Consider the following 72,089-nt stretch of genomic DNA (forward strand, 5'->3'; position numbering starts at 1 on the left):
TGTAGGACGATATCCTTACTTTGTATACTATTCTATAACTTGACTCGTGCACTTGCGATTATTTTTAGAAATAAAGTTTAAATTTCTTTTGAGGATTTTCAGTACAAGAAAAGCTTGATCAGCATTCTTGGTTCTTTGGCCTTTTCGTCATGTATTCCCTGCTGTACCTTACATCCCTCCATTTGTAAAGTGCATGTATCATATTGAATTGACGATTCTCCATCTTGAAACTTTCATTCCTTCTGTCTTTGGCTTCAATAATAATCTTACTTGGTATTCCACACTTTTTGATAATACTTTTTGCATGTATCATATTGAATTGACGATCCTCCATCTTGAAACTTTCATCCCTTCTATCTTTGGTTTCGATAATAATCTTACCTGGTATTCCACACTTTTTGATAATACTTTTTGGGCGACGTACTTATTCCCAACTATGTTCCTTCTCTCATAAAAATGTTTCTCTCTGGTTGAACTTCTTTTATACCTATCATTCACCTAAAAAAATCTTAGCTCTTGGCACCAACACTCATTTATAGATTTCTTTAGAGAATTCTTTCTTTCTAACTTTGAACATGAGTCTTTTGTCTATGTTTCAATTTTTTCCTTGATTAAACAATGTACCATTTTCTTCTATTTTGTCCCCCAAGCTATCCACATTAATCGGTAAAGTCTTGAAACATAAACTCTTCATCTTTATTCATTGGGCCATCTTTCTGGGAATATCTTCTTTCATATGACCATAAAAGTTAGATTTCGGATAACCGTGATAAGTGCAAGATTTGCACTTAACTTATATTAGAATCCATTTCGAATTATGCTTGTTTCGAACAGAATTATGCGGTCTTTGGTGTGTTTTTGTTATCATTCCAGGAATGAAGAAAATAGTGGAACGAAGCCAACTGGACCAGGAAAACAGAGTAGTGCGCAGCCGAGAGCACACGCAGGAACAGAGGTGCGCGCACAGCCGCGCCACTTCACGCGCAGACGCGCGCACATACACGCAAATCATCAACCCGAGAGACGCGAGTGGCTGTGCCACTTCTCGCGCGACCGCGCGCGCAGGAGCATAGGCGAGGACCAGTAGCCTGCGCGCCACAGTGCAACATCATGCGCGACCGCGCGCCCACAGACGAACATGGAATCCCGAGAGGCACACGCGGCGGCGCCACATTACGCGCGAGCACGCGCGCACAACAACAAGCCACACGGCAGAATTGCGCGCGCCACCGCGCCAACTCTCGCGCAGCCGCGCGCGCAGAAAAGAGCCAGCGACCAGAAGCGTGTGTGCGGCCGAACAACATCACGCGCCACCGCGCGCGCGGCGTTCACGAAATCTATAAATACACGCGAGCTAGGTCAGAAAAGAGGGAGGGCCGCCGTGGGGAGAAATCACATGAAAATACACCATCTTGGGAAGGAAAAGGAAGGAGAAACGGAGCGCATACACGAGACGAAGATTCAGAGTGTGAAGAACAGTCACAAATACGAAGAACGACGGATCTGGGGACAGAGACGACACTTCGGATTTGTTATCTTTTCCTTTGTTTCTTTATTTTATTGCGTAGCAATGTCTAAATATTCAAACATGTGTTGCGTTGATTTAGAATTCGTCATGAACTAATTTTCTAGTCTAGAGAATGACGTAACTTTGTGGATACGATGGTCTGACGCAGTTGTTTATTTAACTGAATTCCACTTTTGTTTAATCGTGTTCTCTGTATTCATTTCACTGCAATTTACTGGCCATAAATTGTTTGTTGCTGATTAATTCTATAACTCGGGAGAGGGACTAGGATTATAGATCATTAGAGACACATCGTTGAATGTTTATAGCGTTCGGAAGGCGTATAACTTTAGCGAGGCTTAGGTAAGAACATCGTTTGTATTTATCAATGAACTTAGATTTTTATTAGGAATAATTGAATCAAAATTTGATTGATATAATTTATTCGTCACTTGGGAAAGGAGGAATAAAATAATTAAGTGTTCTTGGCCATTAAATAATTGGAATTCGTAAATATAAAGTTAACTTGGAATAATTATCGTGGAAACTTGGTGAAATCATATCTCTAGACCTCTTCTCTCATTATCATTTCTCAATTCGGTGATTAGATTAATTCCTTGTTTTCAATTACTTTGATTAAACAAACAAAATCTCTGTTGATTTTTCTAAATAAAGTCTTGACTATTTTAATTACAAGAACTGTTATACATTTATATATACACTCCTCGTGGGATCGATATCTGTACTTTAACCAGTACTAAAGCTTGACACCGTACACTTACGGTAGTGAAAACACGCAACAAGTTTTTGGCGCCGTTGCCGGGGAGTGTCAAATTTGAATTTATATTTAAATTTAGAGCTTTTATTTTTATTGTATTTTAAATTGATTGAGTTTTTCATTTTTCCTGCTTGACAGTGTATGCTAAGATCGCAAAACTCAGACTTGCTGATTTTTGACCCGGAAATCGAAAGAAATGCGAGAAAATTAAGAAAAGCAAAGAGGGAAGAGATCCAAGCAATGGCTGAACACAGAGAAAATGACAGACACGCCCAGCTAGAGGCTATTCCTAGCAGAGATCACTTCCGACCAGTGATCAACAATCATTACTCTGGTATTGCTCGGGGGACCATAAATGCTAACAATTTTGAGCTGAAGCCTGCCCTGATCAATATGGTTCAACAAAATCAGTTCGCTGGAACTGCTACTTCAGATCCTCACGTTCACCTGAGAACTTTCTTGGAAATCACAGATACGGTAAAAATTAATAATGTTCCTGATGACATTATTAGATTGCGTTTGTTTCCTTTTTCTCTCAGGGATCAAGCAAGAGGATGGCTCCAATCACTGCCGTTAGGGAGCATCACGACATGGCAGGAGCTGGCGACGAAGTTCCTTTCTAAATATTTTCCACCTGCGAAGTCTGCACAATTAAAGATTGAGATCAGCACTTTTAGACAGACAGACTTCGAGCAGTTGTATGAAGCTTGGGAAAGGTATAAAGAGCTGTTGCGGAGGTGCCCGAATCATGGTTTCGAAGACTGGGTGCAGATTGAGTTGTTTTATAATGGATTGAATGGTCAAAAACGTACAACTGTGGATACAGCGGCAGGTGGCACGATCTTTGCCAAATCTCCTGCTCAAGCTTACGACTTGCTTGAGCAAATGACTATTAACAGCTACCAATGGCCGTCTGAGAGGTCAGGAGTACAGAAGACTGTTGGAATTTATGCGGTGGATCCGATCACATCACTTACTGCACAAGTATCAGCATTGACTACACAGATAGCAACCATGAATAAAGTGAGCATATCAAATACTGAGGGACCATCGCCCGTCGTTGAAGAAGCACAATATCTTGAAGAAGCTCAGTATATCAACAACAGAAATGTTGGAGGGTTTGGCGGATATCGAGGTAACCCTCCCCCTAATACTTATCATCCTGGGTTGAGAAACCATGAAAATTTTTCTTATGCAAACAATAAGAATGTGTTGAATCCTCCACCGGGGTTCAATACATCAAATGGGGAAGGGAAGCCATCATTTGAGGATTTAGTTGGAACGTTTGTTGCTGAATCTGGCAAGAGAATGGCTAGGACTGAGTCTAGGCTTGACAACCTAGAAACCCACATGGCAAGTATTGGTGCTACTTTGAAAATCCTGGAGTCACAAGTTGGGCAAATAACGAAGCAACTCACATCTCAACCATCAGGTGCAGTGCAAAAGAATGCAGACCCAAATCTGAGAGAGGTGAATGCTATTTTTATGCAGCATGAGGAGATTGGAGTGGTAAGCAAAGAAGAGAAAGTTGATCAGCCGCCTCCAAGCAAAAGGAACCGAGGTAAGAAAGTAAGAGTTATGATTTTGATCAATGCGTTGATATTTCTTTACTTCCCTACCCCCAAAGATTTTTACAATTGAAAGCTGAGTTTCAAAAGAAAAAAGGTCTTGAAGATCTCAAGAACCTACACTCTAACATTCAGTTTGCAGAGCAGGAAGAGGTGGCATTTACTGGAGGAGATGATAAGGGCAGGAAAGGAAATCTTCCTCAGAAGCTACAAGACCCCGGGGAATTTGTTGTACCATGTGAAACTGGAAGTCAATCAGTGAAAAAAGCTATCTGTGATTCAGGAGCGAGTGTGAACATAATGCCAAGTTTCCTTTACGAGAAACTTGGATTGAGTAGGATAAAGCCCACAGGACTAAGCTTGCAGATGGCGGATAAATCGGTTAGGACACCGCTGGATATTGTGGAAGATGTTGAACTCAAAATAGATAAATTAAGGCTTCTAGCAGATTTTGTGGTGCTTGACATGGGGAACAGTCAGAATGTTCGTGCTATTTTAGGACGACCATTTTTGGCTACTGCTGGAGCCGTCATTGATTTGAGACAAGGAAAACTGACCATGACGGTTGATGGTCAAAACATAGAACTCAAGGCTTCCAAGATATCATACAAACCACCATGAACAAGAGTGGTATAGTCGGGCTGATGACGTTAAACCAAGCGCTGTGTGGGAGGCAACCCACAATTTATTTTCTTTAGCATTCATTTTGTTTTTATTATTTTATTTTATTTTACGTCCTGAGTTGTTAATTTTACCCACCACCAGATCTATCACCGCCGCAGCTCATGGAAATGGATGACTCAGATGCTGCGGACAACAACTCGAGCGCCCCAGTTTTGACACTCGTGCGCAAGGTATGTGTTGTCGTGTTCTTTATTTCTATACATTGAGGACAATGCATACTTTAAGTTTGGGGGAGGGTAAAATTGCGTTGCTTGTTAGAATTTTTAGAATTTTTCTGCAAATTTTTTTATTTTATCGCTCAGTAGTTAGTTTGATTTTTTATCTATTGCATGCTAGATTTGTTAGGTAGAGTCATGGATAAGAAAAATGTGTGGCCGATGATGAAAATTGAATTGTGGTCCTGAAGTTTATATGTGTTCATGATAAATTAAGAGTCACAAATATTTTGCACTGTCGTGTTTGTTGACACTATCGTTGCTTAGAGACAAGTTTCATGCCTATGACGCTAAATAGATGAGGAGATCTGATTCTTGGTAATTCTTGCATAACATTGATTGATACTTTTGCAATCATAGGAATGAGCTAGGCAATTTTTCACAATATCCTTGGGCCTATATTCTTTGCTTACTGTCAATTGTAGCCCTTTTGAGCTTCAAGTTAAGTGAGATGCTTAAATTTTCTTTGTGCACCTATTTCATATATCATTTTTATTGAAAATTGCATGTGACTGGTTTGTATGAGTTGACTGATGGATTGACGGAAGTCTAGAGCTTGTTTGAACACTTTTCGAGGCGAAATACGGATAATATGTGACATAGGAATGATTTAGGTGATCTTTGGAACCGTTTTGAGCCTTCGAGCCTACCAAACGAAAATAAAATATCCCTAGTGTCCCATTTTGAGCCTACTAAAAAAATCAAGTGGCGTATGTCAATGACATCCAACTAGCCCCCACTTGTATTTATTCTACTTCCCACAACGACTACCTAATGAAGCTTATACACTTACTGTCTTACCTAATTTTGAGAGAAATAAGTTCATGGGTGTTGTAATGATTCAAATACTCCTTGAAAATAAAAAGAAAAATGAATGTACATAAAGGAGTTCAAAAAAAGAAGAAAAACAATGAAAAGAATGAATCAAAAGTGGTGAGAAAGAAAGCATTTGGGAAATGAAGGATATGAATGAAAAGAAAACAATAAGTGGGTGGTGGTTGAAAAGAAAATGAAAATGAGTGAAGTTGATGAAGTTCAAATATTTCTCTCAAATTTTGATTTTCATACCTTTATTGTAGCCATGCGCCGAAGCCTAACGTTACAAGCCTGCAAGACCTATTAACCTTGTCACATTTATCCAATATACTAGTGGAGAAAAGTTGTTCAAATCAAGCCTATGGATGCCTGAAAAACATTGTCAACGAATATAGACTTTAATCACTTGCTTGCAAGCATCTCATTTTGTGATTTCACCTTTGGCGTACTTTTGATTGACCATATTTCGAGCCAAGTAATCACCGATAAAGTCCTATGTGATCTGTGAATGCAAATTTATAATTTGATGAAGTGTAAGTCGAACTGAACTGAGGATTTCTTGATTCTGTAAAACGGATGGGCATTACAACTCTATTTGAGCATTCGATGGGGTAAACGAACATTGACATATCACAAACACACGTGACTCTTGGGAAATCGTGAATTACATGAAATTAGATGAGTCGGAGGCCAATATCACTTTTCGCATATCCATGACTTTAGTAGTGGCGTTAATCTTTTCCTTAGTTATTAAATTTTATTCTATTTTGCTCGGGACTAGCAAAAGTTCAAGTTTGGGGGGGTTTGATAAGTGCAAGATTTGCACTTAACTTATATTAGAATTGATCGAGCAAAACTTGCACAGTAAAATCTCCAATAAAAATAAATAAAAATTCAGGCTCGAAATAATCGCAAGTGCACGATGTCAAGTTATAGTAAAACGTATAAGAGTACGAGTATCGATCCCACAGAGATTGATTAGACAAATTTACTTTAAATTAAATTCTTTAATTAATTAAAACGACAATTGAATTACTTATTAACTAAATTAATACTAAAACACTAAATTGAAACAAACACATTAAAAATAATATAAACTAAAATAATAAATAAGCGAGTGTTAGGATCTCGGTTCACCTACCCGTCGTTAATTTAATTAATTAATATCGACACTGATTTACGCTTTTGACAGGATTTCCTAAGCAATTAACATACTCTCTCGAGCCATGCTAAACTAATTCTACACGAAAGAATAATAAAATCTCTTTTATTATTTACTAACGGTGAATTGCATGTCGATCTATGAAATCCCTTAGTTTTCGCTCTACTGGACTATGACTACCAACGTGTATCCAATTTCATATCTCTATGTAAATTGTAGATCCACGGATTATGCTACTTGTTCCTATCGCAAGTTATTCTCTCGAACTCACCCACAATATTAGATATTATTAAAGTTAGCTAGGCTTTAACAATTCAATGTAAAATAATAGCACAATCAAGAATGAATCAAAAGTCGAGAATTAAATAATCAAACAACGGTTCGGGGTCGGATCCCCTAAATCCTAACTACAATAAAAGAGTAAAGAGAAAACGCTGTTGAGTTCTTGTTCCGGTTCCGTTGAGCTATCGCCTGCTACAGTGCTCTCCCTTCCAAATCGCGGCGCCTCCTCTCGTGTATTAGGTTAGGTGGTTTTATAGAGTCCATAAAATTTGGAAACAAATCTTCTCGGATTTCGTCGCTCGCTAGGGCGGCCACTTTTGACCGCTGGGGCGAGTGGTTCTCGAATAAAAATCCTTGGCCGCGTCTTTGGTCTCGCTGGGGCGGTCACTTTTGACCGCCCTAGCGAGAGGTTCGCGCAAATACTCCTCGGCTGGATTAAAATGCTCGCTGGGGCGGTCACTTTTGACCGCCCTAGCGAGGCATTCTCGCTGCTCTGCATATAAAATTCCCCTTTTTGGTCCAATTCCTACAAAACAACCACAAAATACACGAGATCAGCCAAATGCTAAATAATGCTAAATGAATGCTAAATTAAACTAAAACAAACTAATATGATGCATGAATGCGACTCAAAACTAATACTAAAAACACGTAAAAACGAGTCCTATCAACTCCCTCATACTAACCTTTTGCTCGCCCTCGAGCAAAATAGGTGACAAGACACAACAAAAACTAAAAACAAAAACAAAAATCAAATAAATAAAATAAAATGAAAACTAATTCAATGATATGTAATGGCTCAACTCATGCATCAACAAATCTTAAGTATATTTTCCATTGATCAATGTACAACACAAGTCATCGCACACCCCTTGAAATTTCCACACTAATTTTTATGCGTTGAACGTGAACGTGTGTGAGTGCAATGTTGTTTCCAGTATCGTGTCTTTCAAGTAGATTCATTCCTGAAATTTGCAAGATAACTCAATTTACATGTTAAATGCAAGTTCACTTTCATGCTCCAGTCTCCACTCATTGCTAACCAGTAAGTACAACTAATTAGGACTTCATATTTGCACATTAGGATTCACTTATTATCAGAGTATAGTCAATTGATTAAAAGACGGGAATACACAGCTCATTTTCATTATGCACTTGTCAGATTTTTTTTTTTCCGACATTCCTCGTCTCCTTACATCTCCAACTTTTTAGCCTAGGAATAGGATTTCATTCCTTTATTTGGCTCCCCCTCACCTTACATCTCCCTTTTTTTTTTTTTTTTTTAAGTGCACAATTTTCACTATGTACTTCATATTCAAATCCATAAAAGAAAATTGTCTAATTCATTATTGTGCCACTGGTTAGTAACTCATTTCATAGACATGCACTCAAGTTCAACTCACACCTCATGCTTCTCAAATTCCCCACAAAAATTCAAAATTGCACTACTATTCACAAAATTCACTAGTTACGACATGTGTTTAAAAATATTCAACATTCAAGCAAAAATTTCATGCTTCAACAACAGGGGTGTCTAAAACTTAATGAAGAAACAAGATCAATGAGCATGTTTATCATCAATTCGCATTCATCATTGGCCAAATTTCATCATCCAATTTTTTTTTATTTTTTATTTTTTTTAAATGATACCAGATAACTAAAAGAAAATACCTACCCTACCCCCTCATACTAAAGTCGTGCAATGTCCCCATTGCACTAGACGACATAGAAAAATTAAATAGATAGATAAAACCAAACAACTAAATGCATGCATAAAAAAAAAAAATTATTAATAATTAATAATTTAATAAAAATAAAATAAAAACTCCCCTGGTTGATTATATTGTAGTAGTTGTAGACATCAATCATCTCCTATTGTACGAGCTCCTAAGGCCATCAATCTCCCACGTCCTCCAGTATGCTCACCTGGCACAAAAGAAATTGAGCAAAATCAAATAACCACGAAACCGGGACTCAATGCAACAACTAAAATGAAAATAAATAACTAAAATATAAAACGTTTGGGTTGCCTCCCAAGTAGCGCCTGATTTCTAGTCGTCGGCTTGACCCTCCGAAGTCCTTATCAAAGAGCGGCTGATGCCCAAAGTAAGTGTCATATGACACCACATCTGGGTCTGGATTCCAAATGCCCTCAAGTCTGGCTAGATATAGGCACATTAAGCTCGTCACCTCAACAACACACAACTCTGAATAATCGGCATGAGATGAGAAAAATAGTGTCGGCACTCCTTTATCAGAAAATTCTTCAAACATCTCTTCCGACTGAGGCTCATTTACCAGCGAAGGATCAAACAACTCTAGATTTTCAGTCTTATCCAACTCATTCTCACTATCTTGGTTGTTTGAGTCATCATCATCAAACCAAACCGGTTCGATCACCGGTTGAGTATCTCGCTTCACTTCATGTTCTCGGCGACTCTGAAAGATGGATTTCTTGATATTCTCTATTTGCTCCTCAAGGTTGCGCAGAGAATTAATTTGATTTTCTATAGCTGCCTCAGTCAGTGCCACATACCTATCCACGGTATCTTCTAGTTGAGTCGTGATCAGTTCATGGCTATCTCTCTCATCATTTTGAAACTCAAATGGTTGGTCTATAAACTCTGGGTAATGATCTTGTGTGTATTGATGACTCCAACACTGTGGTGAAAGATCCCAATATCTATGGTAGTCAAAGTCCGCCATATCACCCAACAAAAGTATCATTTTCTCATCATCTCGGCAAAATAGTGGACTGCCTGTTGTTAGTGCTCCGTCGATCACCCATCTTCGTGTTAGTGCATCCAAACCATTAAGGAAAAATTTAAGAAGAGAATAGTTAGAAAAATCATGATACAGGAAATTGTTTGCTAAATAATCGAATCTCTCCCATGCTGCGTAAAAAGGCTCTCCGCGTTGTTGGGCAAATCTTGTGAATACTTTTCGATGAAACATCTCAAAGTATTGCACAAGAAAATTTCCTGCAAAAAGAAAATAGAAAACGGTAGATCACGCAGGAATAAAATAAAATAAATAACTAAAAAAATTAAATTAACTAAAGAAAATAACAAAAAGAAAAATTTGTCAATTTCAGTTCCCCAGCAACGGCGCCAAAAACTTGATCGAGCAAAACTTGCACAGTAAAATCTCCAATAAAAATAAATAAAAATTCAGGCTCGAAATAATCGCAAGTGCACGATGTCAAGTTATAGTAAAACGTATAAGAGTACGAGTATCGATCCCACAGAGATTGATTAGACAAATTTACTTTAAATTAAATTCTTTAATTAATTAAAACGACAATTGAATTACTTATTAACTAAATTAATACTAAAACACTAAATTGAAACAAACACATTAAAAATAATATAAACTAAAATAATAAATAAGCGAGTGTTAGGATCTCGGTTCACCGTTAATTTAATTAATTAATATCGACACTGATTTACGCTTTTGACAGGATTTCCTAAGCAATTAACATACTCTCTCGAGCCATGCTAAACTAATTCTACACGAAAGAATAATAAAATCTCTTTTATTATTTACTAACGGTGAATTGCATGTCGATCTATGAAATCCCTTAGTTTTCGCTCTACTGGACTATGACTACCAACGTGTATCCAATTTCATATCTCTATGTAAATTGTAGATCCACGGATTATGCTACTTGTTCCTATCGCAAGTTATTCTCTCGAACTCACCCACAATATTAGATATTATTAAAGTTAGCTAGGCTTTAACAATTCAATGTAAAATAATAGCACAATCAAGAATGAATCAAAAGTCGAGAATTAAATAATCAAACAACGGTTCGGGGTCGGATCCCCTAAATCCTAACTACAATAAAAGAGTATAGAGAAAACGCTGTTGAGTTCTTGTTCCGGTTCCGTTGAGCTATCGCCTGCTACAGTGCTCTCCCTTCCAAATCGCGGCGCCTCCTCTCGTGTATTAGGTTAGGTGGTTTTATAGAGTCCATAAAATTTGGAAACAAATCTTCTCGGATTTCGTCGCTCGCTAGGGCGGCCACTTTTGACCGCTGGGGCGAGTGGTTCTCGAATAAAAATCCTTGGCCGCGTCTTTGGTCTCGCTGGGGCGGTCACTTTTGACCGCCCTAGCGAGAGGTTCGCGCAAATACTCCTCGGCTGGATTAAAATGCTCGCTGGGGCGGTCACTTTTGACCGCCCAGCGAGGCATTCTCGCTGCTCTGCATATAAAATTCCCCTTTTTGGTCCAATTCCTACAAAACAACCACAAAATACACGAGATCAGCCAAATGCTAAATAATGCTAAATGAATGCTAAATTAAACTAAAACAAACTAATATGATGCATGAATGCGACTCAAAACTAACACTAAAAACACGTAAAAACGAGTCCTATCAAGAATCCATTTCGATTTATGCTTGTTTCGAACAGAATTATGCGGTCTTTGGTGTGTTTTTGTTACCATTCCAGGAATGAAGAAAATAGTGGAACGAAGCCAATTGGACCAGAAAAACAGAGTAGTGTGCAGCCGAGAGCACACGCAGGAACAGAGGTGTGCGCGCGGCCGCGCCACTTCACGCGCAGACGCGCGCACATACACGCAAATCCTCAACCCGAGAGGCGCGCGCGGCTGCGCCACTTCTCGCGCGACCGCTCGCGCAGGAGCATAGGCGAGGACCAGTAGCCTGCGCGCCACAGCGCAACATCATGCGCGACCGCGCGCCCACAGATGAACATGGAATCCCGAGAGGCACGCACGGCAGCGCCACATGACGCGCAAGTGCGCGCGCACAACAACAAGCCACACGGCAGAATTGCGCGCGCCACCGCGCCAACTCTCGCGCAGCCGAGCGCGCAGAAAAGAGCCAGCGACCAGAAGCGGGCGCGCGGCCGCGCGACATCACGCGCCACCGCGCGCGCGGCGTTCACAAAATCTATAAATACACGCGAGCTAGGTCAGAAAGGAGGGAGGGCCGCCGTGGGGAGAAATCACACGAAAATACACCATCTTGGGAAGGAAAAGGAAGGAGAAACGGAGCGCATACACGAGACGAAGATTCAGAGTGTGAAGAACAGTCACAAATACGAAGAACGACGGATCTGGGGACAGAGACGACACTTCGGATTTGTTATCTTTTCCTTTGTTTCTTTATTTTATTGCGTAGCAATGTCTAAATATTCAAACATGTGTTGCGTTTATTTAGAATTCGTCATGAACTAATTTTCTAGTCTAGAGAATGACGTAACTTTGTGGATACGATGATCTGACGCAGTTGTTTATTTAACTGAATTCCACTTTTGTTTAATTGTGTTCTCTGTATTCATTTCACTGCAATTTACTGGCCATAAATTATTTGTTGCTGATTAATTATATAACTCGGGAGAGGGACTAGGATTATAGATCATTAGAGACACATCGTTGAATGTTTATAGCGTTCGGAAGGCGTATAACTTTAGCGAGGCTTAGGTAAGAACATCGTTTGTATTTATCAATTAACTTAGATTTTATTAGGAATAATTGAATCAAAGTTTGATTGATATAATTTATTCGTCACTTGGGAAAGGAGGAATAAAATAATTAAGTGTTCTTGGCCATTAAATAATTGGAATTCGTAAATATAAAGTTAACTGGGAATAATTATCGTGAAAACTTGGTGAAATCATATCTCTAGACCTCTTCTCTCATTATCATTTCTCAATTCGGTGATTAGATTAATTCCTTGTTTTCAATTACTTTGATTAAACAAACAAAATCTCTGTTGATTTTTCTAAATAAAGTATTGACTATTTTAATTACAAGAACTGTTATACATTTATATATACACTCCTCGTGGGATCGATATCTGTACTCTAACCAGTACTAAAGATTGACACCGTACACTTGCGGTAGTGAAAACACGCAACAATCCGACATCATACTTTTGACATATATAAATAAATTTGTAAAAAGATAATGATCATATATCTGAAAATCTATTGATGATTCTCCTTTATTGATGTTTTGTTTGTGGGCACTATTCTTGCCTTCCTCCTCTTTGTCAGAATTCTGATGATATTTTATAGCTTCTTCCAATTCTTTCATCGTGGTCGACATTATCTTTCTCACTTTTTCTATCATACAACTCACGACTTCTTGTAAATGTCTTATGATATTTGTCATCATAAAATATAATTTTTCTTTCTCATAATCCAGGTTTGAAGTAACACGAAGAACCGAGGGTTCCTCATAAATTTCTCTTGGGTGCTCTTTTTGATATTCTACCATGTTATGAAGAATCCTACACCTGATTTTTCTTGTTTTTCAAATCCTTGCTCTAGCCTTTCACGTTCCGTGTTACTTCTTTTGAAACATAATCGTATGAATCTGAAAAATCAGATATCACATATACTCAATATCAAACAATGTATTTCATTCATGTGACTGCATCACTCTGTTGTATCTTTAATTTAAAATTTGTCTCGTTTCCTATGTAAAAAAGACTCAAGGAATCCGCATTTCATCTCCAGAAACACAACCATAAAAACATGAAGAATTATGATTAGCATATTCTCTACGTTCCCAAGAATTTATTCATGCATTTAATTGATGAAGTGAACTCCCCAAGATTATTCGTCTAATTCCTTCAATCTTTTCTCGGAAAAATTTGTCTGAGAAATCTACATCTTATTTTGTGAATAATCATTATATGAATCTGAAAATTCATATATTATACATCATTCTTTCAAAGTGTTAACTGAGTCCATTCCCTTCCAATGATTCATAAACTTACTAGACTTTGCATCATCATTTCGTCATTCTTAGTGTTTTTTCCCTTTCTTGGAGGACATACCAAAATCTATTTGCAAGGAAAATTTGCGGGTGTAAGACATGTTACTGTGACAAATTTGCGATCAATCCTACTTATTCAAGCAAATGATGTTGATCCCGATTCGATTGTTAATTCTAACACCCTTGGTAAGCCACGAATTGGGAGTTATAATAAGGAATAAGATGGAATTTACACAAGAAATCCATGAACAATGTCTAATTTAATTTATATTGTTATGAATTTGAATAAAAAAAATTACAAGAATATTGGAGGAATATGTTGTAAACTACAGAAATTAAACTATTGAAAATGTGAGTAAACGAATAAAAAATTCAGAGCATTTGCATGAGTTTTGCTGTAACTTTTGTTGATGAGTTTGTCAAACTCTTTTAGCTTTTGTTTGCATTCCTCCAACCGCTTGATCCATCTTCCACGATCTCGTGGATCAACTTCTTCAGCCTGAACAATCAACATGTGCAAAAACGTAAAGTCTAAACGACCAAATATTCCAATTTAATGGGCATTAACCTTATTGGATTTTAGTTTTTATTTGGGCTGACATAATTTGACTTGTTATATAACTTTTGGGTCCAAGAGTAACAAAATAAATTGTTAATTAATGGATTAGTCGATATTTGATTTAAATTATAGAATTTAATAATAAAAATAAGAATAATAATAATAAACACCCGGGGCTGGGGTTTTAGTTTCGCCCTATATAAGCATAGAGATGCACACCTCTGGTGTGTGCATTTGTGTGTGTTTTTGAGAGCGCCACCCATCCCCCAATCGAACAAACACAATTACCTCCCGCCACCTTCTCAAAATCAACAAAACCCTAATCCACTATCGCGGAAGGCACCGGATCTCTGCGATGAACGCCGAGTCTTCTCAGCTCAATCAAGCCGAATTGGCGGCGATTTTGGGTCCGGACCCGGCGCCCTTCGAAGCATTGATAACTCACTTGATGTCCACTTTCAACGAGCAACGATCCCAGGCGGAGTCAATTTTCAATTTGCTGAAGCAGAACGATCCCAATTCTCTCGTGCTCAAGCTTTCTCACGTCGTTTCGTATTCCGTTCAACCAGAGGCTCGCGCCATGTCCACAATCCTCCTCCGCAGGCAGCTCACTCGCGACGACTCCTTTATCTGGCCGAAACTTTCGGAGTCAACCCGTGCCACCGTAAAAAATATCCTACTGGCATCAATTCAGCGTGAGGATTCCAAATCCAATATTAGAAAGCTGTGCGACACCGTTTCTGAGCTTGCTTCATCGCTCCTTCCCGATAATCAGTGGCCGGAGATTCTACCCTTTATGTTTCAATGTGTGACTTCGGATTCCCCAAAATTGCAAGAATCGTCTTTTTTGATGTTGTCTCAATTGGCTCAGTTCATTGGAGAAACGTTACTTCCCTACATAACTGATTTGCACACAGTGTTCTTGAATGTACTGAATAGTTCCCCTAACCCGGATGTGAAGATTGCTGCTTTAAGTGCGGTTATTAATTTCATTCAGTGCTTGACCAGTTCAACCGACCGGGATAGGTTCCAGGATTTGTTGCCTTCGATGATGAGGACTTTGACCGAGGCTCTGAACTCCGGGCAGGAGGCAACCGCACAGGAGGCCTTGGAGTTGCTGATAGAGTTAGCTGGGGCTGAGCCTAGATTTTTGCGAAGGCAGATTGTTGATGTAGTGGGGTCCATGCTGCAGGTAGCTGAGGCCAATAGCTTAGAGGAAGGCACTAGGCACCTGGCAATTGAGTTTGTTATTACTCTAGCCGAGGCACGGGATAGAGCACCTGGGTTGATGCGCAAGATGCCACAGTTCATCAACAGATTATTTGCTATCCTCATGAAAATGCTTTTGGAAGTAGAGGACGACCCTGCGTGGCACAGTGCAGAGGTCAAGGATGAAGATGCGGGGGAGACCGGTGATTACAGTGTAGGGCAGGAGTGCCTGGATAGATTGTCACTCGCTCTTGGTGGGAATACTATTGTTCCAGTGGTGTCTGATCAGCTTCCGGAATACTTGTCTGCTCCTGAGTGGCAGAAGCAGCATGCTGCCCTTATTGCCCTTGCCCAAATTGCAGAGGGTTGCTCAAAGGTATAAACATATTAATACTCATCCAAATTTAGTCATAGTTATGACATGTCGTGTTTGAGTAATTGTTTATTTGGTTCATGAACTTATTCTTTTATGTTCAATGAGGTTGCACTTGATCAAAATTTTCAAGACCTTTGTGCAATTGCTATGTTGTAAAGTTGTAATATGATGTTGATTGCTATTTGCCATCATGCATTTTACTTTTCAGCTCCTGAAGAATTCATTTTTCGGCTCTGTCAGTTGATGTTCATTTGCAGTTGATTGTGTGTTTCAATATCTATACTTCCAAAAGGAACATATTATGCTAAACTGATGTACACATACGTTAGTTACTTAGTTTCCATGGTATGTATGTTTTATTTAAATGTCACTGATCACAGACTCACAGCTGCTCCATCTTGTTAGTAGCTTTTGTTTTGTTGTTACTTTTTATGGGTTATGGTATGGTTGACTGTTACTTTAACGGTGAATTTATTCAATCCCTTGATAATATTTTGCAATTCTTTATGTATTTAATAGGTAAAAAATTTGAAATTCTGTTAAAAATACTGGTTTACCTAAAACATCCAGTTTGGTGGCATGTCTTCCTTCCTTGCCATTATGTCATTTATTTAGACTATACTCTTACGGAAAATGATATATTTTGTTTGTCAGTTGGCTTAATACCCACTATCTTAATGTTTCAGGTGATGATAAAAAATTTGGAGCAAGTTGTAAACATGGTTCTGAACTCCTTTCAAAATCCACATCCTCGTGTGAGATGGGCTGCTATTAATGCAATTGGGCAGCTTTCAACTGACTTGGGCCCGGATCTACAGGTTCAGTATCATCAAAGGGTGCTACCTGCACTAGTTGTAGCCATGGATGATTTCCAAAATCCTCGCGTACAGGTTTGTAAATTTTGTTGAACTATTATACCTTGAATCTGGACATGATGACTTTGATATGGTCCATTTATTTGAGTACTGGAAGAAAATTTCATTAGTCTGTTAGTTTACTGCCAGAAGAGATTTAAATTCCTATTGTTTATTCACAACATATGTTATTATGTTTCCTGGAAAATTAGAAAATGACTTCCCTAAACATTGCGATTAATTACATAATCAATGTACTGGTATCACTTCCTATTCACGCCTAAACCCTGCCATCAGCTCCCTAAACCCTGTGATTATTAAAATTTATAAATGTGAAAGACCTAATAGAAATAGAATTCTGGTGCCTCGGCCTTTATCATGGACTGCATAGTGCATATTCATCATAAGTGGCAAATCTGCAATGTTGGTAGGTTTTTATGTGGGTATTGGATTAAAAAACTTACGCCAAACTCAATAGGAGAACCACCTTGTCAAGCTGTAAGAGATCAAGGTATTATTTACAATTCCGAGTAGTTTTGTTTGGAAAAAAACTTGGGTGGTTTGGTTTCAAATTGTAGAAGAGTATGGGTATTTTGCATTGATTTCATATTTTCTTTTAGTATTTAAAACAATTATTTTAAGCCTGCTTTATACCTTATCGACTATTGTCATAATTAGTCCGGCTTTTTATTTAAAATTCTTTCACTTGTATTTTCGTTGCCTTATTTGATCTTTGAATGTCCATTTGTCTTGCATACTGCTAATGCACATTACATATAATAAATTCATAATTTTATTTGCTTCTAGATTTATCATAGTTATTTTGCATCTTATCTTGCAGGCACATTCTGCTTCTGCGGTGCTGAACTTTAGTGAGAATTGCACCCCAGAGATTCTGACGCCATACTTAGATGTGATAGTGCACAAGCTGCTACTACTTCTACAGGTTCAGTTGCAGATAAATATAGTCGCTAATCCTACATTAAATTTGTTTCCAAGTTAGCATATGATAGTTCTTTTTTTAAAAAAAATTGTTATCAATTGCAGAACCCTAAGCAAATGGTGCAGGAGGGAGCCTTGACCGCTTTGGCTTCAGTTGCTGATTCTTCTCAGGTATGCTAATGTTGTAATGTCTCTTTAAGTTAAAACTAGTCGCCTTGCATATATGCTGATCCCAGAGAATATTTACGTCGCAGGAGCACTTCCAGAAATACTATGATGCTGTTATGCCTTACCTGAAAGCTATATTAGTGAATGCAACAGACAAGTCTAACCGTATGCTTCGTGCCAAAGCAATGGAGTGCATTAGCTTAGTTGGAATGGCAGTTGGAAAGGAGAAATTCAGAGATGATGCCAAGCAGGTAAAGGACAACATATCTATGTTCTGAGTGGTGCTTCTTTGTGAACATATTTCTGACGTTACTTACCGTGATTTGTAGCCTTTATCTTTTACTTTCCTCTATGTAAATGATGTTTACTGTAAGTTTGTTGGTCAAACTCGAATTGCGGCTTTTGATCCATGTTGAGATTTACATTTGGCTAGCGGCCATTTGACTTTTTGCAGTTGTCAGCATGATATTATTTTTTTCTTTGTTATGCTAGGTCATGGAAGTGCTTTTGTCGTTGCAAGGATCGCAAATGGAGACAGATGATCCAACTACCAGTTACATGCTACAGGTAGCTATTCCTGGAAGTCGAAGAGTTCAAATGTTCTGATATGTTTGGCATATCAAATTTGACTAGTATATTTTACTCTATTGCAGGCATGGGCCAGACTTTGTAAGTGCTTGGGACAGGATTTTCTTCCTTACATGAGCGTGGTCATGCCTCCTTTGCTTCAGTCCGCGCAGCTAAAGCCTGATGTGACCATAACATCTGCTGATTCAGATGATGAAGTCGATGTATCAGATGATGAGAGGTTTCTTTTATTTGCGATATTTTTGTATTTTATACTGAAGCTTCTCTATATTTGTTACTAGGCAGATGAACATATACTTCAAGAATCAAGTTGTCTTTCTTGTCGTATAAAGAAATAATGTTAGTGTATTGATCGCCTTTATAAAATGCTTATATTTCGTTATGAACTTATTTGGCTTCTGGATCTTACACCTTATTGATCTTTGCTCTGAGTAACAGTTGTATTTTTGTATGTAATTTTAAACCACAGGTTTATGATTGTGACATTCATTCAAAACCTACTTACTGTTTGAATGGGATTTGTGTTGAAATTTTGATTAATGATAATAAATTTTATTTCAATTTAGGTTTTTGTGCTCATTTTCACTAGTGCGCCAGTACTCACTTCGCTTCCTGAGCTTCCTGTTTGGATGTAGTATTTTGATTTGCAAATAAATCATGCTTTTAGCTGCCATACATTTCACTGAATGATATTCTAGATTGCTTTAACGTTTCTCCATATCGCAGCATGGAGACTATAACACTCGGGGATAAAAAAATTGGAATCAAGACCAGTGTCCTGGAAGAGAAGGCCACGGCTTGTAATATGCTGTGCTGCTATGCGGATGAGTTGAAGGAAGGTTTCTACCCATGGGTTGATCAGGTTGGTGAAGATGGATTTGTTTTTTGCTTTATTTGTCTGATGATGGCCCCAATTTTAAGTTTTCTTTGCTAACTATGATTATAGGTGGCTCCAACATTGGTCCCCCTTTTAAAGTTTTACTTCCACGAAGAAGTCCGGAAGGCTGCTGTTTCAGGTGATATAGAATTTGGTTTTCGTAATTTCCTACTTGTAGGAAATATCTCAATTGCTAATTCTGTTCGGGTCCTTCATTTTGTATTTATAGCAATGCCTGAGCTATTGAGGTCTGCAAAATTGGCTGTGGAGAAAGGGATTGCTCAGGGGCGTAATGAGACATACGTTAAGCAGTTGTCTGACTACATAATTCCTGCTATGGTGGAAGCTTTGCATAAGGTTCTAGTTACAGTTAATTAAATGCTAGCATTTGTTGAAACTTGACTCTGATTACTACTGTCGATATCTGGATGTTGAGAAGTGTTTATTGTCTGTTCCTGCAGGAACCTGATACGGAGATATGTGCAAGTATGTTGGACTCATTAAACGAATGTCTGCAGGTGAACTTTATTCTAAAATAGAATGTTCCTTCTTTTAATATACATTCTTGTATGGAGTGCATATGGAGTTAAATTTAATTTATATTTGTTCAAATATTACACTCTTCTTCCTTCGAGCCTAGGGGTGAAATAGAGGAGAGTCAAGCTGAGTATATCCTAGTTTTCAGGCTTGAGGTCAAGCTTCAATGTTGAATGAGCCAGTCCAAGCTCGATCGAATTGAAAACACAAAAAACTATATTCAAGCTCAGCTTGAACAAACGGAACAAATGTTTGTCTCATAATTTTATCTGGCTAAGTAATTACTTGAAGTTTCGACTGTATTTGAAAAGATTGTCTTTCATAATATTCTGGATTTGTATTTTGCATAATTTTGTCAATAAATTCATTATTTGCCATATTAACTTTACTTCCAGATTTCGGGTCCGCTGCTAGATGAGAGTCAGGTTAAAAGCATTGTGGATGAGTTAAAACAGGTTATCACAGCTAGTTCTAGCAGAAAAGGAGAGAGAGCTGAGAGAACCAAATCTGAAGATTTTGATGCCGAGGAAGGAGAATTCCTTAAAGAGGAAAACGAGCAAGAGGAAGAAGTATTTGACCAAGTTAGTGGACTATAGACTAGGCATTCAGAATATAATTGCTATCATTTTTTTTCCAAGTCAATATCAGTTAAAAATAAGAAACTGAGGATTCACTAGTTGTTTATGTGTCTTTCTGGTTCAGGTTGGTGAAATCGTAGGAACTTTGATCAAAACATTTAAGACTTCTTTCTTGCCTTTCTTTGATGAACTCTCATCATACCTCATGCCAATGTGGGTAAGTTTGCCTCCTAAATCTGCTTGTCAGTATCACTTGTTTTTTCCTCTCTAATTTTAGTTACTTCCTTTTATTTTTTCTTTTGCAAAATTTTCAGGGAAAAGATAAAACAGCTGAAGAGAGACGGATTGCTATATGTATCTTTGATGATTTGGCCGAGCAATGCCGTGAAGCAGCTCTAAAGTATGTTTTTAAGCTGTAACGTTGTCCAAATTTTATTGTTATCGTGAAACTCTACGGCTCTACCACATTTCTTCTTTTTTGTGCAACCAGGTATTATGACACTTATCTTCCTTTCCTATTGGAAGCATGCAATGATGAAAGCCCAGATGTCCGACAGGTTTATTGAAACTCATTCCACGATATTTTTATCTAAAGTTATGTTGCTGTGTGATCAGCATCTAAATGCTTACTGGTATTTTCAGGCTGCTGTGTATGGGATTGGGATTTGTGCAGAATTTGGTGGTTCTGTGGTTAAACCACTTGTTGGAGGTAAGCCGAGTAGCAAAAAGGCCTGTAAAATAGATATTTAAGCTTGATATTTTGCTGATTCAACCTTGTGCATTTGCCTGCTTCAGAGGCTCTTTCAAGGCTCAATATAGTTATTAAGCATCCTAATGCCTTACAACAAGACAATGTAATGGCATACGACAATGCTGTTTCGGCTCTGGGCAAAATATGCCAATTTCATCGCGACAGCATCAATTCAGCGCAGGTTGTTTATTATGACCTTCCTGCAGAACATTTCAATTCTGATTCAATACTTCCTCTCTTTCCACACTATATCAAATTCTTACGAGTAATTACTCTTTAACACAGGTGGTTCCTGCCTGGTTGAGTTGCTTGCCGATAAAGGGTGATCTTATTGAAGCAAAAGTTGTTCACGACCAGCTTTGCTCAATGGTTGAGAGGTTGGGATTTGATATGCTCACGATCGGTGTTTTTTTTCAATCTTTTCGCTGTTAATTAAATTACTGCTAACTTTTATGTTAACATGTATATTTTTGTTCAGGTCTGATACGGACCTTTTGGGTCCCAACAATCAGTTCCTCCCAAAAATTGTTACCGTGTTTGCTGAGGTTAGTCTGTGAGCTATTCTAGTACACAGAAAATTACCAAATATGCTAGTCCATCATTTGGTACTCCAAATATGTGATGGTCATATAACTCAATTTAGTTTTCGTGGTCATATGTTGACATTAATTGTGATAGGTTTCTCTCACAACATTTGTTTTAAAGTTTGCATTTTCTCATCATTCTCCAATATCTCATCATCTGGCAAATGCTGTTTTGACACAAATCTTTCTCATTCTTAATAGACGAGATCGCACCTTCTCAACGTTCTTAAAGTTGAATCTAAATACCACTAATGAATATAGATATTATTGCTTGTATTTTTATCCGACCATAATATTAGCTGTTGAGTGCTTGTGAAAGCTTTCACCAGTAAGGAAAATTTGAAATGTTTTTGTATTTCAGGTTCTGTGTGCAGGTAAGGATCTAGCCACAGAGCAAACTGCTGGTCGAATGATTAATTTATTAAGGCAACTACAACAGACTCTTCCTCCGTCTGTTCTGGCCTCGACGTGGTCCTCCTTGCAGCCACAGCAGCAACTTACATTGCAGTCAATTTTGTCATAGTGGTGCTCATGGCCGATGATGGGGAATTCTTCGTATGAAGTCACCTGTCTGACCGATGTGTGCCAATAATTATATTTGTTTGCTTGATTCTTTGGATGAGATGCTTGCAACATTTATTTTTCGTACATACACCAACCCGTCGTTGGGTGATTATTGGAGTCTAAATGCCTTTTCATGTTTGGATGTAGATTACTTTATAGTGTACATTATTACCTGCAGTTCGTCTCATTTATGAGTTCAACAAGCTACAAGGAAAATGAGACCAGGAAATGGCCTCATGGTTGGGGCTTTTTTCATTTGCACGGTTTTGTTTGCCAATTGTGATGTTTGAGGGTTGTAAAAGAGTCTTGTCTCAGTTTTGATCCCATCATTTTGTCCTTTAGAGCACAGATTGTTATATTGCACGCATTAAATACAATTGGTATATTATTATTTTTCGGCTTTGATTATTATATTGAATATGTAGTTGGAATCTAGCCCTGGGAGGATGTAATTTTCCCCATAACGGGATTTTATATGCGCGGCCGTGGATAGGAAAGATGGTAACAGCTAACCGGAACCGTCGAATGTGTGCCGCGGGTTTAAAGCTTCAATCTCTAATTCTTTGACCAATCACTTTCACTTCAAACTTGTTTTAATAAACCCTTCCAACTACTTATTTTGATGGTCGTTACATTTTGTTAGCTTATGGAAGTTGAGATTCCTACGGGACGGCATGCGTCTATAGATTCTGTATCACACTACCTACCAATAAAGTAGCGAGTTGTTTTTCCCCCCCATTTCTCAATCCAAACTACATGGCCCATTTGTTTTCCTTTGTTTAATGTGTATCCAAATTGCAGTCTAAAGGGATGCCTAATTTTTACACTTTTTTGGGTAAAAAACACACAAGAAAATAGGAACGCCTTTTACTTTTTGGTTGCCCATGTAGACAAAAAACAGCAAAAATACTAAGCTCGCCCACCAAGGATAAAAGGTATACATCGTCTTTAACTAAAGTTTGCCTTGGTCTTTCGTTTGTCTAAGACTTGGTATTTGTTTATTAGCAATCCGTCATCATGCCTCTATCAAAAATTAAATATCTTGTATGTTGTGCATTTTCTTTACGGATACACATCATCTGACATTGACATGTTGATTCATTGTACTTACCTAATGTCTATTATGACGAATTGAGTCTTTGTAAATACACATATGTAGCTTATCATGTGACGAAACTTGTGCCATTACAATTTTTTAACATTGAAGCTTATCCACCCATATAAAGATAGGCCAAAACCAACCCTCTTTTCCCCTCTAAAATTGAAGGCAACACAAAGAACGTGTTGAGCAGCATTAAGTCATGGGATTAAGCATGCCTTGCAGAAATGCAGCACAAAGCGTAAAACAAGTACATAAATTTAAAACTACCAATGTAGTTAAATAATCAACATACTGCTCATGATTCATGACATATTCCTCCACTCAAAAGAGAAAAATCAGCCAACCATCAGCAAAAAAACAAAATTCAATTCCCCCCCACCCCCCCATCCCCCACTTATATAAACACCCCTCGTCTCCATTTGTATTTTATTCAAGACCCTTTGCTCTAAAACAGAGTAATATCATGGAATTTCAGTTTCAGAACACTGTTAACAACAGACATAGCTCATCTAGATCAAGAAATGTTCAAGGCACCAGTGGAAACAAGTTCGTTGGTGTGAGACAAAGGCCTTCTGGAAAATGGGTAGCCGAAATCAAGAACACGACTCAGAAGATTAGAATGTGGCTTGGCACGTTCGATACGGCTGAAGAGGCTGCTCGGGCCTATGATGAAGCAGCGTATCTCCTTCGTGGATCAAACACGCGTACCAATTTTTTGACCAACATCCCTTGTAACCCGGCTCTCTCAATGAAAATCCGAAACCTTGTCAACCAAAAAAGAAGCCAGAACAAGGCCAAACCTGCTGGTCTTCCCTCTTCAAGTAACATAGCCATAGGGAAATGCAAAAAACAAGAAACTATTGTATCCAATGTTTCAGCTAGTACTTGTGCCAAAAATGGTGTTACTACCTCGAATCCCACCGCATTTGAGGACGCGTATAAGCCAGACTTGAGCTGCTTTTTACCTCAAGATTTCAGTACGTGTAATAGAGATCATTCAACTTTTGTCATGGATTTCGACAAGTTCATTCTTGAACAAGAATGTTCTGATCTTCCGGGAAGAGTTGGCGAGGTGATGAATGATGCACAGTTCCAAGATTTCGAATGGATGAAAGTCGAACAACATATATCGGCATCTCTGTGTGCAGTGAACGGGATCAGTGAATACTGGGAAAATTCCAATAATAATCTTGAGATGCTATCTGGATATAAATTCTAATGTAAAAAATGCAAGTTCAAAGGTAGAGATGTAGCTTGAATATATATAAATTTTGAAAGTTGATGTGAGTCAATATAATGGTTGATATTTGTTAAAGTTACTCTCTGTTCTTTTGTTTGAATTACTTGTTGCGAAAACACATCAATCAAAGGCGGATTTCTTCAAGGGAAACTAGAAATGATCTTGAACCTTTCGTCGGATGCAGTTCTCTGGAATTTTACGAATAACATTTAAGACAAAACAAAGGATACTCGTTATATTCTTCTTGGTTTATATGTTTGGATCAGGACATACGAGGATGATTTAATGTAAACAATAGGAAATAGCTAATTAGACGTGGGTCAATTTTAATATTTTCTTGTGATTAACTATCGACACATTGTCTTAATGTATTATTATTATGAATCAGAAAATACATCTGTCATCAGATTATATATATGAGCAAAAATAACTGCTAATTAACGACCAAACAACAATTTCTATACACCATACAATAAACTTCCGCAGTATTTGCAATAATTTATTTTGAATGTTTCCAAACTTCTAGCCAATGAATGTTTGGAAATGATATTTATAAACACTTAAAATAAACTATTACAAATATTATCTTGGTTTGTAAATGTTTTTAATAGCTAGCCATCTTGGACATGACAACTGGCGAACATTTTTTTTTTAAACTTTTGTTGCATCTTGTGTGCGAGAAATAGTACTCTAGTAAGAAGTTGAGAGAAGGCATTTGGATGCTGAGATCATCGATGTTCCAGTTACTAGTGTGGTGGAAGTGAATTGAGAAACTTGTCATGTGAAAGAGGCTCCCAGCAATCTTGATTCCGACAAAGATAATGCAGAGCCGGAGACCGTGAAGGAAGTGTTGGTTGAGAGTAATGTGAAGCATGGGATCGTGGAATGGAAAAAGATGGAGGGCGAGGGGGACGCTAGTAGAAGAAAAGGATAGATTTTGGTGGATTCTGGTGAGGAAGAGATATTGGGTGAATCGAAGGAGGAATGGGAGGGTGGGAGTTCTGTTGAAGAACAAGATAAGACAATGGATGTTGAGAGAAATGAGGAGGATACGAGGAAACTCAGTTGTATGACTGAAAAAAGATGCAATTGCAGATGCTTAATGCTTTGACAAACAAGGTGAATTTGTTGGAAAAGCACATGTATGGGACAAGTTAAGGAACATAAAGAAGAAGAACAAGTATGCTCCTACTTTTATAGATTATTAGACATAAAGAAATGATATGTGATCAAAATGGAAAGGTGCTTATATGCGGTTTTGGCAATATCTCCCAGCAGCACTTCCAATTTCCAAAAAAAAAAAAATTGATTTTCTTGCACACATAGAGTCCATTCAAACTTTATTTTTATCTGGAAGTGTTATCTTTCCATTAGAAGAACGAACTTTATTACACTTCTCTAGGTAACTTATGATTTTTATTTTTTGATTAAGAAGAGGTAACTCTCAACTAGAAGAACAATTTCATTAGATTGTCTTAGGTAGCTTTTCCATTATTTTTCTTCTTTTATGGAACAAAATATTTTTGTTTGTGTTTTTTTCCCTTTTTGCTCAATATTTTCAAGTCATTTTTCACATATGATAAGGTCATGAAGTATACGAAAATCCATCAACTACATTGTGACTTATATAGGGCACATTTCAAGGCCAAGTGTGTCTATTGAAATAGAACTGAGAAATTGAAAGCACATTAGGAAATAACCATCACAATATAAATATTTAACAATATATGATGAATGATTTAATGCAATATGTCTAACATCCTATAGATCCATATCATTTGGGTGTTGTCTTGGATTTTGCAGCATCGAAGAAAACACCAGTGAGTGATTATCATGCGCACAAACTGATATACTTCCAAAGATTGAAAAATATCTCGAAATCTAATATTTTTTTGAAAATATTTGTCAGTTGGTTATCGGTTTCAACAAATTCCATTCAAATAATTCCTTTCTCAACCAAATCGAATAAAGTAGTGTCTAATGTCAACGGGTTTTGAGCGAGAGTGTTGTATTGGATTTTTTTAAATGTCAATTGTACTTGAGTTGTCACAGTAAAAAAATCAAGGTTTCAATGTGGAAACCAGATTCCTCTACTACTTGGTTCATCCACAAGATCTGTGAACAACAGCAACCAGCTTCCACATATTCAGATTTAGCAGTTGAAATAAATATACATTTTTGCTTCATGTTGTACCATGATACCAAGTTATTGCCTAGGTAAAAGCATTCATCTTTGGTACTTTTCCTATCATCTAAATATCTAACCCCAATCAGCATCATTAAACTCAACTAAATATCTAGCACATAGACAGACACTAAACATGATCTTAGGATTAGCTTAATATCTAGCACATAGACAGACACTAAACATGATATCAGGACAACTCATGGTTAAATAAAGAATAATGCCAATGATACTATTGTACATGATATTGTCAACACTTTAGGCGACATCGTCCTTACACAACCTTTCACTCGATCTCATTGGGGGTTTTCATGTGCTTAACATGTTCACTAGAGAATTTCTTTACCAGATTCTTTGCATATTTGCTTTGAAACAGAAAAATTCTATCATGAAATTGTTTAATTTAAAGCACAATAAAGAAACTCAATTCTCCAACTATACTCATGATTTCAAACGTGGACGACAAGCATTCAACAAAATCATCAACATGCTTCTGAAAAGACCCACAAAAGATTATATCATCCACTTAAATTTGACATATGAGTATATCAACCTTCAACTTTTGAATAAAAAGAATTTTATCAACCTCACCTCGTTTGAAGATTATGTTAAATAGATATTCAGTCAGCATACCATACCATGCATGTGGAGCCTGCTTCAGTCCATATAATGTCTTATTTAGCTTGTAGACATGGTCCAAGTGGTGTGAATCTTCAAATCTTTTTGGTTGACTCACATAAGCTTCATCATTCAAAATGATTCAAAAATGCACTTTTCACATCCATTTGATAAATTTTAATCCCCATATGGCATGCAATGGCAAGCAACAATCAGACTGACTCAATGCAGACTAGAGGAGCGAAGGCTTAATCAAATCAACCATCTCAAGCTACATATACCCTTGAGCAACCAACCGAGCTTTATTTCTAACAACATTTTCCCGACTCATTAGTTTTGTTACTAAAAATTCTTTAGTTCCAAACACATTATCATTTTTAGGTCTTGGAACTAGATCTCACCCATTATTGAAGACAGATTTTTCAAGTTCGTCGTGCATAACATTTATCCAAAATTCATCTTTTATGACTTCATTAATATTCTTTGTTTCAATGTGTGAGACAATGCATGAATATCTTACCAGATAGTATATCGAAATCATGTATATTAACTAAATTATCTTTCGGAAGTCAAATTTCTCCTTCTGTTGAGTTTGCATGTCTCTGTGTATAGCTTCTATGATTTGTGATGAGGGATGATCTTTTTGAAATTTTTTGGGAATATCCTTCTTAACACTGTTCACACCCTCATCATTATGCAGCGTTTAATTGCTTTGTATATCATCCTCGGATCTGCCATTTTTAGTGGAGGTGTTGTCTCGGGTGTAACAACATCGGGCACAACATCTGTCTTGACAAGTGGCTCGGATGTTTCTAGTAAACCATCTACATCATCCTCGATTGTCTTTCCTATCAGATCTGCAAGACCATCAGACACAACATTAATTGATTTCATAGTCAGTCATCCTAGTTCTTAGATTAAACATTCAATATGCATGACTATTAGTTGAGTATCCAAAGAACAAAAATTTATCGCTCTCAGTATCAAACTTGGCTAGGTTATCTCTGTCATTTATTACATAGCATATACAACCAAAAACATGAAAATATTTTATGTGGAGCCTCTTTCCATGATGATCTCATAGGATGTCATCATTGCATCATTCATTAAATATACGTGATTGGAATTATGATATGATGCGTTTAAGGCTTCAGCCCAAAAGCGTTTTGAAATATTTTTCGAACTCAACATGAGCCGAACCATCTCTTGCAAAGTTTGGTTCTTTTGTTCGGCTATGTCGTTCTGTTGAGGGGTCTTTGGTGAAGATAAATCGCGTGTTATATCTTTTTTTCATACAAAGATGTAAAATGTGAGTTCTCATTTCTTACCATGGTCAGTTTTGATCTTACCAACCATCAAATTGTGCAGATTAGTAATCCAAGCAAGTAATTTTCTAAATGCATCAACACGAGTTTTCGTACCTTTCTGCCATGCTTCACACACATGGTATTCTAGAGGCTAGATTAGGAATACATCACACAACATCGTATTTTGCTAGATTCTTCAATATCTTGAAGTTTGCATGACCCAACTTTTGATACCACAGATCTAGTTCACTTACCTTTGTGTGTTTGCAAACATCTTCCCCTCCTAGTTGATAGCAGTTATCGGTAGATCTTGTACCTGTTATAAAATAAGCATTAGTTTTATCAAAGATGTTATGAATCTGATCGGGTAGGATGTGATAAATCTTGGGATGAGAGTTATATAGGTGTGTTTTTTCGATTGTACAAGATTGATGATGATTAAATATGAAGAATCAAGCGCATTTGAATGCTTGAATGAGTTCAATGAAGCATTCCATGAATACGTCGAGCAACAAATCATTTGAGTATGAAATGACCTCGGAAGGTAGCCATGACGCGCCCCAGTGTGCCAAGGCCGAGGCAGTGCACCCCAACGGGACATAATACCCTTCTCTGCATGCCTGCGCGCCCGCCTACGAACCCCACGCCCCAGCGGCCAGAATTCCCCCCCCCCCCCCCCAGCGCGCCGTAGTGCAGATTTGAAGATGGAAACCCTATATTACGATTTTTGTTGTATTTTTACATATAAACACATTGTAAAACATTACTGAACAATAATTGAAGATTGTATATATTTTTGTGAGTTTTTTCTCAAGATTTTCAAGGCTTTGCTTTGTATAAAAAAATAAACTTATTAAATATTTAATATTTGTGGCATTTATCGATTGTTTCTTCAATCGGATTGTCAAATACGAGTTTTTTGAATATTCGTTTGAGATCAGTTGTTTATCTTCGTGAATATTTGTTGCTAAGTTTTTTGTACTTTAAAAGTGAATATCACAAACATTTACTTGTTTCAAAAATATCGGGACAACCCAATGTTCTTTATTTCATCGTAATCGAAAGTGTGACTTTGTTTTTTACACGTATGTTTATTTCGTGTTTGAAGAATCGTATCAGAAGATTTCACAATTATTTTTGTCAGACTTAACATGAAAGTCATCATCACATAATTGACTAATGCTTATAAGTTTGAGTTAAGTCCTTAGACATGAAGCACATGGTGAAGCTTAAGGAGTTCATCCATGTTCAGTATTCATTTTTCAGCAATCCTTCTTTTTGCACCCCCTCCAAGATACCACTATTTAATTAAACATAATCAGTGAGGTGTTACTTTGAACCTGTTATGTGGCGTGAACACTTATTATCAAAATATCAGATACATGTAATGTTAGCTTCTAAGGAGAGATATAAACAGCAGTATAACTAATTTCAGCCTTATGTACCCAAATCTTCTTCACTAAAGTTTTCTTAGCAATAATGTTACGGTTGTTTTGTGTGACAACTTGTCCAACGTCCGGCCAGTATTTCAGCTCATGTAGTCATTCCTCAGCTTGAAATAGTGAGGTTTGATATGACCATGTTTAAAACAAAAAGAAAAAATGATGTCTCGTTTGCTTAAGCTTCTATGAAAATGTTTACCAATTTTTTGGAATACTTTTGACCGTAGGATTGACTTTTGGAGAGTTGAAGTTTCTTTACTCTCTTTCACAAAAATAGCCGGATGTGGTATTGAGTTGGAGGATTCTCCATATTCAAATACATTATTATTAAACCACATACTGGATTTATTATCTTTTTCCATCATCAATATGGAGTCAAGTTTGATTAAGCTCAAGTTGAACTTAGAAAGTGTCTTGGTAGCCTTTTCAACTTCAACCTTGGTCTTGCATAAATACATGTCCTTCTTACTTAACATTACTCCAAGTCTGAACACACAACTTTTCAACTCTATATTCTCTTAGAAAGATTCGAGCTCAGTTTCTTTCTTTTGGTCCAATCGGCATATAGTTCCTCATAGAATTTCTATACGTTTTCCATAGTGACTTCTTCATCTACATCCTGAGTTACCATATCATTTGAACCAGTAGGGATTTTTACATTGAGGCAGATATAACTTGATGAATTTGGAGAGGTGTTCCTACTAGGTCTTGCAACACCAGGACAACACCCAATGCATTAACTTGCATTGAGTGTTTCTCCTGTAATAGTGTAAACAGAGAAGTGTGATTCTCTTCTTCACCGGATCCATGTTCTTCATCAGAATTTTCATAACTTAGGAAGATATTTAATCATGTGTTTTTGCGAAGTCTGTTGGCACATGCCAACTCATTAGTACAATGTCCAAAGCCTGAACACTCTCTACATTGAACCGAGTCTAGTATTTTGACAACCATTGAATCTTTGCATCATTCTTTGGTCAAAATTGTCATTGAGTAAGTGAAATCCTTCGAGTTTTTTGGGGAGCAGTAATGCTATGAAGTTTAAGTTGTTGGCCCGATTTCTTCTTGTCTCTAATCTTCTTTAGATAGTCTTCAAATTTCTCTGTGATCAGTGTGATGGAGTCTTCATATAAATCAAAATCGTTCATTTCCTGAGACAGTTGAAATAGATCATTGTAAGAATCATTTGAGACTTGGAAAGCAATGTTCTTTCCTTTGTATTTTTTCTGTAAATCCATATTCATCTCAAATGTATTGAGAGAACTTATCATCCAGATCAAACATGGTGGTTCTTTGGCTTCATCGATTGCATATATCTTCCTGTTAAATCATTCTATAAGTGATCTTAATATTTTACTGACTAGTCTTTCATTAGAAATCGGATCACAAATACTTAAGGCTTCATTTTCAATATCACGCGGTTGGAAATTATAAGCAATAATAGAATATGTTTCTTCCATTCTCAAATTTTCAAACTTGGTTAACATTCCCAATTTAGTTCTTCGCAAATTTTCAGATCCTTCTCAGTATTTTTGAAGGATTTTTCATGCATATTTTGTAATGTCCGGTTACTCGTACAAATGATTATAACGTGTTTATGTCGTTTAGTTTGTAGTTAATTACCTCATTAGATTTCACGTGATGAATGAAGTATCAATATTGAGATTGAACATGACTCTTATATTGTTCATGGTGTATTGAGAATGAATATATGTCAAAATAGTGATAGTAAGATGTGTACATAGAAATAGTGTAATGGAACTTGTGGGAAATGAGATGTAAATATGGTAGTTCGTACGGGTTTTAGCATAATGATTTGAATATTGATCCAAATTGAGTGAGGCCATAACCATTAGAAAGCTAAGATATAATGCTACAACTTTCAAGTTTTGAGTTTTGTCCAAATCATTGTGGAAGACAAGCCAAAAGCGCCCCAAAGTGTGTCGTGTATACCGTCATTCCTTCATTGACACATGTTAGGAGAATGGGCATAACTTTTTACTCAGACTCCAAATGACCTGAAATTTTGGGAGCTTAAAGCCAAGACATAGGGCTACAACTTTGTAGTTTACAACTTTTCCAGATTATGAAGGGAAGAGCCGTTTCTGGAGCGATTTCTGATGAATCAGTGTGCAGAGCCGAGATTTACTCGCCCTAGCCGCAGGAAACGTCCGCCCTACCGAACCTGTGCAGAAATAAAATGTGTAGGGCCGAGATTTACTCGCCCTAACCGCAGGAAACGTCCTCCCTAGCGAACCTGTGCAGAAATAAAATGTGTAGGGCCGAGATTTACTCGCCCTAGCGGTAAAAAAAACGTCCGCTCGGGCGCTGCCTGCTGTATAAAAGGATAAGTTTCGACTTTTCTAAGCACTTTTACCATTCCTATCTTCTTCCTCAGCAAAAACACAAAGCAAACCTAGAAAACTTTCTCCCAAAAGCTCTCTTCTTCATTCCTTTCATCATTTTGAAGTTAGAACTTAGTTCTCCATCACAAGAACTTCATAAGGGTGTAAGTTTTCTTCTCTTTTAGTTATGGTACATGTAGGTGACAATAAATGAATGATTTTCATCTAGTTTATGCAATAGTGACTGAATTATTGGTATATTTGACAGTATAGGAGCGAGAAACATCGTCTCAAACAAGTATTCGTACGATTGGACTGTAAGTTGGCATGTTTTTGAAGTAATACATGAGTAATATTATGAATTTCAAATGCATCTCATTGTCTATTGATATATGTACATTGTTAGTATGTTTATTGATGAAAACATAGCACCATATTCCATTGTTATGTATTAAATGTATAAGGAACTCATGAATATTGATGATGGGTGCTATGTCATGAACAAGAACATGAACATGAAAAGAAAAAGGATTGATTTACATGATATAGAGCTTGTTGACATCATGGGTGGTTTTAAGTCCACCAAAGCTATTGGCCAATATATGTTCATGGGGCGTGGGGATGCCAAAGGTTGCTCCCTGACGTCCAACACAGTAGTAGCTATATAATAAAGCAAGCACGGTAGTACAGGTCAACTAATGAGGCTCAAGTACAAAAATGAACATTGAATATATGCTACGGTATGACATGTTTTTAAGATTCATTGTTGATCACGACTTGATATGTATGTTCCTTCGATGCATATTGATACGTACAAGTGCCAACTTATTGAGTTTATAAACTCACGTAGCTCATGTATTACAGGATCAGGTAGTGAAGATGCGTAGGATGTCGGTTCGCCAATGGATGCTAGTGACGTGCCTCACATCGACAAGAACCGGGCTTCTTATTGTATAGCTTCCACATATGTATTATAATGAATTGAATGTCAGGGTCTGAAACAAGTTTTACAATGTTTATGTCTAGGGGTATGATGGTACAGAATATGTTTGTGTGTAAGAATATGATTATATATATATGGGTTGATGTTGTTGCTTGAGTTGAGTTTGTGTCTATGTATATATGAATGTTGTTGCTTGGTTTGGGCTTATACAAAATATAGGGACATCATGCCAAAATTTTTACAAACCGTCAAAGTGATGCCCCTTGTTTGATTTGATTCATAATATAGTTATATCATTCAAACCTTATTTTGATTATGGTAATTATGCTAAGTATAGAGTAAGGGTGTGACATTTTTATGGTATCAGAGCCCACGGTTCTTTGACAGGGAAGACACTGCACTTCATCCACATGGAGAACTCGGCAAGTAAGTATCTTTGTATCTCATAATTTATGCTAAATTATGTGTCTATGTATCCTACATGTAGGTTAAGATAAGCGACGATGCCACCAAAACGTAAAGTACATGAAGGAGAGTCATCTAAGGGCAAGGGCCCAGCAGTCGAAGGTGAGGGCAGTGCGCCACGACCGATAGATGACTTCGCTCAATTACTCCAACATCAAGCAAAAGTCCATGGTGAACAAATCCAGCAGCTACTGGAGATGCAACGGACTACTCATGAACAGGCACAAGCTCAAGCCATAGTACACAGACATGTGCCTGTTCAGACCGACGTATATGATAGTTTTAGACGTTTGAATCCTCCGGAATTCATGGGAAACACCGATCCAGCATTAGCAGAAGAATGAATTAAGTCGTTGGAGTCCATCTTCTCCTACCTTCATATGGAAGATGTTGACAAAGTGACTTGTGCCGTCTTTTTATTAACAAAACATGCAAGAATTTGGTGGGAGAGTGCAAGGGTCGCATTACCGGTTGGACCATTGACATGGGAAACTTTCAAAACCGTGTTTTACAACAAGTATTTCAGTAAAGACGTACGAGCTAAGAAAGCCACCGACTTCCTTAACCTGAAGCAAGGAACTATGGCAATGACAGAATACATACAACAATTTGAGGCCGGAGTCCAATATGTACCATATATTGCACAAGATGACACAAGTAAGGGCGAACACTTCATGAGGGGACTTCGCTCTGAAATTAAAAGAGAGAATGTCGAAAGTTGCTACGTATGGGGAGATAGCAGAAAGAGCAATTATGGCAGAACAAGATGAACATGACATTGACAGGGACAGGCAACAACGAAGGCAGCAGTACTTTCAGAAGAGCCAAGGAACAGGACAAGGCAAAAAGACTGATAGCAGGGGTACTAGACCAGAGGAACCCCGTGGCAAGGGTACCCCTCCACGTAAAGAACAGAACAGGCCACCTTGTCCTAAATGTGGCAAACTTCATGGCGGGGAATGTATGCAAGGTTCCAATGTCTGTTATCGTTGCAAAAGGCCAGGGCATATCGCCAAGAATTGTCCAGGAAGTTCTGAGAAAGTACAGGGACGCCTTTTCTCCATGACCAAGGAAGAAGTGGATGCGGATACGTCGATGATCACTTGTATGTTCTTGATTTCTGGTATTACTGCTATTGTTTTACTAGATTCAGGAGCCACACATTCTTTTATTTCGGAATCGTTTGTAAAGAGACTGGGCATTACATCAAGTACTACAGAGACACAACTCGCCATAGCCTTACCTTCCGGGCAAGAATTACGGACAGATCAGATTGTGCAAGGATGTCCAATATATGTCCAAGGTCAACAGATGTATGCTGAATTGATTGTTTTGAAAATGAACGATTTTGATGTGATATTGGGAATGGATTGGCTCTCGAAGTACATAGTTACTATTGACTGTGGCATAAAGATGATCAAGTTTGCACCAGTAGGAGCTGAACCATTCACCGTAGCAAGTTCAGGTATATCATTACCTCTTCGGATAATCTCTTGTATGAGGGCTTGTAAATTACTACAGAAGGGGTGTCAAGGATATTTAGCATCTGTGTTAACTAGTGATCCACCTGTTCGTGAATTAAAAGATACAGATGTTGTTTGTGAATTTCCAGAAGTATTTCCTGATGATGTAACAGGCTTACCCCCAGATAGAGAGATCGAATTTGTAATTGATGTTGTGGCAGGAACTCATCCGATCTTAAAAGCTCCTTATCGATTAGCTCCTACAGAAATGAAAGAATTGAAAGAACAGTTACAGGAGTTGCTTGATAAAGGGTTTATTAGACCGAGATTTTCACCGTGGGGTGCACCTGTTTTGTTTGTGAAAAAGAAAGACGGTAATCTTCGTTTGTGTATTGATTATTGGGAGTTGAACAAAATGACAATCAAAAATAAGTATCCACTCCCCAGAATTGATGATTTGTTTGATCAATTACAAGGAGCTGCCATCTTTTCGAAGATTGATTTACGATCAGGCTATTATCAATTAAAAGTGAAGTCAGATGATATTTCTAAGACTGCCTTCCGAACCAGGTACGGGCATTATGAATTTCTTGTAATGCCATTTGGACTAACGAATGCACCAGCTGCTTTCATGGATTTAATGAATAGAATTTTTAAGCCATTCCTAGACAGGTTCGTGATTGTGTTTATAGATGATATTCTCATCTACTCACGAACTGTAGAGGAGCATAGAGAACATTTGCAATTAATTTTGCAGACTTTGAAGGATAAACATTTATATGCAAAATGGAAGAAATGTGAATTTTGGCTTGAACAAGTATCATTCTTGGGTCATATCATTTCAAAAGAAGGCATATCAGTGGATCCAAGTAAGATTGAAGCTGTTAATAACTGGCTACGACCTACCACTGTTACCGAGGTACGTTTTTTTCTTGGGCTAGCTTGTTATTACCGTCGGTTTATAGCGGGATTTTCTAAGATAGCATTGCCTTTGACTGCTTTAACTCGAAAGAATGTGAAATTTGTATGGGACGAAGCATGTGATCGTAGTTTCCAAGAGGTAAAGGTAAAATTGACTTCAGCACCGGTCCTTGCTATTCCAGAAGGATCAAGAGATTTTGTGGTGTACAGTGATGCTTCGAAACAAGGTTTAGGAGCAGTCTTGATGCAACACGGGAAGGTGATTGCTTATGCCTCTAGGCAATTGAAAGAATATGAAAAGAACTATCCCACACATGATTTAGAACTGGCAGCAGTGGTATTTGCATTGACAATATGACGCCATTATCTGTATGGTGAACGGTGTAAAATTTACACGGACCACAAGAGTCTGAAATACTTATTCACGCAAAAAGAACTGAATATGAGACAACGACGTTGGTTGGAATTGGTGAAGGATTACGATTGTGTTATTAATTATCATCCAGACAAAGCCAATGTTGTTGCAGATGCGTTAAGTCGAAAGTCCAGTTCTATTGCTGCAATGCAAGTACAAGAACAAATTTTATGGGATTTGCAGAACTTGAAGCTTGATGTTATTCCAAAGGGATCTACAATCAAATTATCATCTCTCATAGTTCGACCAACACTTGCAGACAGGATCAAGGTCGAACAAAATACAGATAATGAATTACAGCAATTGAGACAGCGAGATGAAGATAAAGGACATTCAAACTTTGAATTGAATGGGGAAGGAATATGGACATATCGAGGGAGACTGTGTGTACCAAAACAAGGAACGACCAGAACCGACATTCTTATTGATGCTCATGCTACTCCCTATTCGATCCATCCAGGAGGCATGAAAATGTACAAGGATTTGAAACCATTATTTTGGTGGCCAGGTATGAAAAGGGACATTGCTCAATTTGTTGCACAATGTCTGACTTGTCAACAGGTCAAAAATGAACATCAAAGACCAGCAGGACTCCTGAAACCACTACCCATTCCTGAATGGAAATGGGAACACATCACGATGGATTTCATTCTTGGTTTGCCAAGAACTCAAAGAGGGTTCAATGCTATATGGGTTATTGTGGATCGGCTTACAAAATCAGCTCACTTTCTTCCGGTGAAGACCACATACACGATGAATCAATATGTTGAAGAATACATCAAAGATATAGTGAGGCTTCATGGCATCCCAGTGTCCATTGTATCAGATAGAGATCCCAAATTTATATCTGCATTTTGGAAAAGCTTGCATCATGCTATGGGAACTCGATTGTCATTCAGCACAGCATTCCACCCTCAAACTGATGGACAATCAGAACGAGTGAATCAGATCTTAGAAGATATGTTGAGGGCATGTACTATTGACTTCCCAGGTAGTTGGGACAGTAAACTACCGTTGGCTGAGTTTACATATAATAATAGCTATCAGTCAAGCATTGGAATGACACCATATACTGCATTATATGGTAGAAAATGTCGATCTCCAGTACATTGGGATGAAATAGGAGAAAGGAAATTATTAGGCCCTGAATTGGTACAACAGACAGCTGAATTGGTAACCAAGATCAGAGAAAGAATGCACACTGCCCAGAGTCGACAGAAAAGCTATGCTGATGTGCGACGTCGTCGATTGGAATTTCAGGTTGGTGACCATGTATTTGTAAAGATATCACCATTGAAGGGCATTCTGCGTTTTGGTAAGAAAGGAAAATTGAGTCCAAGATATATCGGTCCATTTGAAATCTTGGAAAGAATAGGAGACAGAGCCTACCGAGTTGCTTTACCACCGAACTTGTCAAATATTCACAATGTTTTTCACGTTTCCTTGCTACGGAAGTATTTGGCCAATCCTTCTCACGTTCTTCATTACAAACCATTGGAGCTTGCATCGAATCTCTCGTATGAAGAACGACCAGTTCAAATCCTCGATAGGAAATCAAAAGTGTTACGAGGCAAGGAAATACCCTTGGTGAAACTGTTATGGCGAAATCAGGCAATCGAAGAAGCAACTTGGGAGCGAGAAGACGAGGTTCAACAGAGATATCCCGAACTATATGGTACGTCAAATTTCGAGGACGAAATTCTTTGAAGGAGGGGAGAATTGTAATGCCTGGTTACTCGTACAAATGATTATAACGTGTTTATGTCGTTTAGTTTGTAGTTAATTACCTCATTAGATTTCACGTGATGAATGAAGTATCAATATTGAGATTGAACATGACTCTTATATTGTTCATGGTGTATTGAGAATGAATATATGTCAAAATAGTGATAGTAAGATGTGTACATAGAAATAGTGTAATGGAACTTGTGGGAAATGAGATGTAAATATGGTAGTTCGTACGGGTTGTAGCATAATGATTTGAATATTGATCCAAATTGAGTGAGGCCATAACCATTAGAAAGCTAAGATATAATGCTACAACTTTCAAGTTTTGAGTTTTGTCCAAATTATTGTGGAAGACAAGCCAAAAGCGCCCCGAAGTGTGTCGTGTATACCGTCATTCCTTCATTGACACATGTTAGGAGAATGGGCATAACTTTTACTCAGACCTCCAAATGACCTGAAATTTGGGGAGCTTAAAGCCAAGACATAGGGCTACAACTTTGTAGTTTACAACTTTTCCAGATTATGAAGGGAAGAGCCGTTTCTGGAGCGATTTCTGATGAATCAGTGTGCAGAGCTGAGATTTACTCGCCCTAGCCGCATGAAACGTCCGCCCTAGCGAACCTGTGCAGAAATAAAATGTGTAGGGCCGAGATTTACTCGCCCTAGCCGCAGGAAACGTCCGCCCTAGCGAACCTGTGCAGAAATAAAATGTGCAGGGCCGAGATTTACTCGCCCTAGCGGTAAAAAAAACGTCCGCTCGGGCGCTGCCTGCTGTATAAAAGGATAAGTTTCGACTTTTCTAAGCACTTTTACCATTCCTATCTTCTTCCTCAGCAAAAACACGAAGCAAACCTAGAAAACTTTCTCCCAAAAGCTCTCTTCTTCATTCCTTTCATCATTTTGAAGTTAGAACTTAGTTCTCCATCACAAGAACTTCATAAGGGTGTAAGTTTTCTTCTCTTTTAGTTATGGTACATGTAGGTGACAATAAAGGAATGATTTTCATCTAGTTTATGCAATAGTGACTGAATTATTGGTATATTTGACAGTATAGGAGCGAGAAACATCGTCTCAAACAAGTATTCGTACGATTGGACTGTAAGTTGGCATGTTCTTGAAGTAATACATGAGTAATATTATGAATTTCAAATGCATCTCATTGTCTATTGATATATGTACATTGTTAGTATGTTTATTGAAGAAAACATAGCACCATATTCCATTGTTATGTATTAAATATATAAGGAACTCATGAATATTGATGATGGGTGCTATGTCATGAACAAGAACATGAACATGAAAAGAAAAAGGATTGATTTACATGATATAGAGCTTGTTGACATCATGGGTGGTTTTAAGTCCACCAAAGCTATTGGCCAATATATGTTCATGGGGCGTGGGGATGCCAAAGGTTGCTCCCTGACGTCCAACACAGTAGTAGCTATATAATAAAGCAAGCACGATAGTACAGGTCAACTAATGAGGCTCAAGTACAAGAATGAACATTGAATATATGCTACGGTATGACATGTTTTTAAGATTCATTGTTGATCACGACTTGATATGTATGTTCCTTCGATGCATATTGATACGTACAAGTGCCAACTTATTGAGTTTATAAACTCACGTAGCTCATGTATTACAGGATCAGGTAGTGAAGATGCGTAGGATGCCGGTTCGCCAATGGATGCTAGTAACGTGCCTCACCTCGACAAGAACCGGGCTTCTTATTGTATAGCTTCCGCATATGTATTATAATGAATTGAATGTCAGGGTTTGAAACAAGTTTTACAATGTTTATGTCTAGGGGTATGATGGTACAGAATATGTTTGTGTGTAAGAATACGATTATATATAAATATATGGGTTGATGTTGTTGCTTGAGTTGAGTTTGTGTCTATGTATATATGAATGTTGTTGCTTGGTTTGGGCTTATACAAAATATAGGGACATCATGCCAAAATTTTTACAAACCGTCAAAGTGATGCCCCTTGTTTGATTTGATTCATAATATAGTTATATCATTCAAACCTTATTTTGATTATGGTAATTATGCTAAGTATAGAGTAAGGGTGTGACATATTTGGTAGAGACACAATTAGTGATTAAACTTGACATATTTATTTCAACTGACGCGAAGATGACATTGAGTATCTTTGAGTTGAATTTCGAAATCTGGACTTCATCAGTCGTCCATGCACTATTTGTTTTAATCAAACTGTCGTCATCCATACCAACAGTCTATGGTGTAGTCCAACCATCTATAACACGTTGTCAGGATCTTTCTTCAATAGATTTTATGTAGACCCTCATCTTGAATTTCCAAATAGCGTAGCTGGATTCATCTAAAACTAGTGGTCGAAGTACGATGTTGACAATTGACACTTCCATAGTACTTTTTCTGTTCAAACAAAATAATCAGAATCTCACTTGAAAAACATCAAGTGTCGCTGTTGATACCAATTGAAAGAGTTGTTTGACATAAAATTACTACAAAGATGGAGAAAGTGTGAATTAGATATATGTATTGTGTACAGTGTTGTAATACTTTAACACAACATGCAGCAGAATAATATAATTTATCACACAATTAAACTTTGACGAATAAAATAAGACATAATTAATCATGCACTAGTGTACACTTGTGTGTTGCCTCGGGGCAAAAAAATTCACTAGAAAAACTTGTCAGCTTATAGAACCACTAGTGAATAAAGAAAAGCTTAAGTTTCTTAGCAAAGTGATGGAGTAAAAGTGCATAAAAACACTTATAAATAAACAACAAAAAATATAGATGCAACGTTTGTGAAGCCGAAATTTTGTTTGATAAACAATACTCTAATCTGTACTGTGATTATGTGTTGTGTCTGCTTGTATTCAACACTCAACGACAACACAACAATACGTCTTGGCTTGAGCATTTGATCGCTTCGATTTAATTCACCAACTCTCGTGCTTGCTCTCTTGCGGCGTTTACATTCATCCATCGATCCCAACATCTATCTTTGATTATTTTTAACATTCTTTTGTCCTACAATTTATTCCTTGAATAAAATCCTACAAGACATGAAAACAAGAGTTTCATTGATAAATAAACTCTTTTAAATAAATCTATCATATCTAGAATTTATCAAAGATCTCAATAACATAGAAAGATAAAACTCTATAATTTAATATGCACAATATTATATATAAAATTTTTAAAAACAAAGTTTAAAAAGTTAGTAACCTGAAAATTCAATCATATGTTTTGATTAATAAATTTAGTTTCTCAATATTTGGAATGCATTTCTATTTTTTCTTTGCCCGGCATAGTTGATTTTTTTCTTTTTCCATGTCGAGAGCACGTCTTTTATTATATATAATATAATATTATATATTATATATAATATAATAAATATAATATAATAATCATATTCTTACAGCCTATGGTCCTAACTTTTTCTCTGTAATAATAATAAACAAATATTAAAAACAATTACGGCTCATATTAATTAATTAATTAAATAATCCCGGCGGCTTGAATACTCTTACCAAATCGTGCATTATTAATCGCCACCTTTTATTAATTTGACCATACAATATTCTAATATTTCAATTGACACACACATAAAAAAAACATTTATTTATTTAAAAAATACTTCAACGAACATAGGAATCAGCTGCCATATAAGACTTTAATATTCTAGTATTAATTAATTGAGAATGTATATTATGAAAAAAAATTGAAAATAAATTTAAATGTTTTGTGAGGATTGTTATTTTTTACTCGAAAATACTCTCGCCTTTCCTTTCCTTTCCTTTCCTTTCAAATACATAGATTTGCTTGTTTTTCCACACAGACAAACAATCATTGGAAAAACAAATTTTAACGACCGTTAGTTGTCTTATATCGGTTGGATAAAATACCCGATAGTTGTATATATGGTCTTGGACTGCCCATAGTTGGGTCACCTGTTCTGTCTATAATTGGGTCATTTGTAAACTTCACGTTACAGATGTTCATTCCTGAGCGTGAGGGGAATGTTAGTTGTCCTACATTCATTCCTGAGTACCTCGAAATAGCTTGCTTTTGAGGTTGAGTTAGATACAAGTTCCAATACAGACTTCTTATTTTATACTTAATTAACTCGTTAAAATATCGTTACGTGTTTTTCACGACTTAGTTAATAAATAGATATTAATTGAAATAAAAAAACATAAATAAATAAACAAATAAATAAAGGGGAAAGTGTGGGAATATAATTGCTGTTCTTGATGAGCAGTGCCAGATAAATATTGTATCTCAGCGCTCGAAATTGACTATGGAGGATGGCGCCGCTCCTTACTAAGGCCACGAGTCCGCATGTCAATTCAATACGCAACTCAACTTTTTTGTTTTGGTCAAGAAAAGATAATTTATTCAAGATATGTTTTTTTATTTTTTTAAAAAATGATCTTTTGAATTTCTACTAATAAAGATAACAAAATCAGATGGAAAATATGGTAAAAACAGAGTCTTGAAAAGGGAATAAAAAGACAGTTGCTTGAGCATATTGACCGAAATAAAACTACAAAATTGTTTATTAAAGTATTAGTAAATATGGGTTGTTCTTATTTGAAACCAAAGCTTGATTTTTTTTAAATCGTAATATTTTGATCGTTGTTGGGAAAAATATTATATATATATATATTGAATACTTTTGACGATATACAGAGATGCCAGTGAAGAAATCTGTGGCCTTTACAATTTTGAAGCACCTGCTACCGAACTTGTATCAAAGTTTTTGTTTCCCTCTCCGATAATAGTGATCTGTCCTCTGAAATTTGCATTTCAATCTCTGATTTCTCCTGCCCATATTTCTGCTAGCCAGCTTTCTGTTATCGCCATTAATCATCTCTGTAAGTGATTGATCAAGCCTGCTTCAGTTCAAATTTTGTTGCTGTAAATTCTTAGAAGTGGGATTCAGCAAACTCTTAACACCAATATTTGAATTTTTAATTGTTGGCACAAGTCTCCTGTTACACGACCGAATAATGTCTTTTTCGGGTCGAATTTTTCCCCATGCTTTGGGGGGGTGAGTGTGTGTGTTTGTATGTGTTTTGGAGCAAGGAGTGGCGGGTGAACAGAAAATCTGGGGTGATGTAATTAATGTGGACGGAACCCAATTGAAAGAAAGTGATGACTTTTCAGAGGCACCAATCTAGGCGATTTGTTAATTTTTCTTTGTCGCTTCTTTGGATTGTTATTGTTATTTGGCAGCCAAAGACAGCATTATCTCTCAAGAAACCTTTGCTTATAGATTTTTTTTACTGTGTTGATAACCAAATTGTTGATTCTTTTGTAGTTTGAGAGGATAGAATTTGACACTTGGGAGTAGAAAATGGCAGCTGGAGCTGTTTCGTCTTCATTTTCGGGTCTCAAAAGCCGGGATCATCATGGTTTGGGATTTGCAAAAAATTCTAGTTTTGTAAGAGTTTCAGAGGTACAACGGGTTAAATTTCGCCAAACCAAGGTCCCTGTAATAAAAAACTCTACAACTCCCCGTTCGGAGACCGTTGAACTCGAGCCTGCATCCGAGGGAAGTCCACTGTTAGGTATAACATCTACTGCTTTCATATGCTTATGTTATGTGAAGTTTTAGGTTAAGATTGGATTGATGGATGTGATTTGGAGGGAGGGATTTGAAATCCACAACAACCAATATCGACATTAATTTGAAAATGAATCGATCAAAGCGCAACCTTAGTCATTTGTGCAGGAAGAATCCTGGACAGACATAAATTCATGAGAGGCGCGGGGCAGGGTAAGAAGGCGATCTCGATTATTTTTGGGGGGTGTGAAATTTAAAAACTTATAATAATTACATAGAAAATCTCAATCTTTCGATTGACAGAAGGGTCACTCCTCCTCGCCCCGATGGCTTCGCCCATGGGCAGAACGCTTTTTGTTGTTAAACCCTTAAGTTGTCATGGTACGGTTGGCAAAGTCAAGCGATGGTGCTTCAGATTTGTAAGATCTAAATATTCAAATTATACAGATGCTATTTGCTATTAGTTTTTTCGATATCATCATGCTCTTGGTTCTATGATAGTTCTTGGGATTTCTAGGATTTATAGTTTGAGCTGCACAAATAACAATGGCTATCAGCTTAATTTTTCATAAATCGTCATGTTCTTGGTCCTATAATTGGAATTAAAGGCCATGTTAGTGGTTGGATTTATGTTAACGAGAAATTGTGACATTGATTGCTTTTGTTTCAATCAGCTACTAGCTTCTGGGTCATCAACAATCTATCAGTAATATACAATAAAAAAACTCCAAAACAAGTTCATAAGAAAAGAAAAGAAAAGTTCACCTTGTTTTACCTCGTCTTTGGTTAAGGAGAGAGATGGAGATATAACTTGTTTCTGAGAGTATTTATAAGTCCTTTGATGATTCATATCATATTCGAGGGTGCATCCATGAGTCTGTTTCTTTTAAACCTTTGTCCTTGGATAAAGTACAGTGAAACATATTTTAGATCCAGCCATCATATTATCTCAAGTATTTTGATTACTTTTTGTATGTAGTTCCCAGACAGAAATACTGTGAATCTGTACATAAAACCATTAGAAGAAAAACCCGCACGGTGATGGTTGGAAATGTGGCTCTTGGGAGTGAGCATCCCATTCGGATTCAAACAATGACCACAACAGATACAAAGAATGTTGCTGCAACGGTTGAACAGGTTTGACTACTTTCTGTAATTTTATTTTCTATTCTTAATCTGTCCTAATAAACATGCTTTGATTTCATTCATGTGATCTTGCTCTTTTCTTTGAAAAAGACTTTAATTGGACTAATGGGAACCATATGATCGTACTAGGTATGATTGTTTTATATCTATTGTAAGTTGAATTCTTGAATTTGCAGGTAATGAGAATAGCAGATCAGGGAGCAGATATTGTTAGAATAACAGTTCAGGGCAAGAAAGAAGCAGACTCGTGCTTTGAAATTAAAAATTCGCTTGTTCAGAAGAAGTAAGTGCTAGATTGAGCATAAAAAGTTTAAATAGGTGTTCTTTATTAACATAATGGGCTTATAAATTCTTCATTTATGCAGCTACAACATCCCTCTGGTAGCAGACATTCATTTTGCCCCACCTGTTGCTATAAGAGTAGCTGAATGCTTTGATAAAATCCGTGTCAACCCCGGAAATTTTGGTAATTAATTCGCCATTTGAATTTTTTTCCTTAGTTGAGAAAAGAATTGTATGATATTGTGGTTTAATACAGCTAGATGATTTGTTTCAGCTGACAGGAGGGCACAATTTGAGAAGCTCGAGTACACCGAGGAAGATTACCAGAAAGAACTTGAGCATATTGAGCAGGTTCCTGAACATTAGCTGCTTTTCTGCAATAGTTTCTTGGGTTCTTGAGATCACTTAGAGGCTTGATATTGCATGGTTAAAATTCTCTGTATCCACAAAATATTCGTCCAATTTATTTTTCTTTTTATTAATTTTCATTTAAGTTGTATCTTGTTCTATTACATTCTGATGTTTATGTGGAGTATGATTGTATCTAATTTAGGTTTTCTCAAAATTGGTTGAAAAATGTAAAAAGTACGGTCGGGCAATGCGTATCGGAACAAACCATGGTAGCCTTTCTGATCGTATAATGAGCTATTATGGGGACTCACCCAGGGGAATGGTAAGTAGTTAAACCAACACTTTAAGAAGAGGTCAGTATAATCGTCAGTCTTGTGAATTCTTACATGAGGGTTCATGCCAATTTGATCACATGATAGGTCGAATCTGCATTTGAGTACGCAAGGATTTGCCGGAAAATGGACTTTCATAACTTCGTATTTTCGATGAAAGCAAGTAATCCTGTGATTATGGTTGAGGCATACCGCCTTCTTGTCGCTGAAATGAACGTGCTAGGATGGGATTACCCATTACATTTAGGAGTAACTGAAGCTGGTGAGGGTGAAGATGGACGGATGAAATCTGCAATTGGCATAGGGACGCTTCTTATGGTATGTCTGTTGCTTCCTATCAATAAAATTGTGATGATAGTGGAATTTCAGTGCCTTTGTTTTCAACTTAAAATTTTCAATTATCTTAGTGAGGTGTTTGCCATTTGAGCATTTCAATAATTTTCGGGCATATTACAGTGTTCATGATTTTGTTCCACATTTTTGGTGGCTTCAGATAATGATAATGTTGATTATGCAGGATGGTCTTGGGGATACTATCAGAGTTTCTCTTACTGAATCTCCAGAAAAGGAGATAGATCCTTGTAGAAGATTGGCTAATCTTGGTATGCGAGCATCTAAGCTTCAGAAAGGAGTGGTATGACTTCAACATGATTCAATTCTTATTTTTAACGGAATTTCAAGTTTTGATTATGTAGACTCTAAAAGTTATTTTATTCCTTATTCGTGCTTACTAGACACCATTCGAAGAAAAGCACAGACATTATTTTGATTTCCAAAGAAGAAGTGGTCAGTTGCCAGTTCAAAAGGAGGTGGGATACTTTATACTTTATCTCATTTATCCATTTGATTAAATGAAACTTCTGCACCTTAAAAGCTGTTGATCTTGGTGTCATTCTTATACAGGTTGATGAGGTTGATTATAGAGGTGTACTTCATCGTGATGGCTCCGTTCTCATGTCCGTTTCCCTAGATCAGTTGAAGGTATCATGCTTATGCTTTCTTGGTATTAATATTCTCCTATCAAATTTTAAGTTACACTAGCAAATATTTGTGTTTGTGTTCCTTTGCTTCTTTTATTGTAATCATGATTCTGCCATTTCTTCATTTTCATTTCAAAATATTTTCCCCTTGTTCCATTCAGGCACCTGAACTTCTGTACAAGTCTCTAGCAGCAAAACTTGTAGTCGGAATGCCATTCAAGGTACATATGAGTTTTTAGTTGCATGAAAAACGTTATTCTGTTTCCTCCATTTGGGAAGGTTTTTGAGAAAGTTTGATTTGATTCAGGATCTAGCTACCGTCGACTCAATATTGTTGAGAGAGCTTCCGCCTCTACATGATAAAGATGCTGTAAGCATGACCATTTTACTTGAAAGCACATTACTTCATTTTATAAAATGACATGAAACTTTATTTGCTGTTAAAGACATATAAAGAGGTCTTGATTTTCATTCTTGTACCATGACTAGAGACTAGCTCTTAAACGGTTGATAGATGTTAGCATGGGAGTCATAGTTCCATTATCCGAGCAATTGACCAAGCCTTTACCCAATGCCGTGGTCCTTGTAACGCTACAGGAATTGTCCACTGGCGCTTACAAACTTCTTCCAGAAGGTGAATTGTTTTTTATAGTCCTCGATCATGAAAAATCTCATATTCGATGATATTATGATTAATTCTAACTTAGTAATTTTATTTTAGGCACTCGTCTGGCGGTTTCAATTCGTGGTGATGAACCCCAGGAAGAGTTGGAAATTCTGAAAACCTCCGATGCTCTGATGATTCTTCATAATTTACCTCATGAAGAAGAAAATGCAAGCAGAATTCATGCTGCAAGAAGGTATAGTTGGTCCTAGATTCTCTTTATATATGTATATAGAATCCCGTGTAATTTGTTAGCTTATTACCCCTTTTGGCGTTTTTTTTATGTTTTCAGGCTTTTCGAGTATCTTTCGGAGAACTCGCTCAACTTTCCTGTGATCCACCATATACAGTTTCCCAAAGAAATTCACAGGTACGATAGAACCTGTTAAAAGCATAAGATTTTTATTGGACTAACTCCAATGAACACTTGTTTTTGGAACAAATGGTTTTGGAGAAAATCAACATTAATATGTGTGCTTCAGATGAAGAAATATCTGCTGACATTTGCGATCCTCAAATGCAGGGACGATTTAGTCATTGGAGCAGGAGCCAATGCTGGAGCACTTCTGGTAGATGGACTAGGTGACGGTATCCTATTGGATGCTGTAGATCAGGACTTCGAGTTCCTGAGAAACACGTCTTTTAATTTGTTACAAGGTTGTAGAATGCGCAATACAAAAACGGTAAGGAAAATATTATGAGGAAAGCTGCACTGATCAATCAAATCAGAGATTATTCACTGATTTGTCTGTTTCATTGCTTATGTCAGGAATATGTATCATGTCCATCTTGTGGAAGAACCCTATTCGACCTTCAAGAAATAAGTGCAGAAATTAGAGAAAAAACATCACATCTGCCCGGCGTTTCGGTAATTACCTAGTCTCCAGGTTAAAGTTACATGCTCTAAAGCAAACCAATGTGTGACGTGCTGGTTTTTTTCTTTTTTTTTTGCTCTGAAGATTGCAATAATGGGTTGCATAGTGAACGGTCCTGGAGAAATGGCGGATGCAGATTTCGGATATGTTGGTGGTGCTCCTGGAAAGATCGATCTTTATGTGGGGAAGGTACCAATTTGCAGTCCTCTTTACTTGAGAAATGTGTTTTCGACATAGTGTTTTGAGATCATAATTGGATCCACCACAAAAAATGCACACATACCTGAAAGACGTACGAAAAGCATGCAATGGAGAGGCTTTCTCTCGTGCCCAAGGGTTGAATAGGTTAACAGAAATTAAGAAGCAGCTTAAAAAGTATCATGAATCTTGGGCCATATGAACAATAGCTCTTATTTTACCAAAATTTTCTTGAAGAAACGTCAATAAACCTGTAGTATTAGTTTCTTTAGCAAAACATCAGGTTAACTAGACGCTTGGCACGTCTGCCTTTCATGAGAAGACTAGATCACACCCGCATTCAAGAAATTAAACAGTGGGTAGAAGGAACAATCACAAATCTTTATCAGTTTTGTTTGCATAATTTGCTAAGTCAAAAGGTCCAATATCCGCTTATCAATGGCTAATTTTCAGACGGTGGTGAAACGAGGCATCGCTATGGGAGAGGCAACAAATGCATTGATCCAACTTATTAAAGATCATGGGCGATGGGTGGATCCACCTGCAGAAGAATGAGAGGAGTAACACGAGTTCGCTAGTAATTTTTTCAATAACATACGAAGAATTTTGTCTAGTTCATTGCTGTGTACAAGTAGCTACAGGACTTGAGACCAGCAACGAGGTCGGGTCTTATATAGCAAGTTGCGGCATGAGAATCTGCAGTTTGTGCTATGTACTCTAATTGGCACTTTACATGTATAATGTATCGTTGTATGGTTGAATTCCATTAATAATTTGGATATTTCACATATATTGGCATAGTTTGGACTGCTTTCTTCTTTTCCTCGCTTGAACTATACCTTGATTACCACCCGATTTGATGACCCTCATCGAGCAAGAAGTAGACATTTGAGGCCTTCCCGGTGTCCGTATCCTTGTATAACAAAGCCACTGTACCAAAAGGGTACACAAAGCAAAGGAAGGGACTCGCCGAGGTCCAAGTGATCGAAACAACCAAATCTATAGTTTTCTTGTAGCTTTAGATTTCGATCGAAAAGCAATACGCTAGCTAGATATCGAGAGTTTGTAATAAAAGAAAACGGTAAACAAACAAAAAAACAGAAAAGAAAATGTGATTCAAAGCATGAAGGCCATGGAAACGATAGAAGTCTTTGATTAGATTTTGCTTTAATACCAACACTTGTTGTTTTACCGTGTTTATGTCTTCAATCATAGAAACTTCTGGGAGTTTATCGGGGCACTCATCTCAAAATCGGTCCAAGTCAAATACGTTTAACTTTGGAGTTCTTAAACGATGAGCTCCAGAAAAAAGATACATCTTGTTTATACGAGTAGTGTCTATCAAATCTTTTAAGTCATTCTCAATAATACTGTCTCATACTTGAACAATTTTTTGAATCCCTCTCATTCAAACGTGGAATCGGTTCATTCATATTCTCTTTGCCTAGAAACATGCCGCTCATTGTCTGTGTAACTTTATGACACCGACGACCACTCCCTCCCTCTTCGGCCCACTAACTCGGACATCTCCTTGGAGATAATCAGTTATAAATATTCAAACTGTGTAAGCACGCAACGCGTACACGAGGCATTGGTTATTATTATTATTATTATTATTATTATTATTATTATTATTATAAGGCATGAAGATCTTAGACTAACTAACTTTGATATAAAATATCTTATCAACTTTCAAATATCTTTTAAATTATAAAAGTTTTATTTACTTTTATCTATCTATTTCATTAAATTTTTAGATATATTTCATAATATAAAATTATGCAAAAATCAATGGAACTTATTTCAACTATGTAAGCATGCATAGCATGGACTGGGACGCTAAGCGCGTTTGTGTTCTGGTCTATATATATGTGTGTAAATATAATTTGTGACATCAATTGATTTTTATGAAAATATCTTATTCAATTAGATAAGTTTTTCATATAATTTACTCATAACAAAAATATCTAATTCACTTTAAAAATTTAAAAAAAATTACTTATTATCTCTAGAAACCACATATTTAAATAATTGCATTATCCTTATTCAAATAATAATTTAAAATTATAATAAAATTTATGAATAAATTCGATCATGATTTATATATGTAATAGTTATTATTTTATACACTCACCGTGTATGCATCATTTGGTAGTATATTATAACTTTTGAGCACCTCATATCAACTATTGTAGTATATCAATGTGACATCAAAGTTTATTTTATTATGCATAATTTGTTATGTAACTTTGATGGTACGTGTTTATTTGTAATCTTCATACATATCTCCATCTTCTTCCCATTTTTTCTCCAGCTTTTTCGTACTTTATCTCAAAGTTCACATGTTTTATTCTCCATAATTTTTTTAAAAATATTTCATTATTCAAATAATTACGTTATCACAAAAACTTTTGTGAGATGATCTCATGGGTCAGTCAATTTTGTGAGACTGATCTTCTATTTAAATCACCATGAAAAAATATTATTGTTTATTATAAACATAAGGTATAATTGACACGTCTCACAAATAAAGATCTTTGATATCGTCTCATAAGATATATATCTTTAAATTATATAAGGGCTTGAAAATTGGTTACTAGTTATATTATATATATATAAAGGTTGAGTGACCAATAACTATTAAATTTTGTGTCATGTTGTATGAACCAAAATGGTCTCTATCAAATTATAAAAGTTTTCCTACTAAAAAAATTAAAAATATCATAATTTCAATAAACTTTTTGTTCATCAACTATCATATATTTTCCATTTTTCGAAATTTTTAAAATGATTAAAATATTTATTTACCTTTATTTAGATTTCTGAATTTTTAAATTCATATCACTCCAAATATAAATGTAAAAATAACAAAACAATATTTAACACCAAATTTTTTCATATTGTTTGTCACGAAAATTTGCGGGCGTGCCAAGCACGTGTTCGTGCCAAATGTGAATTAATCTGACTTCGTTTACCAAGCGTTGTGAATCTCGATTCGGTCGTAAGTTCTAACTCCTTCGAAATGGCTCCAAACTAAACGCATAAACTGTGGAAATAAAGAAATTATGCAGGGAATCCATGAACAACATCAAACTTAAATATGTTGTTATGAAATTTGATCAACATTTTACAAGAAAGTCGAAGGAATACATAAAAATTCAAATACTTGGCTGCTGGAAATTGAAATAAACAAACGTAGAATTGATGGAATTCTGCAGAAACTTTGCTGTGTATTTTTGTGTTGATTTGTCGGGAGCTTTCTCTGATTCCCTTCCCTCTCTTTTTGTCACATTCCGCACATCTCCACGATCTCCCCGCGTTCTTCCACGATCTTCCATATTGGGTACTGGCCGTAAGTTGCAACAACATTCTTCCGCTGGGCCAACTGCAAATACATTGGGCTTCATCTGTTGGCTTCTTCTGTTGGGATTTATAACTATTTTTTAGGCACAACAATTGCCCCCTAGCCAATTTGGGCCAATGGTCAATTTGGCCCATTTTGGCTATTTGACTAATTTTATCAATTCGGCCCAATGGGCCAAGTTGACTATTTATTTTCTTTATTCGTTATCCTACCTATTCAAAGCTCAACGTAGAATCATATTCTACAGGCTTGACGAAGAATTGAGAGATGAAACGCATGTTCTTCCTTCAATAGAGTGTGCATTCCTTGAACCATATCCTAATCTCTTTTTTCCTCATTTTCTTCCCCCAAATCTCCATCGGTGCCCACCGATTTTCCCGAAGAAATTGCCGGTCCATCGACTTTGTGATGCCATTCAAGTTTCTGAAAGTTGTCATCGTCAATCTCCTTCACATCAAACCACATCTTCTCAATGTAGGTATATTTCATCATTTATCCAATCCCCCATCACAAAAACATTGTAGAATATATCATATTTCATGATGCACTCAAGGTGTTCGTGAATATGTCTGAATGAGTTTTTCATGAGCAATACCTTGCAACACCCACTGATTGCATCTCAACAGGACGGCTCCCTTGGCGCCCATATTCAAAACTTGACCTATAGCTAGTGTAACTTCTGTAATCTTCCATGCGCTTAAAAGAAATGCACCAGCACAAGGAATTGTGATGCTCTACCCAAATTCACTGAGGATGAGATCTCATTTTCTGGAATCTTGGCAAGCCATAAATTAAAAAATGGCAAGATTCATTCCATCTCACAAAGAAGTGACACGTGCCACATCAATGACAACAATAGTACACACAAAGCATGGTTTGTTGATCAACATCCCATTATTTCTAATGTGGTCCAATTTATTTCGCAGGAACATAGTTGGAGGAATTGAGGATTTATCTCAAAGGCCAATGCAAGCAATACCTTAAATACCAATGGATATGGAAATTACCTCTTGGGAGTGCCGCCGGCCAATCCAAAAAAATATTGCCAAGCTTTGATGAATATCTCTGTCAGCGGTTGAACATATATGTATAGAGTGTCAAACATATTGAAAGGAAAAAATATGTAGGCTATGGACAGTAGGTGTATTTTTTGCACTTGTTTGCCATTGTTTGGCAAGTGTCTTTTATGATGTGTAGAGTTGGGAAAGTGGCTTGAAAGCCAAACTTTGTTGTTGGAAACATGTTGTTTACCTTATACATGCTGCTTGGGATTTGTTTTCATGTATTTGTATTTCTGGGATGTAATGTTTACAAGAGAAACTCTGCCCGGATTTCTGTAAAATAAATTAAAAACAACGGCTAAATAGCCTGTTTTCTTCAATATTATCACAATATGCGATCACCATTGCTCACTATCACCCATACTTTCCAAACAACATCAAAGTATCGGAATACGTAATAAACATGCTCTACACGTTATCAATTCGACTATCAAGACAACACACAATTCCTCTCAAAAATCACATCAGCTGCAAAGGATTCCATGAGCAATGATTTTATTTATTCACAATGCTCCATCACTATTTGCAAACAAGTTCAGCGGGGAATGGCTTAAAAGCCTATTCCTCACATATTACAGAAACTTTCTACGAGTCAATATCTCAAAATTAGCCAAAGTGGCTATCCAGCCTACTTTGTACAATACTTCTCATCTATTCCATCTTTATAAAACATCTGTCTCCGGCTGTCGATCTTTCATCTGAGCCGGAGCTAAGATGAAATCCTCCATTTGTAACTTTTCTTCCTCACTGTTATCACATTCATCTTCAAATATTATTTCAGTTCCGTCAATGTCCCACAATTCCTGATATTGTACTTCACTCACCAACTGCTGCAATGTGGCTTTCCATTCGGAAGTTGCAGCCACTTCCATCTCTTCTTTAGTGAACTTAAACATCGACCCCCTCGATAATAGGTCGAACCATGGGTCTAGGAGAGACCATGGCAGTGGGTTTGAGAATTTTTTCAACTACTTTCCGTACTTTCTTGGTGTCCATGTAGACTGCTCCTTGATGTCCATTCATCTTGTAATCACGAATTTTAATAGGTCTGAAGGCTCTATCATAATATCTAGCCTCAATTGCGTTGGAATTAGATTGATACGGCTGCGAATCAGCCTGTACCACTTCCATCTCATCCCTTTTCCACATCAGCAGTAACTGGTGCTTGGATGATGGTACACAATGATTGGTGTGAATCCAATCCCTCCCTAACAAAGCATGGAAGCTAGCACTAGAATTGACTACGAAAAAGGCTGACAGCGAGGATCGGGATCCTACAGTAACATTCGCTAGCAACACTCCCAAAGTTTTTGCAGATTCCCCGGTAAAAGCTGCCACAGAAACTTCGGTGGGAATCAAATCCTCCACCTCCTTCCCCAATTTCTGAAGAATTCTGTATGGCAAAATATTCACAGCAGACCCATTATCTATTAACACTCTAGACAACGACTTTCCATTCACATGTGCTACAATGTAGAGTTGTTTGATATGTCTCGTCATTTCGTTGGAAGGTCGTTTCATCAACACTCTTTTCTCTTCATCGACAAGAACACCGACGCTTTCATTCAAAATATCAGTTTGAATGGATTCTGTACCACTCTGATTTTCAGTGAATACATTGTATTCAAATGTTCTTTTGCGTTTAAACTCCTCTGGCAGCATTAACGAACCAGTGGCACATTCAAATGAAATGAGAATCTGTCCCACCCTGAAAGTAGCTTTCTTGACAACATTACTGTCTTCCTCTGTCAACAAGTCATCATCTTCCTCTTCTTTATCTTCAGTAGTCTTCCTCCCAATTTTTTTCTTCTCTCTTAGTGATTCATCCACCTTAGATCTGCGCTCAGCAGCTTTTTCTCTCAACAAACGTCGTTTTTGGGTCCGAGAAAGCAGTTTTAGGAACTTTGGATGCCCTACCCGTTTCCATACACCATTGGGGATTGCTCTGGGAGGAATAACAAAACGAGATTTTCTTTCATATCTATTATTGGTGTCTAGAGGTGGTGGCCTCTGTATTAACTTCTGGAATGACTGTCGGTCACTCCTTCCCTCGCAATTCATTGACCCATGAAACGAAACATTTCCGAGGTGCTGGTTCTCCGGCCTTTTGGCCATAGATCCCCTACTGTACCTCATATTCCTCCCACTATAATACATATCATCTCCACTGTGACAGCGGCCTCTTTCATGAAAAGTTTCTGTCTTGTTCTCCTTTACCTCAAACATCATTTTTCGAAGCAGTGTGGCATACCAAGTAAAAACATTACTAGTCAATGAATTGGGAAACAAACGTAACTTGTAGTTGGAAAAATTATTCAAATTTTCTAGTTCTCCACACTGTATTGTAAACCTTGTCACATGTTCCACGTTAGATTGACAGTCTTCCCCCGAGTACAAAGTAAAGTCTGGAATGTGATATCCTCGTGGATAAGGATTTTCACGATCAACAACATCGGGGTATGGCTTATGAAACTCCGGTCGGTTGATTGGCCTCACTCCCGGGCCATACAACCCTTGAATAACATCATGTACAGTCTCGGAGTCCAAGACTGGAGTTTTTCGCAATGGGTGCGGGGAATAATTTGCCCCCCGAGTGTTATTCCCCGAACATGGAACTGAATATCCACGCATTCCCCCATCACCATACATCCCTGGATGTAAGTTAGGAGACATCACAGAGAACATATTACCAGCCATTTGTTTATTGTTACTGCAATTTTGGAATTTTAACTCCAATTCCTCATCCTTTTTGTGCAGATGAGTGTACTTTCCTTCCCTGGCAGATTCAGGAATCAGTGCTTCTCCCAAGCGACGATTTTCACCTGCTTGAGGAATCTCCGATCCTTGGCCTTGATCTTTAAATAGTTTAGTGTACGCTTCTTGAAGTTTATCATTTTCTGATGTAACAACCTCTCCTTTTGCAGACTTCCTCCATTCCTTCATCTCTGCCACAAATTCCATCATAACAGTAGCGAAAGCTTGGGTCATTTCTCTTAGATCACTGGGGATATTCTTTTCCATAGTCACCATGAAGTTTTTTGAAGGTCCATCACCACCAGAAACGACAACTCCTTCCTTCATAGTCTCCTCTTCGAACTGATGAACAAGTCTTTCAACAGTTCTTCCATCTGCATCAGTTTCCTGAAAATATTCTTGTGAGCGATGACTTTTCCCCTGTGATGAAGGAATTCCTTCACTCTTCTCAGTACGCTTTGGAGGCATTGGGTCCCACTGGGCGTGCCAACTTGTTTGTCACGAAAATTTGCGGGCGTGCCAGGCACGTGTTCGTGCCAAATGTGAATTAATCTGACTTCGTTTACCAAGCGTTGTGAATCTCGATTCGGTCGTAAGTTCTAACTCCTTCGAAATGGCTCCAAACTAAACGCATAAACTGTGGAAATAAAGAAATTATGCAGGGAATCCATGAACAACATCAAACTTAAATATGTTGTTATGAAATTTGATCAACATTTTACAAGAAAGTCGAAGGAATACATAAAAATTCAAATACTTGGCTGCTGGAAATTGAAATAAACAAACGTAGAATTGATGGAATTCTGCAGAAACTTTGCTGTGTATTTTTGTGTTGATTTGTCGGGAGCTTTCTCTGATTCCCTTCCCTCTCTTTTTGTCACATTCCGCACATCTCCACGATCTCCCCGCGTTCTTCCACGATCTTCCATATTGGGTACTGGCCGTAAGTTGCAACAACATTCTTCCGCTGGGCCAACTGCAAATACATTGGGCTTCATCTGTTGGCTTCTTCTGTTGGGATTTATAACTATTTTTTAGGCACAACACATATATATACAAGCGACGCATGTAAAAGGGCGCTGGTATTAAAGTATTCTTTTGTAAGTAGTTATTGTGCAAACAATCAAAAGTTAAAATTATAATTATAAGAGTTTAAAATAATTAATTATAATAAAATGATAAATAAATCTCCATCCCAATATTTAAATGTGTGTTCAGTCCCTGTCAGACATATTCTTTTTTGCAGTCCTGACTAACCCAAACAATATTTGTGAACCTTACATGTATTTTTTGGATGAAATTCGGTCAAAATATTGAAAATTTGAAACAAATATATAAAATATTAGAACTAAATATTTTAAATCTAACACTAGTATATGATTTTTTGAGTACTCAAATATTTATAACAAATTATGATATTATTGACACATTTTTTCAAATGAAATTTTCGACACAAAACTTTGAAAATCTGATATTAATATATTATATTTGAATTACAAAATATTTCATATCTCGCACTTAATATATGATACTACGTAATGACCGTGATCATCCCTCCTTTGGGCCGCCAACACTCGGGTCAAAGTCATGTATCATAAGTCACATTGTTATCTCACTTTTAGTTGCTATCATTTTTTTCAACACTCGAACTCAATACCTCCGGATCAAATACATCGTTTTTTGAGTGAACGCGATTGATCTCTTTTATTATTATTATTATTATTATAATGACAATGAGCATCCCCTTTTTAGGCCCCTAATGCATGGGCCAAAGCTCTCATGAGATTTCATGCACAATTATTACTCATTATTTTATTTCACTCGTGATAATAGTTTTTCTCGAATTTTCCAATATTCGAACTCATTACCTTCTTTGAGTTTCAATTCCAATTGAGCTCACTGATGTAGGACCCTGGGTCATCAACTAGAATAAATTTAGATTTTCGTGGAGAATTGAAAAATATTCCAAAGAGAAAGTGATTAAGTACTATTTCTTTTTATAAAAAAAGTTTCCAACGAAAAACAGCAGCATCTCAGCTATATTTTAGCCATCCCCAAAACGTGAACGTACGTAGTGCTAAATAATATAACAGGCCAACCAACTATTGCCAAATAAACATCTCAAATAAAATAAAAGTTCCTGCAAATGCTACTCCACCAAGGCTCAACATGTAAGAATGACATGAATCCATGATGCAACAATGCGTGTTTTTCTCAAAGAATTCTAAGCAATTTCATATTCATAGCTAGGGATGTAAACGAACCAAACAGTTTGTGAGCTATTCGAAATTCGATTCGATAAAAGCTCGTTTGAGGAGGCTCGTTAAGATAAACAAACCAAACTCAAGTTTTACAGTATTCGGCTCGTTAGCTCGTGAACATGTTCGTTGGTAAGTTCGTGAGTAATATTTTAGATGAAAAATAATGGTTTTGATATTTGATTTTTTGATTTTGCATATTATTTATATAGAAAAATCTATTAAATTTATTTATTATAATAAATTTACAAATTTTAATAAGAATAGTATATTTTTTTTAAAATATATAATTTACTTTTTAATTAATTTAATGAAAATTTAAATGTATAATTCATATTTATTAAGCTTGTTTAGGCTCGATAAAGGATTGAATAAGCTCGTGAGCCATGCATATATTCGTTAAATAAAGCTCGAGCCCGGTTCGATTATAAACGAACCAAGCTCAAACATTCAAGAGTTATGCTCGACTCGACTCGATTACATCCCTATTTATAGCATCAATAAGTCAAATATCGCATTCAAAAAAATATAATAAAACAACGCATTCACACACGTACATCTCGATAGATACTATATTTACATCTCGGTAGATACTCTTATCTTTCATACGTTACCAGGTCGTAACATATCTTGTATTTGTCGAAAAGATATCGCAGCTAGGTGAACTGGTGCAAGGAATTCGACGATAATATGCAATTTAACTAATTATACCTCATAGAAGTTACATGTATATAAATTATTCAGATGGATAGGGAATTTTCTATTTAACTACTAATAAGACCAGATTACCTCTTCTTACATTTTCTAGTTTGATTTATTAGTATTATTTATAAATTGCTATTAACTATCATTTTATATTACCTATTTTGATCTAAAAATCATATTTGATCAATTTAAGTAATTTTTACTTCTTACCCAACCTTTTCTTTCCCACAATTAAGATTATATAAGTTTAGTTTTCTACTATTTAATATTAAATTCTACCTAATCCTTCTAGAAATCAAGCAGGAGAGAGCTGCTAAATATTTCAACTTCCATATATCACAGTAGCTAGCATAATTTGTGGTCAGAAAAGTTAGCAACATAGCTATATATTAATCCAGTAATCAAAAATTCTGATTAGTTTTTAGTTTATATGAATCTCTACCAAGTCTGGACAAAACCTATTGCTCCTCACCTATAAAATTGGATTATGGCAGATTGGATTAAGGAAAAAATACTCCAAATAATAGATATCTTGTGAGACAGTTTCACGGATTTTTATTCTTGAGACGGATCAATTCTGCTCATATTTATAATAAAAATTAATATTTTTTTATAGATGATCCAAACATATCTCACGGGAGTTTTCGTGTGCTCGAAAACTCATTTAGTTTAAATTCATGATCGTTTCTGCATCTCTTTTGAAATATAGATTGTCCATATATCACCTAGTTGCTTAAATACAAAAGTCAATTCACGTTGAAAATCTAAAAATGGATGTAGCCAAATAAAACAAGGTACTACTCTTAAACGCTCAAAAAGTTGTGGGATTGAAGGAATACGCTCGCACGATGTGATTCTTTGGAAGAAAAATGGTTGAAAACGGCTACAAGTAGTGGGTTTATGGGGTAAGAGTCGAGCCCATTTTCTCTTCCCTTTTTATTTGTTATTAATTAATTCTTCTATTTCGTTTTATCTAATATAATAATCTATTCTTTTAATATTGGAGTTATTTTAATAAATTTAAAATACACAAAAATATTATCATTTAAAATACATTATTCGAAATCAAATTCATCTAAATTAATTACTCCAAGCACGTATATATATAATATATATTGAGCCGAATACAATTTATTATAGGACCCACAATGTCATGGAGGACCACAATTCCAAATATCACTCTCATGTCAGCCTAAGGCTGAGTTGTGACACACCCACAACGGGTTTTGTACATGTTAACACATTATTTATATATATATATATATATATATATATATATATATATATATATATATTGAGAAGATAAATCATCATCCTTCATTCAACAATGATGTATGAATAAGTGATCATGATTCATCACTCATCATATGTGTGGACGAACACGCTACCCACATAGATAGAATCCCCATAACGAGCAATTTATTCCCACTTTCAACAAAATCATTCTACTGCTAACTACCAAATCCATGTATTATACAGAGGAAAACACACTTTCTTTTTTCATGAAATAAATCTCACACATAAGAATTACATTGTATTTTTGTACAAAATTCACAAATTTATCAATGTGTCTCACTGTTAATATCGTAGTTTAGTTCGATCTCCAGCACATAATCATCGCTCTTAACATCATATCCAACAATTGTTCGACCTCACAAAAACGATTAGATCTTTTTATTGATCGACAAAAACTTGTGTGAGACGGCATCACGAGCCGTATTTTGTGAGACAAATCTCTTATTATAGTCATTCATGGAAAAATATTACTTTATATTGTGAATATCGGTAAGATTGACCCGTATCACAGATAAAGATTCATGAGACCGTCTCAAAAGAAGTCTACTCTTTCCGATCATTGGATTAAATGTTTGGATATTAACCCGAACATATGACTCTAAATGAAATCATCATTCTCATGTTAGGACAATGAAGTTAACACCATGAAAAATACAGCACATACACTATCCAAAAAAAAAAAAAGAATTCATCTCACCGACACTTTCTGGGCCAACGATAGCATTAATCAATTCGATTACTTATATTATCATTAAAAAAAAATTGCAAATCTGAACATGATTCGCTGATAAAAACAAATAAATCAGAGATTCAAACAACTAGTTGATCTACAAAAATGAGTAAATTGATTATAATAGAAATAAAGTAAAAGTATGCATTGAAAAAGTGTTTTAATTAAACAAATCGGAAGCATGGTGGGATTTATAAAGGAATCTAGGGATGAATGAGATCTGTATGAATGTGATGAGAAAAGGGTGTGTGAAGAACAACTCCATGTGTAATCTGACATATAATATGGAAAATTCAAGTTATTGCGAGGCTACAGAAACTCTCTCCTGGCGGCGTATCCGTATTCCGAGCGGCGGAGGTTCTGCTGTCGCTTCTTGTAAACAAACGCTCCGATTCCAACAATGGACGCCGCGCCGATGACTCCGATCGCGATACCAGCTTTCTTCCCTCCGCTCATCCCACCAGAGGACCCGTCGTCCGACTCATCCGCATTCGTCTGATTCTCATGGTTAACGCCGCCGTTGCCCACAGGTACCGGCGGAGGAGACTTCTGTTCATCTGCCGCTGGGGATGGAGCAGGGGAAGGGGAGGGAGTTTGGGGTGGAGGCGCGGGAGGGGAGTAATGGCTGTTGGCGGGAGACGGTGAAGGGGTACCCGGCGGAGGTGAGAGGACTCCTGCAGGAGACTGAGGGGAAGGGGAAGGAGAGTACTCCGGCGCGGCGGCGGAAAAGGGATGGACGAGGAGGAGGAATGCAGAGAAGAAAAGGGCTAGAAAGCGGGTTTGACTTGGGGAGAAAGATGGAGAAGCCATTGCAGAAGCAGAAGGAAGATGTGAAGAATTGGGGGATTTAATCAATGGGAGACGTGATGTGATTAATGTGTTAAATATAATAATTATTAAAGAAATCTTGGGATCTAAGAGTTTGAATAGGAGAGGGAGCGGATCTAGGGGAGGCCAGCCAAATATCAACGGAATTCGGGTGTTTTAAGATAATATATATACATATAATATAAAATCTTGTCCTTTTATCTCAACTTGTTCAATCAGTTTTTTTTATTTAAAATACTCACCCTTTGCTTTCTCTTCTAAAATAAAAACTAATATATATTAAATAATTTGATCAATTATTTTGATTTAAATTAATAAACTTTGTGAGCAATGTTGAGAAAGAGGGAAAAAATGAGTTTTTGTTTGAAAAAAAAGTATTGTTATTACTTTGTTTGAAAATAATGATATTTTCACTTGTTTATTTTTTAAACCATTTTTAAATTATATATATATATATATATATATATATATATATATATATATATTGCATGATTGGTCTTGTAGTTTTGTCATTTTATGATTTCGATCAATATGTTTTCAAATTTCAGTTTTAATCTTCTACCTTCCGAGTTTTTATGATTTTAGTCTTTTTTCATCCGGAGTGGTGATATGAGACTATATACATCAGCGTCACATTAGTTCTACGTCAGAAAAATGACTAAAATTGATTTTTTAAAAAAATAACAAAATATCGAACTAAAACTTAGCAAGTTTCCTTATAAATATACAATTATTGTGTTTCTCTTGACCACTTCATGACCATTTATCTTCACATGCATGGCTTTTAATCTTTTTTGGTTCTAAATGAATATATAGCCCAATAGTACCGATCATGTTTTCTTTGTTTGAATGTTGCTGCAAAGTGCAAGGTTTTTTTTTAAAAAGTAATTTAGTTTTAAAAAAAATTCAAAAATAATTTAAGAAAAAAAAATTGCAATTCTACTGCAATTCGCGTTTATCAAACGTGGACGCTGCTCCACGTGAGCACCGTCCGCGCTTCGTAAGCGCGGACGGTAATATATGTTTTTTTTTTAAAGCTTTTCGATTTTTATTGTCCGCTCATTTCGTTTACGTACGCTGCCTGAAAATTATTTTCACGTGAAAGCTGAAACTCTGAAATGATAATTTCAGAGTCAAAGCTGAGACTCTCGAAAATCACGTGAAGACCAATAATTCAAATATGAATAGTCTTCACATTTCTTCTCCTATATAATTGATGAAAATTCAACGAATGAGTTATCAACTTTCTCCTCAATTTTCTCTCAATTTTCATTGGCAAAATTTCTAACATCGACGTACTCTTATATTTTGGTGGTCATGTAGTTAGCGATAATGTATCGATTGAATATAGCATTCCATTTGTTAGACCGATACGAGTATTACGATCTATTAATTTGATGGATTTAGTTGAAGTTGTGCATGAAATGTTAGCAATCAATCCAGCGAATTTTTCTCTGGAGATGTCAACAAAGTATTCATTCATGGAGAGAGCATCTTGGCATGGAATTCTCTCGTTGATGACGATGCTTTACAGCTTATAATACAATGTGACAATATGCATGTTTGGCATCTGTACGTGGAAGCAAATTCAATTGAGCATAATGTTGGATTTGATGAGCCTGAATCCTACGTTTCACATGCATCCGATTCAGGTTTTTATAACCAACCCGGTACGTCTACATATGGTGGTTTCCAGGAGCAAGAATATTATGTTCCACAGGTTACTGAAGGACTCGGTAATATGAGTTTCGATGATGTAAGTGGGCCTTGGGACCAATATATAAATGTCTCGTCGGAACAGAATAATGCTCCATGTTGGCCGAATCCAATATTAGATACGAGTGCTCGTTGTCCGGATCAGGCCAATAATGATGATATTTGGAGGACTGATTCCGAACCCGATATGTCATACAGCGAGTCTGAAGAAGAAGAAGTAAATGTTGATGATGAAGTGAATACTTTTACAAATCTTGATAAGGGGACATCATCTCGACAACTACCACGTGACACATTACAGAGGCAGACCGTACCATTTATGTCAAACATTTCTGAAATGCCATCATTTTTCGATAAATTTTTTGGGGAAGAGCTTCCTGATTCTGTCGTTGTTCTTTGTGGAGTGCAATCAAGCTATTACAATCCGGATAGAGGTGAATTATGCGTTAATATGTCATTTAAAGATAAGAATGATCTTATTGCATTTGTCAAAGATTATTCAGCCATAGTTGTCAGGCGTGAGTACCGTGTCGTGGATAGCTCACGCAGTTTGTGGAAGTTACGTTGTAAAAATAATTCTTCTACGGCTATTTGTCGATGGGGACTTTGCGCTTCTTTGAAGGCCAAGACTGGTTATTGGAAAATAACAAAATATGACGGGCCTCACACATGTATATCTACCTCTGTTGGTATAGACCATAAGAATTTGAACAGTGATATGGTGGCACATACGCTATTGGGAGTTGTTCGTTGTGATCCTTCGTACGAGATTAAGTATATCATCGAAAATGTGAAAAATAAATATAGATATCAAATCTCGTACACGTTATTCGATTGTACGGATGTGGTTGAAAACCAACGACAGTAAGTACATGTGATATGGTGCGGACAATTATTCGATTGTACTATTAGAAGTAGTCTTCGTCAGTTTGCATCGATCACCGGTGTCGCACCCCTTTAAAAACATATCTCAGCCTATTATTCCAAAACTCAATTGAATTCTTATGATAATCTCTCCAATCGGTGTTTCGATGTCCTATTCTCGTGATATTATGCATATCGTCATTGTCGACGACAGACCCTGAAATTGATTGTCGTCTTCCAAATTGTCGCATTACCCGATTAGGACGATGCATCTCCACGATGTCAAAGCATATAAGGGGACAAACACATCGTCATATTCTGTTGTCGTATGAATCAATCATCGTCTTCACATCTATGTCATTTTTCTGGTATACGCTCCAATTAAACTGAAAAAAAAATAAATAAATACCGTTCAATATTCATTTAATCAATCAAAACAAAATAGTCTTCATTAAATCACTATAACGTATTAACACTTTATAATACCTCATTATTATTCATACGATCTAGAGAATCTCTTATAATTCTTACAGAATGTGTTGGCGAATATGTGTAACTAAATCCATATTTCCACTTACAATTATAAAAAAATAAATTACATATCAAGAAAATATACAAGATATATATGATATTACCACCATAATTTTTAAATATTACCGTGCATCATATGAAGAAACTGGAATGAGACCATCCGGATCAACGGGAGGTACAACTAATCATTAACGCAACACAACGAGTAAATTTCACAATATCTACTCTGAAGTTTCATCATTAACAATGTTAGATATACAATGATCGTGTAGTGCAGTCATAGACAGATGACCACCTTTCAAATATTTAGATGCTGGCAAAAATCTCAATATATCCAAACATATATGTTGTCATTCCTCAACTTTATGTGATACATCTACTCCAGTTACTGCTTCACCACCAATTGTTAGACCCCAAATTATTGAAACATCTTGTAATGTAACTGTTGCTTCACCACATGTAAAATGAAACGGGTGTGTCTCGCGTCGCCAACATTCAACAAGCCCAATAATCAAATGATTATCAAGAACTTGTGACCCACATTCTAAATGTGAGACCCCGTGATTTGATTAACGTTAATTATGTCGATTATGGAAATAGATCTGAAAATATTACATTAAAGTGTTGATGGGAATTGCGTAAATTAATAGAAAAATACTCAATTAAATTTGATGGCACTTGTGTAAATAAAGTGAAAAATACTTGATTTAATTTTTAAGGGCAATAGTGTAATTAATACAAACATGGGAATATCATGATATGTTACCACATGTACGTGACTTTTGTTGATTGGAGAATGAATCCAACTTGTTCCTCACCACACCACACCACACATAGAAGTGGTTGTTCACCTGCATGAGCAATATACGTGTAAAAGCCAACAAAGAAGAGACAAGGCGGTGAGATAATCTCAATTACAGGAGAGAAACGAAAGCAAAGAAGACCGAGCGAAAGCAGGGAGAAGCCGACCAAGGAATTTCTTTAAATCAAAATTTGAAGTACTAGTTGAGAAATCACAGTTGTTGAGTTACTACAAATTGTCTGAGAAGGGTGAGTTATCTTCGTTTATTTTAGGATTGGAGAAGTTTATATATATATATATATATATATATATATATATATATATATATATATATATATATATATATATATATATATATATATATACACACACACGCCCATGTCAATTAATGAAGAGATTAGCTAAATAGTTTTAATTAACAGTTTCTTGTATTTTCTACTATCACATGTTGAATTGCGAGAAGGAGAACTAAATATTAAAAAAATGATAATTAGTGATAATTGCTTCAATTTAGTTTAACAAATTGAAGAATCATAGGAAATAAATCGGTAGGCATATTTGGATTATCGAATGAGAAACTGAAATAAAAATAAATATATGGACTTGTGTAGATTTCATTCAACATTGAAGATATCAAGTTTGGATAATCAGAAATAAAGTATGTTGCGACCGGGTAACATACGACATTATCTGTATTATATGATATATGTTGGATTGATTTGACTGATTGGATTGAGAATATGTGTCTATATGCCTTATTTGTTGAGTTTATGTGGCATACATGACATTGAGATTTGAATATCGATATATAAAATAAATGTTTTGTTAACACACATCGTTTGATGCATATATCGATACATGACATGCACGTTGAGCTATGATCCTTGGATACCCCTTAAAACATAGACATTTGTGGCCCCGACGATTGATTTGAGATTTGGGATTCGATGGCGCTTCGTCGACGCTATCATACGAGTATCCCTTATTGAGGCAGGTGTGCCAGCTCGAGCAATGATTTGAAAGCGATTTGATTGATTCTGAGATATGCTCAGTGGATGGGCATTTGGCCTGATACCTCCACGACATACATGCATTGCATATCATATATCAATGTTTAGATAACTTTGGTATATATGATGGTTGTTCCATACGGAGCTTTGCTCACCCCCAAGGGGGCTGTTGTTGTCTTTGTGTGTGGACAATGGCAGGTACTCCAAGATATCAGGAGACCGGAGAGGGTACTTCTGGAGGGAGTCATGGTTGATTTGAGGTTTCGTGGTCTTTCCCAGTATATATGTATATGTATCTATATACCGGGGTATATCCCGAGGATATGAGTTGTTTGTATGTGGTTGGATTTGATTACGTTTGGGCATGTTTATGATGTGAGATGAAATACTATATTTTTAGTATTCAAATTATAGAAGAGATATTTTGGGCTCATTGTAAAGAAAATTTAAACTCGTTTTTCGTTGTAATTAATTAACCCTAATCAGATTGCATTGTAATAACGATTAGGAGTTAAAGGGTCCCTCAGTAAAACTCCATAAAAACCCATATGATTTAAATATGCTAGTACACGCCTGTGTAAGTAATTATCAGTATATAACTTCTAAATCAAACTGTCTGACCTCTTCACTTTGATAATATCATCAACGGTTAACGAAGACACTCTTGATGACATATGTGTCGCTTGTAAATAGAGGACACTGAGATCTTCTGAATTTCGATTATCTGTCATTCTGAATTATGCTGTAGATCTTCTCAACTTCGTCTAAAAAAATTTTCTGCGAGGAATTGAGAAACTGAGAAATGGGAGAATGAGAGGGCAAAGATAAGTGGAAGAAAGAAGAGGAGGAGGAAGAAAGAAGAAGGAATCGGGCATAGATAAGGATTGGACGAATGGAAGAGTGCCACGTGGGAGGTGGAGCAGCGTCCGCGTTTGGTAAGCGCGAATTGCAGTAGAGTTGCAATTTTTTTTTCTTAAATTATTAAAGAAATCTTGGGATCTAAGAGTTTGAATAGGTGAGGGAGCGGATCTAGGGGAGGCCAGCCAAATATCAACGGAATTCGAGTGTTTTAAGATAATATATATACATATAATATAAAATCTTGTCCTTTTATCTCAACTTGTTCAATCAGTTTTTTTTATTTAAAATACTCACCACTTGCTTTCTCTTCTAAAATGGCGCCTTTTTTTATAATGCACATGGGCTGTTCCCGGTTGGACTGATGCAACACGGTTATCCCATTACTCATTACTCATAGAACTTCTCCAGCCCAGGCACTGGAGTTTTTGCCTTCCCCAGGATTAGAACCCAAGACCTCCTGGATTTAAATATATATTGGCATCAATCCTAACCCATCTCGATCTGGGTTAACACATTTAATCCTGCTCCATGCCCATATCTGCTTATAATAATAAAAAACAATTAACATTTACCAAAATATTGTGTTAAATAATCACATCACATTAATGATACCTGTAGGATATATAAAGGTCCATTCATTGTAGTCTTCTCTATACGTGACGCGTTACACAACTCACGGTATAGAAATGCTAAAACTGCACTACCCCAACTATAAGACTTCACGTTATCAACATATCGTAGCAGTTGCAAAAATATTAGTCTACGTGACCCTCCTTGATAGTCAGGGAATATTATTCCTCCAATAATCATTAATGCAACACAACGAGTAAATTTCACAACATCTACTTTTGAAGTTTCATCATTAACAAGGTTAGATATACAATGATCGTGTAGTCCAGTCATAGACAGATGATCACCTTTCAAATATTTAGATGCTGGCAAAAATTCCAACATATACAAACATATGTGTTGCCATTCTTCAACTGTATGTAATACATCTACTCCAGTTACTGCATCACCATCAATTGTTAGACCTCAAATGATTGAAACATCTTGTAATGTCACTGTTGTTTCACCACATGTAAAATGAAGCGTGTGTGTCTCGCTTCGCCAACGTTCAACAAGCGCAGTAATCAAATGATTATCAATAACTTGTGACCCACATTCTAAAAGTTCATAAAAACCAATATGATTTAAATATGTTAGTACACGCCTGTTAAGTAATTATCAGTATATAACTTTCAAATCAAATTGTCTGACCTCTTCACTTTGACAATATCATCAACGGTTACGAAGACACTCTTGATGACATATGTGTCGCTTGTAAATAGAGGACACTGGGATCTACTGGATTTCGATTATCTGTCATTCTGAATTATGCTGTAGATCTTCTCAACTTCGTCTAAAAAAAATTTTCTGCGAGGAATTGAGAAACTGAGAAATTGGAGAATGAGAGGGCAAAGATAAGAGGAAGAAAGAAGAGGAGGAGGAAGAAAGAAGAAAGAATCGGGTTTAGATAAGGATTGGACGAATGGAAAAGTTCCACGTGGGAGGTGGAGTAGCGTCCGTGCTTGGTAAGCACGGATTACATCTACTCCAGTTACTGCATCACCATCAATTGTTAGACCTCAAATGATTGAAACATCTTGTAATGACACTGTTGTTTCACCACATGTAAAATGAAGCGTGTGTGTCTCGCTTCGCCAACGTTCAACAAGCGCAGTAATCAAATGATTATCAATAACTTGTGACCCACATTTTAAAAGTTCATAAAAACCAATATGATTTAAATATGTTAGTACACGCCTGTTAAGTAATTATCAGTATATAACTTTCAAATCAAATTGTCTGACCTCTTCACTTTGACAATATCATCAACGGTTACGAAGACACCCTTGATGACATATGTGTCGCTTGTAAATAGAGGACACTGAGATCTACTGGATTTCGATTATCTGTCATTCTGAATTATGCTGTAGATCTTCTCAACTTCGTCTAAAAAAAATTTTCTGCGAGGAATTGAGAAACTGAGAAATTGGAGAATGAGAGGGCAAAGATAAGAGGAAGAAAGAAGAGGAGGAGGAAGAAAGAAGAAAGAATCGGGTTTAGATAAGGATTGGACGAATGGAAAAGTTCCACGTGGGAGGTGGAGTAGCGTCCGCGCTTGGTAAGCACGGATTGCAGTAGAATTGCAATTTTTTTTCTTAAATAATTTTTGAAAAAAAATTTAAAACTAAATTACTTTTAAAAAATCCCCAAACTGCAATCATATAGACAAAAATACACACACAGATTTTTTTTAACTAGTAGCAAAATATGTGCATTATACATAGGTAACGAACTTGATTGCATTATGAATATTGGTAGTAAATTTGTAAATCAACGTAACACATAGTTTTTCACAAATTATTCAATAAAAAATGTTATTTCACAGTTTATCTATCATTCCAAACAACCATGATTTAATTTCTTCAATATTTTTGTTGTTTGGTTTTTGAATCATTCAATATCTTTTTCGTCTTTTTCTCCTGCTTTTTTGTTCGATTAAATTCAACAATCACATCACCATATCTGGTTTATGTATTTATTTTGCATTATCGGATTTGATGATTAATTTCAGATTTTTTTTTAACTAGTAGCAAAATATGTGCATTATACATAGGTAACGAACTTGATTGCATTATGAATATTGGTAGTAAATTTGTAAATCAACGTAATACATAGTTTTTCACAAATTATTCAATAAAAAATGTTATTTCACAGTTTATCTATCATTCCAAACAACCATGATTTAATTTCTTCAATATTTTTGTTGTTTGATTTTTGAATCATTCAATATCTTTTTCGTCTTTTTCTCCTACTTTTTTGTTCGATTAAATTCAACAATCACATCATCATATCTGGTTTATGTATTTATTTTGCATTATCGGATTTGATGATTAATTTCTTTAATAATGTCTTGTTTTTGTCTAATGGACTTCATATTTTGTTTATATGAGTCGTTTACACTTTGAATCTTACTTCATTTTATTTTATATTGTTTTTTTTTTGAAGTTTCACTTAGTTTATCCACATCTTCCAACACCATTTACAACACATTATGATTCTTAGTAACTAATTTGTTTGATTCGAAATGAAACATGTCATGTTTCTTGTTTGGTTTTCTAAGTTTCTGTTTATGTTTAGACATATATTTTTCCTGTAAATTAACTAAACTTGTAATATCCAATATTGGTGAACGGTACGGTTTAAGATTACTTGTGTTTATTGACTACTTGGTTAAGTTAAAGTATAGTTTTGATGTTAAGAATTTACGATCTATGGTTTATAGTATTGTTGATTATAGATGTGTGTAGTTATATTGTAGCATCGTTGCGATTAAATTCATGATAAATTGTATGTTTAGCCAATTGTTATGAGGCCAATTAGAGTGATTAGATAAGACATAGAGGCGCAACTTTCATGCTGAGAGTGTTGCCAAAATATGAGGAGAAGTGACGTTGCGATTCGATTTTAGTTGCAAAGTTTATTGTTGGCTTCAGAGGACACCGCACCCGCGCCAGAAAAGATACCACACCCGTGGTGATTGGACAGTAGGGCCATCGCACCCGTGGTAGGAAACCCAGCGCACCCACGGTCGTTTCTTTCGGATTTTTGGATATGGTACAGTATGCGTAGCGCACCCGCGGTCCAAGGGCTAGCGCACCTGCGATCGATGAACAGTAAAGTCGTGTTTTGAAGTTTTAAGTGATTAAATACAAGAGTTTGTCCTCATTTCCCTCATTTTCTCCATTTTTCTCGGTTCTTCAGCTCAAAGGAGAGCTAAGGTTCTCATTTCTTTATCTTGTGCCTTTGATTCAAGATTCTTGTTGGGTTATTGAAGTGAGAGCAAGATCATTTTGGATTTAAGGAGCTAAGGTAAGCTTGTGGTTTTAGTTATTTTTGGATTGTGGTGTTGGGAAAATTATGGAATTTATGATTGTGTTGGTTTTATGGGTTTTATGGTATGGTTATTTGATTATTAAGTTGTTGATGGTTCAATACATGATTTATTGTTGTAGGATTTGTACCAAGAGATTATAATCAAGCTTTCCATTAGTTGTAAGTGGAATTCATTCCTTGTGCTCACATGAAGTATATGTATTGTATTTCAATGGTTTTAAAATGTTATTCTCTTCCATTTGATTCATGTTATGTATGAATACACTTTGTTGTATATTAGAGGCTTTTATATGTCTCGTTTTTATACAAGGGAATGCAAGAGAAAAGAGTACTCAAAGTGTTTGTTTTAATGTCCAAGAGAGAGTTCAAATGATTTATTGGATTGATAAATAGATAGTCAGAGATTGCATGCAATTAGTTGATCAACGACCATAGGCTTATAT

The 72,089-nt window shown here is 36.5% G+C and overlaps 4 protein-coding genes and 1 long non-coding RNA gene across 5 annotated transcripts; 4 read left to right on the forward strand and 1 right to left on the reverse strand.

Moving 5' to 3' along the window:
- The first annotated feature begins 14,546 nt into the window (after window positions 1–14,546).
- LOC140823134 (uncharacterized) lies at window positions 14,547–22,743 on the forward strand. The gene is made up of 20 exons (XM_073184312.1): window positions 14,547–15,909; window positions 16,596–16,799; window positions 17,605–17,709; window positions 17,811–17,876; window positions 17,960–18,124; window positions 18,366–18,440; window positions 18,527–18,681; window positions 19,188–19,323; window positions 19,408–19,477; window positions 19,568–19,695; window positions 19,800–19,856; window positions 20,271–20,456; window positions 20,578–20,670; window positions 20,768–20,853; window positions 20,944–21,010; window positions 21,096–21,162; window positions 21,249–21,385; window positions 21,490–21,581; window positions 21,683–21,749; window positions 22,150–22,743. The coding sequence occupies exons 1-20, from the start codon at window positions 14,680–14,682 to the stop codon at window positions 22,309–22,311; spliced, it is 3,348 nt and encodes a 1,115-aa protein (XP_073040413.1). The 5' UTR covers window positions 14,547–14,679; the 3' UTR covers window positions 22,312–22,743.
- A 1,093-nt stretch (window positions 22,744–23,836) lies between these two features.
- LOC140824688 (ethylene-responsive transcription factor ERN1-like) lies at window positions 23,837–24,688 on the forward strand. Its single transcript, XM_073186235.1, has one exon. It carries the CDS (start codon window positions 23,918–23,920, stop codon window positions 24,671–24,673), a length of 756 nt encoding a protein of 251 aa, XP_073042336.1. The 5' UTR covers window positions 23,837–23,917; the 3' UTR covers window positions 24,674–24,688.
- Window positions 24,689–43,113: 18,425 nt separating this feature from the next.
- Window positions 43,114–49,724, forward strand: LOC140823136 (4-hydroxy-3-methylbut-2-en-1-yl diphosphate synthase (ferredoxin), chloroplastic-like). The gene is made up of 20 exons (XM_073184313.1): window positions 43,114–43,404; window positions 43,851–44,100; window positions 45,076–45,233; window positions 45,419–45,525; window positions 45,608–45,708; window positions 45,799–45,875; window positions 46,078–46,197; window positions 46,295–46,525; window positions 46,725–46,841; window positions 46,942–47,016; window positions 47,111–47,188; window positions 47,349–47,408; window positions 47,495–47,557; window positions 47,677–47,821; window positions 47,909–48,047; window positions 48,144–48,221; window positions 48,375–48,534; window positions 48,621–48,719; window positions 48,811–48,915; window positions 49,378–49,724. The coding sequence occupies exons 2-20, from the start codon at window positions 43,887–43,889 to the stop codon at window positions 49,477–49,479; spliced, it is 2,229 nt and encodes a 742-aa protein (XP_073040414.1). The 5' UTR covers window positions 43,114–43,404; window positions 43,851–43,886; the 3' UTR covers window positions 49,480–49,724.
- An 11,356-nt stretch (window positions 49,725–61,080) lies between these two features.
- Window positions 61,081–62,069, reverse strand: LOC140824689 (uncharacterized). The gene has a single exon (XM_073186236.1). The coding sequence runs from the start codon at window positions 61,900–61,902 to the stop codon at window positions 61,402–61,404; it is 501 nt and encodes a 166-aa protein (XP_073042337.1). The 5' UTR covers window positions 61,903–62,069; the 3' UTR covers window positions 61,081–61,401.
- A 3,514-nt stretch (window positions 62,070–65,583) lies between these two features.
- LOC140824690 (uncharacterized) lies at window positions 65,584–67,247 on the forward strand. The gene is made up of 3 exons (XR_012116445.1): window positions 65,584–66,081; window positions 66,445–66,491; window positions 67,042–67,247. It is a non-coding gene; the product is annotated as an uncharacterized lncRNA (long non-coding RNA).
- The last annotated feature ends 4,842 nt before the right edge of the window (window positions 67,248–72,089 follow it).

The sequence above is a fragment of the Primulina eburnea genome, chromosome 2, assembly GCF_022965805.1.
Source record: "Primulina eburnea isolate SZY01 chromosome 2, ASM2296580v1, whole genome shotgun sequence".
NCBI classification, from domain to species: Eukaryota; Viridiplantae; Streptophyta; class Magnoliopsida; order Lamiales; family Gesneriaceae; genus Primulina; species Primulina eburnea.

Bases quoted from the DNA above. Each gene is read 5' to 3' on its own strand.
- LOC140824688 (XM_073186235.1), top strand. From the start codon at position 23,918: ATGGAATTTCAGTTTCAGAACACTGTTAACAACAGACATAGCTCATCT.
- LOC140823136 (XM_073184313.1), top strand. From the start codon at position 43,887: ATGGCAGCTGGAGCTGTTTCGTCTTCATTTTCGGGTCTCAAAAGCCGG. The intron at 45,876-46,077 runs GTTCCTGAACAT...TATCTAATTTAG, and splicing joins AACTTGAGCATATTGAGCAG to GTTTTCTCAAAATTGGTTGA. The intron at 47,189-47,348 runs GTATCATGCTTA...TGTTCCATTCAG, and splicing joins TTTCCCTAGATCAGTTGAAG to GCACCTGAACTTCTGTACAA.
- LOC140823134 (XM_073184312.1), top strand. From the start codon at position 14,680: ATGAACGCCGAGTCTTCTCAGCTCAATCAAGCCGAATTGGCGGCGATT. The intron at 18,441-18,526 runs GTAGCTATTCCT...ACTCTATTGCAG, and splicing joins CTACCAGTTACATGCTACAG to GCATGGGCCAGACTTTGTAA. The intron at 21,582-21,682 runs GTTGGGATTTGA...ATTTTTGTTCAG, and splicing joins CTTTGCTCAATGGTTGAGAG to GTCTGATACGGACCTTTTGG.
- LOC140824689 (XM_073186236.1), bottom strand. From the start codon at position 61,902: ATGGCTTCTCCATCTTTCTCCCCAAGTCAAACCCGCTTTCTAGCCCTT.